The sequence below is a fragment of the Carcharodon carcharias genome, assembly GCF_017639515.1.
Source record: "Carcharodon carcharias isolate sCarCar2 chromosome 37 unlocalized genomic scaffold, sCarCar2.pri SUPER_37_unloc_14, whole genome shotgun sequence".
NCBI lineage: Eukaryota > Metazoa > Chordata > Chondrichthyes > Lamniformes > Lamnidae > Carcharodon > Carcharodon carcharias.
In genome coordinates, this window is record NW_024470763.1 from 1 (window position 1) to 69,029 (window position 69,029).

The following is a 69,029-nucleotide window of genomic DNA, read 5'->3' on the forward strand; positions in this document are numbered from 1 at the left end:
AGGGGCTGACACTGCCAGACCTGCTGGTCTTTTCCAGCACTAACCCCCCAGGAGGGGCCAAACAGAACCCAGAGACTCCTTTACCCAACACAAACACACACACACCAACAAACTCCTCAGATCGAGTTGAAAACATTTTATTGTTCTATTATAACTGTAGCTTTAAAAATTGCAAGTCCTTGCTGAAGCCTTTTTGCCCCCTACTAGGCCCTGTACCATGGTTACAAAAAACAAGCTGCTTTTTAAAACAGGGTGAGATTTATTTTGAGGGTTAATCTTTAAACCTAAACAATGACAAGCACTAGGGTCCAAGACAAGACCCCCCTCCTCCTCCGAACCTCCCAATCTCGGAAACACCCCCTCATCTCACAGAGCGTAGGGATAGGACGATCGGAGTGGGGGCGGGGGGGGGGGGTGGTTGCGGGCTGGTGGGGGAACTAAATCCAGGCAAACACTGGACCTGGAACAGGCTGACACATCCCCACCACTCCTGGACACAGCCAACAACCAGGGCTAAAAGTAGAGAGAAAGAGAAAGGGAATTAAAATAACCCTCGAGGAACATGCAGAGGGCTGGATGTTAAACTCAGTCCCACAAGTGACCCACATCAGCCCAATTCCCCACCTCACATCTCAGTCAAAACAAGTTTTAAAATCTTCCCAGAGAGTATCTGTACAAACTGGAGAAAGGACAAACCATGCGGACACACAAAGGCAAATAGAGTCACTGACCTCTTCCTGAGAGCAGTGCAATGACTGCAGTGACTGGACAGACGGCTGACCTGGTGGCCAGCCCCATGTGCTGATCCCTTGCTGATCACTGTCGCTCCCCATTCCTCCAAGGAGCAACTTTCACCTTGGTTCCACCAAGCACATCACAGACACACACACACACACAACACATACTACACACACACACACAGACACACTACAATACACAGAGATACCGGGACACACTACACACGCCCAGGGACACAATACATACACAGAGATACCGGGACACACTACACACGCCAGGGACACACTACATACACACATGCACACAGACACAGAGACATGCTACACGCACAGAGATACAGACACAGATACATGCTACAGCCACCACGGAGACACACACACATACACAGACAGAGACACCCTACATACACAGACACACTACGCACACACACACAGATACATGCTACACGCACACACACACACAGACACACATACAGACAGAGACACACCATCCCACATACACACGCAGACACACACACACAAACACAGACAGGCACCATTCTGTCCAGCAGCAATTATTTTCATTTAAAAAATATATAAACGCTCCTAACGCTCCCCCAGATTGGAAGGTAGCCCCTGTGGGTTGCAGGTCCCAGGCTCAATCTGACTGTGGTCTCCATCTGCAGCAGAATGGTATCCATGTATTCCACCAACATTCCCATTTCTGGAGAGCTCCAGGATCTCCAGCTTTCTGACCAACATCTCACCTCCGCCCAGGCCCCACTCCCGTAGTCCCTAACACGGGGGGGCGGAGTTCCTGCGGCCAAGATTTTACACCTCAATGAGCGAGAGCGTGCACAGGGGAGCGCGCGGGAGAGAGAGCGTGCGCGGGAGAGACAGCGTGCGCGGGAGAGACAGCGTGCGCGGGAGAGCACAGGGGAGTGCGCCGGGAGAGACCGCGTGCGCGGGAGAGCACAGGGGAGAGTGCACGGGAGAGAGAGCGTGCATGGGGAGCGCGGGAGAGAGAGCGTTCGCGTGAGAGACAGCGTGCACGGGAGAGACAGCATGTGCGGGAGAGAGAGCGTGTACGGGGGAGCGCAGGGGAGAGTGTGTGGGAGAGAGAGTGTGCACTGGGGAGCGCGGGAGAGAGAGCGTGCACGGGAGAGACAGCGTGTGCGGGAGAGAGAGTGAGCGCGGGAGAGCACAGGGGAGAGTGCGTGGGAGAGGAGTGTGCACGTGGGGAGCGCGGGTGAGGAGTGCGTGGGAGAGAGTGTGCACGGGGGGGGATGTGCGCAGGGAAGAGAGTGCGCAGTAGAGAGAGCGTGCACAGGGAGCGAAGGGGAGAGTGCACGGGAGGGGAGAAAGAGCTTGCACGGAAGAGAGAGCGTGCACAGGAGAGAGTGCGTGGGAGAGAGAGTGTGCACGGGGGAGCGCAGTGGGAGAGTGCGCAGTAGAGAGAGTCGGTGGTGCACAGGTGAGCGAAGGGGAGAGTGCACGGGAGAGAAAGAGCGTGCACGGGAGAGAGCGTGCACAGGGGAGTGCGTGGGAGAGAGAGTGTGCACGGGGGAGCGCAGGGGACAGTGCGCAGTAGAGAGAGCGTGCACAGGTGAGCGAAGGGGAGAGTGCACGGGAGAGAAAGAGCGTGCACGGGAGAGAGAGCGTGCACAGGGGAGAGTGCGTGGGAGAGAGAGTGTGCACGGGGGAGCGCAGGGGAGAGTGCGCAGTAGAGAGAGCGTGCACAGGTGAGCGAAGGGGAGAGTGCACGGGAGAGAAAGAGCGTGCACGGAGAGAGAGCGTGCACAGGGGAGAGTGCGTGGGAGAGAGAGTGTGCACGGAGGAGCACAGGGGAGAGTGCGCAGTAGAGAGAGCGAGCACAGGTGAGCGAAGGGGAGAGTGCACGGGAGAGAAAGAGCGTGCACGGGAGAGAGAGTGTGCACAGGGGAGAGTGCGTGGGAGAGAGAGTGTGCACGGGGGAGCGCAGGGGAGAGTGCGCAGTAGAGAGAGCGTGCACAGGTGAGCGAAGGGGAGAGTGCACGGGAGAGAAAGAGCGTGCACGGGAGAGAGAGCGTGCACAGGGGAGAGTGCGTGGGAGAGAGAGTGTGCACGGAGGAGCGCAGGGGAGAGTGCGCAGTAGAGAGAGCGTGCACAGGTGAGCGAAGGGGAGAGTGCACGGGAGAGAAAGAGCGTGCACGGGAGAGAGAGCGTGCACAGGGGAGAGTGCGTGGGAGAGAGAGTGTGCACGGGGGAGCGCAGGGGAGAGTGCGCAGTAGAGAGAGCGTGCACAGGTGAGCGAAGGGGAGAGTGCACGGGAGAGAAAGAGCGTGCACGGGAGAGAGAGCGTGCACAGGGAGAGTGCGTGGGAGAGTGTGCACGGGGAGCGCAGGGGAGAGTGCGCAGTAGAGAGAGCGTGCACAGGTGAGCGAAGGGGAGAGTGCACGGGAGAGAAAGAGCGTGCACAGGGGAGAGTGCGTGGGAGAGAGAGTGTGCACGGGGGAGCGCAGGGGAGAGTGCGCAGTAGAGAGAGGGTGCACAGGTGAGCGAAGGGGAGAGTGCACGGGAGAGAAAGAGCGTGCACGGGAGAGAGAGCGTGCACAGGGGAGAGTGCGTGGGAGAGAGAGTGTGCACGGGGGAGCGCAGGGGAGAGTGCGCAGTAGAGAGAGCGTGCACAGGTGAGCGAAGGGGAGAGTGCACGGGAGAGAAGAGCGTGCACGGGAGAGAGAGCGTGCACAGGGGAGAGTGCGTGGGAGAGAGAGTGTGCACGGGGGAGCGCAGGGGAGAGTGCGCAGTAGAGAGAGCGTGCACAGGTGAGCGAAGGGAGAGTGCACGGGAGAGAAAGAGCGTGCACGGGAGAGAGAGCGTGCACAGGGAGAGTGCGTGGGAGAGAGAGTGTGCACGGGGGAGCGCAGGGGAGAGTGCGCAGTAGAGAGAGCGTGCACAGGTGAGCGAAGGGGAGAGTGTACGGGAGAGAAAGAGCGTGCACGGGAGAGAGAGCGTGCACAGGGGAGAGTGCGCGGGAGAGAGAGGCTGCACAGGAGAGCGCATGGGAGAGTGCGGGAGAGACAGCGTGCACGGAGAGCGCGCGGGAGAGTGTGCACAGGGGCGAGCAGGGGGAGTGTGCGGGAGAGAGAGCGTACGGAAGAGCGAGTGTGCGCAGGGGAGAGTGCACGGGAGAGAGAGTGTGCACGGGGAGCGCAGGGGAGAGTGCGCAGTAGAGAGAGCGTGCACAGGTGAGCGAAGGGGAGAGTGCACGGGAGAGAAAGAGCGTGCACGGGAGAGAGAGCGTGCACAGGGGAGAGTGCGTGGGAGAGAGAGTGTGCACGGGGGAGCGCAGGGGAGAGTGCGCAGTAGAGAGAGCGTGCACAGGTGAGCGAAGGGAGAGTGCACGGGAGAGAAAGAGCGTGCACGGGAGAGAGAGCGTGCACAGGGGAAGTGCGTGGGAGAGAGAGTGTGCACGGGGGAGCGCAGGGGAGAGTGCGCAGTAGAGAGAGCGTGCACAGGTGAGCGAAGGGGAGAGTGCACGGGAGAGAAAGAGCGTGCACGGGAGAGAGAGCGTGCACAGGGGAGAGTGCGCGGGAGAGAGAGGCTGCACAGGAGAGCGCATGGGAGAGTGCGGGAGAGACAGCGTGCACGGGAGAGCGCGCGGGAGAGTGTGCACAGGGGCGAGCAGGGGGGAGTGTGCGGAGAGAGAGCGTACGGAAGAGCGAGTGTGCGCAGGGAGAGTGCACGGGAGAGAGAGTGCACGGGGAGCGCAGGGGAGAGTGCGCAGTAGAGAGAGCGTGCACAGGTGAGCGAAGGGGAGAGTGCACGGGAGAGAAAGAGCGTGCACGGGAGAGAGAGCGTGCACAGGGGAGAGTGCGTGGGAGAGAGAGTGTGCACGGGGGAGCGCAGGGGAGAGTGCGCAGTAGAGAGAGCGTGCACAGGTGAGCGAAGGGGACAGTGCACGGGAGAGAAAGAGCGTGCACGGGAGAGAGAGCGTGCACAGGGAGAGTGCGCGGGAGAGAGAGGCTGCACAGGAGAGCGCATGGGAGAGTGCGGGGAGACAGCGGGCACGGGAGAGCGCGCGGGAGAGTGTGCACAGGGGCGAGCAGGGGGGAGTGTGCGGGAGAGAGAGCGTACGGAAGAGCGAGTGTGCGCAGGGAGAGTGCACGGAGAGAGAGGGTGCACGGGAGAGCACAGGGGAGAGTGCACAGGAGAAAGAGCGTGCACGGGGGAGCGCAGGGGAGAGTGCACGGCAGAGAGCGTGTGCACGGGGGAGTGCAGGGGAGAGTGCACGGGAGAGAGAGCATGCACGGGAGAGTACAGGGGAGAGTGCACAGGAGAAAGAGCGTGCACGGGGGAGTGCAGGGGAGAGTGCACGGGAGACAGCGTGCACGGGGGAGTGCAGGGGAGAGTGCACGGGAGACAGCGTGCACGGGGGAGTGCAGGGGAGAGTGCACGGGAGCCAGCGTGCACGGGGGAGTGCAGGGGAGAGTGCACGGGAGAGACAGAGATAAAAGGGGAGCTCAGGATGTGCTGAGTTACACAGATTCATACCCAACTGCATCCAGCTCTGTATCAGTGACCGGAGTGGACAGGGATTGGGTTAGGAAGTGATGATAATCCAAGGGACTGGACGGAGGGTAACAAGGGAGCAGGGAGTCTGGGGAGGTGGAAAAGGACAGCTCTGGAGGCATTCGATACGGACAATCCCTCCGTGCCTACGAGAATCCTGTGTATACAGAGAGGGGGGGAATGCTGCAGTCGCTGGAGGAGGAGCTTTACAGGGAAAACAGGAAAACACCAACAACCTGGAATGTCGACTGGAGGGACAGAAAGGCAACCGGCAAAAACAAACAGATAAATATGTCGCTGGAGAATTCTCCTCTGCACATGTTGATCAAACATGGAAAGCAGGGGCTTGCTCAGGCTTGGACTCTGGTCCCGGTCACAGCCACTTCCTGGAAAGCTGCATCACAACGGACCATCCGCATCCTCCAAATCCTACAGGAGCAAAAAGAGCGGAATAGGAAGAACTGGAGGAGGGCAAAGTGTCAATCACACTCCACAAACACACAAACCCCAGGGCAGCACAAGCACAGGAGTCAGGGAGTCACTGTCGGGGGTGGGGGGAGGGGGAGGCAGGGAGTCACTGTCGGGGGTGGGGGGAGGGGGAGGCAGGGAGTCACTGTCGGGTGGGGGGGAGGGGGAGGCAGGAGTCACTGTCGGGGGGTGGGGGGAGGGGGAGGCAGGGAGTCACTGTCGGGGGTGGGGGGAGGGAGCAGGGAGTCACTGTCGGGGGTGGGGGGAGGGGGAGGCAGGGAGTCACTGTAGGGGGTGGGGGGAGAGGGGGAGGCAGGAGTCACTGTCGGGGGTGGGGGGAGGGGGAGGCAGGGAGTCACTGTCGGGTGGGGGGAGGGGAGGCAGGGAGTCACTGTCGGAGTTTTGGGGGGAGTGAGGAGTGAGGGAGTCACTGTCGGAGTTTTGGGGGGGGAGTGAGGAGTGAGGGAGTCACTTCGGAGTTTTGGGGGGAGTGAGGTTGAGGGGAGTCACTGTCGGAGTTTTGGGGGGAGTGAGGAGTGAGGGAGTCACTGTCGGAGTTTTGGGGAGGGAGGTGAGGAGTGAGGGAGTCACTGTCGGAGTTTTGGGGGGAGTGAGGAGTGAGGGAGTCACTGTCGGAGTTTTGGGGAGGAGTGAGGAGTGAGGGAGTCACTGTCGGAGTTTTGGGGGGGAGTGAGGAGTGAGGGAGTCACTGTCGGAGTTTTGGGGAGGGAGTGAGGAGTGAGGGAGTCACTGTCGGAGTTTTGGGGAGGGAGTGAGGAGTGAGGGAGTCACTGTCGGAGTTTTGGGGGGAGTGAGGAGTGAGGGAGTCACTGTCGGAGTTTTGGGGAGAGGGAGTGAGGAGTGAGGGAGTCACTGTCGGAGTTTTGGGGAGAGAGTGAGGAGTGAGGGAGTCACTGTCGGAGTTTTGGGGAGGGGGAGTGAGGAGTGAGGGAGTCACTGTCGAGTTTTGGGGAGGGAGTGGGGAGTGAGGGAGTCACTGTCGGAGTTTTGGGGAGGGAGTGAGGAGTGAGGGAGTCACTGTCGGAGTTTTGGGGGAGGAGTGAGGAGTGAGGGAGTCCTGTCGGAGTTTTGGGGAGGGAGTGAGGAGTGAGGGGAGTCACTGTCGGAGTTTTGGGAGGGAGTGAGGAGTGAGGGAGTCACTGTCGGAGTTTTGGGGGGGAGTGAGGAGTGAGGGAGTCACTGTCGGAGTTTTGGGGGAGTGAGGAGTGAGGGAGTCACTGTCGGAGTTTTGGGGGGGAGTGAGGAGTGAGGGAGTCACTGTCGGAGTTTTGGGGAGGGAGTGAGGAGTGAGGGAGTCACTGTCGGAGTTTTGGGGGGAGTGAGGAAGTGAGGGAGTCACTGTCGGAGTTTTGGGGGGAGTGAGGAGTGAGGGAGTCACTGTCGGAGTTTTAGGGGGAGTGAGGAGGGTGAGGGAGTCACTGTCGGAGTTTTGGGGAGGGAGTGAGGAGTGAGGAGTCACTGTCGGAGTTTTGGGGGGGGAGTGAGGAGTGAGGGAGTCACTGTCGGAGGTTTTGGGGGGGAGTGAGGAGTGAGGGAGTCACTGTCGGAGTTTTGGGGAGGAGTGAGGAGTGAGGGAGTCACTGTCGGAGTTTTGGGGAGGGAGTGAGGAGTGAGGGAGTCACTGTCGGAGTTTTGGGGGGAGTGAGGAGTGAGGGAGTCACTGTCGGAGTTTTGGGGGGAGTGAGGAGTGAGGGAGTCACTGTCGGAGTTTTGGAGGGAGTGAGGAGTGAGGGAGTCACTGTCGGAGTTTTGGAGGGAGTGAGGAGTGAGGGAGTCACTGTCGGAGTTTTGGGGGGAGTGAGGAGTGAGGGAGTCACTGTCGGAGTTTTGGGGGAGGAGTGAGGAGTGAGGGAGTCACTGTCGGGAGTTTGGGGAGGGAGTGAGGAGTGAGGGAGTCACTGTCGGAGTTCTTGGGGGGAGTGTGAGTGAGGGAGTCACTGTCGGAGTTTTGGGGGGAGTGAGGAGTGAGGGAGTCACTGTCGGAGTTTTGGGGGGAGTGAGGAGTGAGGGAGTCACTGTCGGAGTTTTTGGGGAGGGATGTGAGGAGTGAGGGAGTCACTGTCGGAGTTTTGGCGGAGGGGATGAGGAGTGTGGGAGTCACTGTCGGAGTTTTGGGGAGGGAGTGAGGAGTGAGGGAGTCACTGTCGGAGTTTTGGGGGAGGTGAGGAGTGAGGGAGTCACTGTCGGAGTTTTGGGAGGAGTGAGGAGTGAGGGAGTCACTGTCGGAGTTTTGGGGAGGGGAGTGAGGAGTGAGGGAGTCACTGTCGGAGTTTTGGGGGAGGGAGTGAGGAGTGAGGGAGTCACTGTCGGAGTTTTGGGGGGGAGTGAGGAGTGAGGGAGTCACTGTCGGAGTTTTGGGGGGGAGTGAGGAGTGAGGGAGTCACTGTCGGAGTTTTGGGGAGGGGAGTGAGGAGTGAGGGAGTCACTGTCGGAGTTTTGGGGGGGGTGAGGAGTGAGGGAGTCACTGTCGGAGTTTTGGGGGGGAGTGAGGAGTGAGGGAGTCACTGTCGGAGTTTTGGGGGGAGTGAGGAGTGAGGGAGTCACTGTCGGAGTTTTGGGGGGAGTGAGGAGTGAGGGAGTCACTGTCGGAGTTTTGGGAGGGGAGTGAGGAGTGAGGGAGTCACTGTCGGAGTTTTGGGGAGGGGAGTGAGGAGTGAGGGAGTCACTGTCGGAGTTTTGGGGGGGAAGTGAGGAGTGAGGGAGTCACTGTCGGAGTTTTGGGGGGGAGTGAGGAGTGAGGGAGTCACTGTCGGAGTTTTGGGGAGGGAGTGAGGAGTGAGGGAGTCACTGTCGGAGTTTTGGGGAGGGAGTGAGGAGTGAGGGAGTCACTGTCGGAGTTTTGGGGAGGGAGTGAGGAGTGAGGGAGTCACTGTCGGAGTTTTGGGAGGGAGTGAGGAGTGAGGGAGTCACTGTCGGAGTTTTGGGGAGGGAAGTGAGGAGTGAGGGAGTCACTGTCGGAGTTTTGGGGAGGGGAGTGAGGAGTGAGGGAGTCACTGTCGGAGTTTTGGGGAGGGAGTGAGGAGTGAGGGAGTCACTGTCGGAGTTTTGGGGGGGAGTGAGGAGTGAGGGAGTCACTGTCGGAGTTTTGGGAGGGAGTGAGGAGTGAGGGAGTCACTGTCGGAGTTTTGGGGAGGGGAGTGAGGAGTGAGGGAGTCACTGTCGGAGTTTTGGGGGGAGTGAGGAGTGAGGGAGTCACTGTCGGAGTTTTGGGGGGAGTGAGGAGTGAGGGAGTCACTGTCGGAGTTTTGGGGGGGGAGTGAGGAGTGAGGGAGTCACTGTCGGAGTTTTGGGGGGGAGTGAGGAGTGAGGGAGTCACTGTCGGAGTTTTGGGGAGGGGAGTGAGGAGTGAGGGAGTCACTGTCGGAGTTTTGGGGGGAGTGAGGAGTGAGGGAGTCACTGTCGGAGTTTTGGGGGGAGTGAGGAGTGAGGGAGTCACTGTCGGAGTTTTGGGGGGAGTGAGGAGTGAGGGAGTCACTGTCGGAGTTTTGGGGGGGAGTGAGGAGTGAGGGAGTCACTGTCGGAGTTTTGGGGGGGGGAGTGAGGAGTGAGGGAGTCACTGTCGGAGTTTTGGGGGGAGTGAGGAGTGAGGGAGTCACTGTCGGAGTTTTGGGGAGGGAGTGAGGAGTGAGGGAGTCACTGTCGGAGTTTTGGGGAGGGGGAGTGAGGAGTGAGGGAGTCACTGTCGGAGTTTTGGGGAGGGAGTGAGGAGTGAGGGAGTCACTGTCGGAGTTTTGGGGAGGGGGAGTGAGGAGTGAGGGAGTCACTGTCGGAGTTTTGGGGAGGGAGTGAGGAGTGAGGGAGTCACTGTCGGAGTTTTGGGGGGAGTGAGGAGTGAGGGAGTCACTGTCGGAGTTTTGGGGAGGGGGAGTGAGGAGTGAGGGAGTCACTGTCGGAGTTTTGGGGGGAGTGAGGAGTGAGGGAGTCACTGTCGGAGTTTTGGGGACGGGGAGTGAGGAGTGAGGGAGTCACTGTCGGAGTTTTGGGGAGGGAGTGAGGAGTGAGGGAGTCACTGTCGGAGTTTTGGGGAGGGAGTGAGGAGTGAGGGAGTCACTGTCGGAGTTTTGGGGGGAGGGAGTGAGGAGTGAGGGAGTCACTGTCGGAGTTTTGGGGGGGAGTGAGGAGTGAGGGAGTCACTGTCGGAGTTTTGGGGGGAGTGAGGAGTGAGGGAGTCACTGTCGGAGTTTTGGGGGGAGTGAGGAGTGAGGGAGTCACTGTCGGAGTTTTGGGGGGAGTGAGGAGTGAGGGAGTCACTGTCGGAGTTTTGGGGAGGGAGTGAGGAGTGAGGGAGTCACTGTCGGAGTTTTGGGGTGGGAGTGAGGAGTGAGGGAGTCACTGTCGGAGTTTTGGGGGGAGTGAGGAGTGAGGGAGTCACTGTCGGAGTTTTGGGGGGGAGTGAGGAGTGAGGGAGTCACTGTCGGAGTTTTGGGGGGAGTGTGGAGTGAGGGAGTCACTGTCGGAGTTTTGGGGTGGGGGAGTGAGGAGTGAGGGAGTCACTGTCGGAGTTTTGGGGGGGAGTGGAGGAGTGAGGGAGTCACTGTCGGGAGTTTTGGGAGAGGGAGTGAGGAGTGAGGGAGTCACTGTCGGAGTTTTTGGGGGAGGAGTGAGGAAGTGAGGGAGTCACTGTCGGAGTTTTGGGGAGAGTGTGAGGAGTGAGGAGTCACTGTCGGAGTTTTGGGGAGGGATGTGAGGAGTGAGGGAGTCACTGTCGAGAGTTTTGGGGAGGGAGTGAGGAGTGAGGGAGTCACTGTCGGAGTTTTTGGGGAGGGAGTGAGGAGTGAGGGAGTCACTGTCGGAGTTTTGGGGTGGGAGTGAGGAGTGAGGGAGTCACTGTCGGAGTTTTGGGAGGACGTGAGGAGTGAGGGTGTCACTGTCGGAGTTTTGGAGGGAGTGAGGAGTGAGGGAGTCACTGTCGGAGTTTTGGGGAGGGAGTGAGGAAGTGAGGGAGTCACTGTCGGAGTTTTGGGAGGGAGTGAGGAGTGAGGGAGTCACTGTCGGAGTTTGGGGACGGAGTGAGGAGTGAGGGAGTCACTGTCGGACGTTTTGGGGAGGGAGTGAGGAGTGAGGGAGTCACTGTCGGAGTTTGGGGAGGAGATAGTGAGGAAGTGAGGGAGTCACTGTCGGAGTTTTGGGGGGAGGAGGAGTGAGGAGTGAGGGAGTCACTGTCGAGATTTGGGGAGGGAGTGGGGAGTGAGGGAGTCACTGTCGGAATTTTGGGGAGGGAGTGGGGAGTGAGGGAGTCACTGTCGGAGTTTTGGGGGGAGTGAGGAGTGAGGGAGTCACTGTCGGAGTTTTGGGGAGGGAGTGAGGAGTGAGGGAGTCACTGTCGGAGTTTTGGTGGGAGTGAGGAGTGAGGGAGTCACTGTCGGAGTTTTGGGGAGGGGGAGTGAGGAGTGAGGGAGTCACTGTCGGAGTTTTGGGGAGAGGGAGTGAGGAGTGAGGAGTCACTGTCGGAGTTTTGGGGGGGAGTGAGGAGTGAGGGAGTCACTGTCGGAGTTTTGGGGGGAGTGAGGAGTGAGGGAGTCACTGTCGGAGTTTTGGGGGGAAGTGAGGAGTGAGGGAGTCACTGTCGGAGTTTTGGGGGAGTGAGGAGTGAGGGAGTCACTGTCGGAGTTTTGGGGGGGAGTGAGGAGTGAGGGAGTCACTGTCGGAGTTTTGGGGAGAGGGAAGTGAGGAGTGAGGGAGTCACTGTCGGAGTTTTGGGGGGGAGTGAGGAGTGAGGGAGTCACTGTCGGAGTTTTGGGGGGAGTGAGGAGTGAGGGAGTCACTGTCGGAGTTTTGGGGGGGAGTGAGGAGTGAGGGAGTCACTGTCGGAGTTTTGGGGAGGGACGTGAGGAGTGAGGGAGTCACTGTCGGAGTTTTGGGAGGGAGTGAGCGAGTGAGAGGAGTCACTGTCGGAAGTTTTGGGGGGAGTGAGGAGTGAGGGAGTCACTGTCGGACGTTTTGGGAGGAGTGAGGAGTGAGGGAGTCACTGTCGGAGTTTTGGGGAGGGGAAGTGAGGAGTGAGGGAGTCACTGTCGGAGTTTTGGGGAGGGAGTGAGGAGTGAGGGAGTCACTGTCGAGAGTTTTGGGGGGAGTGAGGAGTGAGGGAGTCACTGTCGGAGTTTTGGGCGGGAGTGAGGAGAGTGAGGGAGTCACTGTCGGAGTTTTTGGGAGGGAGTGAGGAGTGAGGGAGTCAACTGTCGGAGTTTTGGGGGGGAGTGAGGAGTGAGGGAGTCACTGTCGGAGTTTTGGAGGGAGTGAGGAGTGAGGGAGTCACTGTCGGAGTTTTGGGGGGAGTGAGGAGTTGAGGGATGTCACTGTCGGAGATCTTGGGGGAGGAGTGAGGAGTGAGGGAGTCACTGTCGGAGTTTTGGGAGGGAGTGAGGAGTGAGGGAGTCACTGTCGGAGTTTTGGGGGGAGTGAGGAGTGAGGGAGTCACTGTCGGAGTTTTGGGGAGGGAGTGAGGAGTGAGGGAGTCACTGTCGGAGTTTTGGGGAGGGAGTGAGGAGTGAGGGAGTCACTGTCGGAGTTTTGGGGGGGAGTGAGGAGTGAGGGAGTCACTGTCGGAGTTTTGGGGGGGAGTGAGGAGTGAGGGAGTCACTGTCGGAGTTTTGGGAGGGAGTGAGGAGTGAGGGAGTCACTGTCGGAGTTTTGGGGGGAGTGAGGAGTGAGGGAGTCACTGTCGGAGTTTTGGGAGGGAGTGAGGAGTGAGGGAGTCACTGTCGGAGTTTTGGGGGGAGTGAGGAGTGAGGGAGTCACTGTCGGAGTTTTGGGGAGGGGAGTGAGGAGTGAGGGAGTCACTGTCGGAGTTTTGGGAGGGAGTGAGGAGTGAGGGAGTCACTGTCGGAGTTTTGGGGAGGGAGTGAGGAGTGAGGGAGTCACTGTCGGAGTTTTGGGGGGGAGTGAGGAGTGAGGGAGTCACTGTCGGAGTTTTGGGGGGAGTGAGGAGTGAGGGAGTCACTGTCGGAGTTTTGGGGAGGGAGTGAGGAGTGAGGGAGTCACTGTCGGAGTTTTGGGGGGAGTGAGGAGTGAGGGAGTCACTGTCGGAGTTTTGGGGAGGAAGTGAGGAGTGAGGGAGTCACTGTCGGAGTTTTTGGGGAGGGGAGTGAGGAGTGAGGGAGTCACTGTCGGAGTTTTGGGGAGGAGTGAGGAGTGAGGGAGTCACTGTCGGAGTTTTGGGAGGGGAGTGAGGAGTGAGGGAGTCACTGTCGGAGTTTTGGGGGGGAGTGAGGAGTGAGGGAGTCACTGTCGGAGTTTTGGGGAGGGAGTGAGGAGTGAGGGAGTCACTGTCGGAGTTTTGGGGGGGAGTGAGGAGTGAGGGAGTCACTGTCGGAGTTTTGGGAGGGGGAGTGAGGAGTGAGGGAGTCACTGTCGGAGTTTTGGGGAGAGGGAGTGAGGAGTGAGGGAGTCACTGTCGGAGTTTTGGGAGGGGGAGTGAGGAGTGAGGGAGTCACGGTCGGAGTTTTGGGGAGGAGTGAGGAGTGAGGGAGTCACTGTCGGAGTTTTGGGGGGAGTGAGGAGTGAGGGAGTCACTGTCGGAGTTTTGGGGGAGTGAGGAGTGAGGGAGTCACTGTCGGAGTTTTGGGAGGGGAGTGAGGAGTGAGGGAGTCACTGTCGGAGTTTTGGGAGGGAGTGAGGAGTGAGGGAGTCACTGTCGGAGTTTTGGGGAGAGGGAGTGAGGAGTGAGGGAGTCACTGTCGGAGATTTGGGGAGGGAGTGAGGAGTGAGGGAGTCACTGTCGGAGTTTTGGAGGGAGTGAGGAGTGAGGGAGTCACTGTCGGAGTTTTGGGGGGAGTGAGGAGTGAGGGAGTCACTGTCGGAGTTTTGGGGAGGGAGTGAGGAGTGAGGGAGTCACTGTCGGAGTTTTGGGGGGAGTGAGGAGTGAGGGAGTCACTGTCGGAGTTTTGGGGGGAGTGAGGAGTGAGGGAGTCACTGTCGGAGTTTTGGGGAGGGAGTGAGGAGTGAGGGAGTCACTGTCGGAGTTTTGGGAGGGAGTGAGGAGTGAGGGAGTCACTGTCGGAGTTTTGGGGAGGGGAGTGAGGAGTGAGGGAGTCACTGTCGGAGTTTTGGGGAGGGAGTGAGGAGTGAGGGAGTCACTGTCGGAGTTTTGGGGAGGGGAGTGAGGAGTGAGGGAGTCACTGTCGGAGTTTTGGGGGGAGTGAGGAGTGAGGGAGTCACTGTCGGAGTTTTGGGGGGAGTGAGGAGTGAGGGAGTCACTGTCGGAGTTTTGGGGGAGTGAGGAGTGAGGGAGTCACTGTCGGAGTTTTGGGGAGGGAGTGAGGAGTGAGGGAGTCACTGTCGGAGTTTTGGGGAGAGGGAGTGAGGAGTGAGGGAGTCACTGTCGGAGTTTTGGGGAGGGAGTGAGGAGTGAGGGAGTCACTGTCGGAGTTTTGGGGGGGAGTGAGGAGTGAGGGAGTCACTGTCGGAGTTTTGGGGAGGGAGTGAGGAGTGAGGGAGTCACTGTCGGAGTTTTGGGGGGGGAGTGAGGAGTGAGGGAGTCACTGTCGGAGTTTTGGGGGGAGTGAGGAGTGAGGGAGTCACTGTCGGAGTTTTGGAGGGGAGTGAGGAGTGAGGGAGTCACTGTCGGAGTTTTGGGGGGAGTGAGGAGTGAGGGAGTCACTGTCGGAGTTTTGGGGGGGAGTGAGGAGTGAGGGAGTCACTGTCGGAGTTTTGGGGAGGGGAGTGAGGAGTGAGGGAGTCACTGTCGGAGTTTTGGGGAGGGAGTGAGGAGTGAGGGAGTCACTGTCGGAGTTTTGGGGGGAGTGAGGAGTGAGGGAGTCACTGTCGGAGTTTTGGGGAGGGGAGTGAGGAGTGAGGGAGTCACTGTCGGAGTTTTGGGGGAGGGGAGTGAGGAGTGAGGGAGTCCACTGTCGGAGTTTTGGGGAGGGGAGTGAGGAGTGAGGGAGTCCACTGTCGGATTTTGGGGGGGAGTGAGGAGTGAGGGAGTCACTGTCGGAGTTTTGGGGGGGGAGTGAGGAGTGAGGGAGTCACTGTCGGAGTTTTGGGGGGAGTGAGGAGTGAGGGAGTCACTGTCGGAGTTTTGGGGGGGAGTGAGGAGTGAGGGAGTCACTGTCGGAGTTTTGGGGAGGGAGTGAGGAGTGAGGGAGTCACTGTCGGAGTTTTGGGGAGGGAGTGAGGAGTGAGGGAGTCACTGTCGGAGTTTTGGGGGGAGTGAGGAGTGAGGGAGTCACTGTCGGAGTTTTGGGGGGGGGAGTGAGGAGTGAGGGAGTCACTGTCGGAGTTTTGGGGGGAGTGAGGAGTGAGGGAGTCACTGTCGGAGTTTTGGGGGGAGTGAGGAGTGAGGGAGTCACTGTCGGAGTTTTGGGGAGGGAGTGAGGAGTGAGGGAGTCACTGTCGGAAGTTTTGGGAGGAGTGAGGAGTGAGGGAGTCACTGTCGGAGTTTTGGGGGGAGTGAGGAGTGAGGGAGTCACTGTCGGAGTTTTGGGGAGAGGGAGTGAGGAGTGAGGGAGTCACTGTCGGAGTTTTGGTGGGAGTGAGGAGTGAGGGAGTCACTGTCGGAGTTTTGGGGAGGGAGTGAGGAGTGAGGGAGTCACTGTCGGAGTTTTGGGGGGAGTGAGGAGTGAGGGAGTCACTGTCGGAGTTTTGGGAGGGAGTGAGGAGTGAGGGAGTCACTGTCGGAGTTTTGGGGAGGGAGTGAGGAGTGAGGGAGTCACTGTCGGAGTTTTGGGGAGGGAGTGAGGAGTGAGGGAGTCCACTGTCGGAGTTTTGGGGGGAGTGAGGAGTGAGGGAGTCACTGTCGGAGTTTTGGGGGGGAGTGAGGAGTGAGGGAGTCACTGTCGGAGTTTTGGGGAGAGGGAGTGAGGAGTGAGGGAGTCACTGTCGGAGTTTTGGGGGGGGAGTGAGGAGTGAGGGAGTCACTGTCGGAGTTTTGGGGAGGGAGTGAGGAGTGAGGGAGTCACTGTCGGAGTTTTGGGGAGGGAGTGAGGAGTGAGGGAGTCACTGTCGGAGTTTTGGGGGGAGTGAGGAGTGAGGGAGTCACTGTCGGAGTTTTGGGGAGAGGGAGTGAGGAGTGAGGGAGTCACTGTCGGAGTTTTGGGGAGGGAGTGAGGAGTGAGGGAGTCACTGTCGGAGTTTTGGGGAGGGAGTGAGGAGTGAGGGAGTCACTGTCGGAGTTTTGGGGGGAGTGAGGAGTGAGGGAGTCACTGTCGGAGTTTTGGGGGGGAGTGAGGAGTGAGGGAGTCACTGTCGGAGTTTTGGGAGGGAGTGAGGAGTGAGGGAGTCACTGTCGGAGTTTTGGGGAGGGGAATGAGGAGTGAGGGAGTCACTGTCGGAGTTTTGGGGAGGGGGAGTGAGGAGTGAGGGAGTCACTGTCGGAGTTTTGGGGAGGGAGTGAGGAGTGAGGGAGTCACTGTCGGAGTTTTGGGGAGGGGGAGTGAGGAGTGAGGGAGTCACTGTCGGAGTTTTGGGGGGAGTGAGGAGTGAGGGAGTCACTGTCGGAGTCTTGGGGAGGGAGTGAGGAGTGAGGGAGTCACTGTCGGAGTTTTGGGGGGGAGTGAGGAGTGAGGGAGTCACTGTCGGAGTTTTGGGGAGGGAGTGAGGAGTGAGGGAGTCACTGTCGGAGTTTTGGGGGGGAGTGAGGAGTGAGGGAGTCACTGTCGGAGTTTTGGGGGGAGTGAGGAGTGAGGGAGTCACTGTCGGAGTTTTGGGGAGGGAGTGAGGAGTGAGGGAGTCACTGTCGGAGTTTTGGGGAGGGGGAGTGAGGAGTGAGGGAGTCACTGTCGGAGTTTTGGGGGGAGTGAGGAGTGAGGGAGTCACTGTCGGAGTTTTGGGGAGGGAGTGAGGAGTGAGGGAGTCACTGTCGGAGTTTTGGGGGGAGTGAGGAGTGTGGGAGTCACTGTCGGAGTTTTGGGAGGGAGTGAGGAGTGAGGGAGTCTCTGTCGGAGTTTTGGGGGGAGTGAGGAGTGAGGGAGTCACTGTCGGAGTTTTGGGGGAGGGAGTGAGGAGTGAGGGAGTCACTGTCGGAGTTTTGGGGAGGGAGTGAGGAGTGAGGGAGTCACTGTCGGAGTTTTGGGGAGGGAAGTGAGGAGTGAGGGAGTCACTGTCGGAGTTTTGGGGAGGAGTGAGAGTGAGGGAGTCACTGTCGGAGTTTTGGGGAGGGAGTGAGGAGTGAGGGAGTCACTGTCGGAGTTTTGGGGAGGGAGTGAGGAGTGAGGGAGTCACTGTCGGGGTTTTGGGGAGGGGGGTGAGGAGTGAGGGAGTCACTGTCGGAGTTTTGGGGAGGGAGTGAGGAGTGAGGGAGTCACTGTCGGAGTTTTGGGGAGGGGGAGTGAGGAGTGAGGGAGTCACTGTCGGAGTTTTGGGGAGGGAGTGAGGAGTGAGGGAGTCACTGTCGGAGTTTTGGGGAGGGAGGGAGTGAGGAGTGAGGGAGTCACTGTCGGAGTTTTGGGGAGGGAGGGAGTGAGGAGTGAGGGAGTCACTGTCGGAGTTTTGGGGGAGGGAGTGAGGAGTGAGGGAGTCACTGTCGGAGTTTTGGGGGGAGTGAGGAGTGAGGGAGTCACTGTCGGAGTTTTGGGGAGGGAGTGAGGAGTGAGGGAGTCACTGTCGGAGTTTTGGGGGGAGTGAGGGGTGAGGGTGTCACTGTCGGAGTTTTGGGGGAGGGAGTGAGGAGTGAGGGAGTCACTGTCGGAGTTTTGGGGAGGGAGTGAGGAGTGAGGGAGTCACTGTCGGAGTTTTGGGGGGAGTGAGGAGTGAGGGAGTCACTGTCGGAGTTTTGGGAGGGAGTGAGGAGTGAGGGAGTCACTGTCGGAGTTTTGGGGGAGTGAGGAGTGAGGGAGTCACTGTCGGAGTTTTGGGGGGAGTGAGGAGTGAGGGAGTCACTGTCGGAGTTTTGGGGAGGGAAGTGAGGAGTGAGGGAGTCACTGTCGGAGTTTTGGGGGGAGTGAGGAGTGAGGGAGTCACTGTCGGAGTTTTGGGGAGGGAGTGAGGAGTGAGGGAGTCACTGTCGGAGTTTTGGGGGGAGTGAGGAGTGAGGGAGTCACTGTCGGAGTTTTGGGGGGAGTGAGGAGTGAGGGAGTCACTGTCGGAGTTTTGGGAGGGAGTGAGGAGTGAGGGAGTCACTGTCGGAGTTTTGGGGAGGGGAGTGAGGAGTGAGGGAGTCACTGTCGGAGTTTTGGGGAGGGAGTGAGGAGTGAGGGAGTCACTGTCGGAGTTTTGGGGGGAGTGAGGAGTGAGGGAGTCACTGTCGGAGTTTTGGGCGGGGGAGTGAGGAGTGAGGGAGTCACTGTCGGAGTTTTGGGGAGGGAGTGAGGAGTGAGGGAGTCACTGTCGGAGTTTTGGGGAGGGAGTGAGGAGTGAGGGAGTCACTGTCGGAGTTTTGGGGGGGAGTGAGGAGTGAGGGAGTCACTGTCGGAGTTTTGGGGGGAGTGAGGAGTGAGGGAGTCACTGTCGGAGTTTTGGGAGGGAGTGAGGAGTGAGGGAGTCACTGTCGGAGTTTTGGGGGGGAGTGAGGAGTGAGGGAGTCACTGTCGGAGTTTTGGGGAGGGAGTGAGGAGTGAGGGAGTCACTGTCGGAGTTTTGGGGAGGGAGTGAGGAGTGAGGGAGTCACTGTCGGAGTTTTGGGAGGGAGTGAGGAGTGAGGGAGTCACTGTCGGAGTTTTGGGGGGAGTGAGGAGTGAGGGAGTCACTGTCGGAGTTTTGGGGGGGAGTGAGGAGTGAGGGAGTCACTGTCGGAGTTTTGGGGGGAGTGAGGAGTGAGGGAGTCACTGTCGGAGTTTTGGGAGGGGAGTGAGGAGTGAGGGAGTCACTGTCGGAGTTTTGGGGAGGGAGTGAGGAGTGAGGGAGTCACTGTCGGAGTTTTGGGGGGAGTGAGGAGTGAGGGAGTCACTGTCGGAGTTTTGGGGGGAGTGAGGAGTGAGGGAGTCACTGTCGGAGTTTTGGGGGGGAGTGAGGAGTGAGGGAGTCACTGTCGGAGTTTTGGGGAGGGAGTGAGGAGTGAGGGAGTCACTGTCGGAGTTTTGGGGAGGGAGTGAGGAGTGAGGGAGTCACTGTCGGAGTTTTGGGGGAGGGAGTGAGGAGTGAGGGAGTCACTGTCGGAGTTTTGGGGAGGGAGTGAGGAGTGAGGGAGTCACTGTCGGAGTTTTGGGGGGAGTGAGGAGTGAGGGAGTCACTGTCGGAGTTTTGGGAGGGAGTGAGGAAGTGAGGGAGTCACTGTCGGAGTTTTGGGAGGGGAGTGAGGAGTGAGGGAGTCACTGTCGGAGTTTTGGGGGGGGAGTGAGGAGTGAGGAGTCACTGTCGGAGTTTTGGGGAGGGAGTGAGGAGTGAGGGAGTCACTGTCGGAGTTTTGGGGGGGAGTGAGGAGTGAGGGAGTCACTGTCGGAGTTTTGGGGGAGTGAGGAGTGAGGGAGTCACTGTCGGAGTTTTGGGGGGAGTGAGGAGTGAGGGAGTCACTGTCGGAGTTTTGGGGGGGAGTGAGGAGTGAGGGAGTCACTGTCGGAGTTTTGGGGAGGGAGTGAGGAGTGAGGGAGTCACTGTCGGAGTTTTGGGGGGGGAGTGAGGAGTGAGGGAGTCACTGTTGGAGTTTTGGGGGGAGTGAGGAGTGAGGGAGTCACTGTCGGAGTTTTGGGGAGGGAGTGAGGAGTGAGGGAGTCACTGTCGGAGTTTTGGGGAGGGAGTGAGGAGTGAGGGAGTCACTGTCGGAGTTTTGGGGAGGGAGTGAGGAGTGAGGGAGTCACTGTCGGAGTTTTGGGGGGAGTGAGGAGTGAGGGAGTCACTGTCGGAGTTTTGGGGGGAATGAGGAGTGAGGGAGTCACTGTCGGAGTTTTGGGGAGGGGAATGAGGAGTGAGGGAGTCACTGTCGGAGTTTTGGGGAGGGGGAGTGAGGAGTGAGGGAGTCACTGTCGGAGTTTTGGGGGGAGTGAGGAGTGAGGGAGTCACTGTCGGAGTTTTTGGGGGGAGTGAAGAGTGAGGGAGTCACTGTCGGAGTTTTGGGGGAGTGAGGAGTGAGGGAGTCACTGTCGGAGTTTTGGGGAGGGAGTGAGGAGTGAGGGAGTCACTGTCGGAGTTTTGGGGGGGGGAGTGAGGAGTGAGGGGAGTCACTGTCGGAGTTTTGGGGGGAAGTGAGGAGTGAGGGAGTCACTGTCGGAGTTTTGGGGGGAGTGAGGAGTGAGGGAGTCACTGTCGGAGTTTTGGGCGAGGGGAGTGAGGAGTGAGGGAGTCACTGTCGGAGTTTTGGGGGGAGTGAGGAGTGAGGGAGTCACTGTCGGAGTTTTGGGGAGGGGAGTGAGGAGTGAGGGAGTCACTGTCGGAGTTTTGGGGGAGGGAGTGAGGAGTGAGGGAGTCACTGTCGGAGTTTTGGGGGGAGTGAGGAGTGAGGGAGTCACTGTCGGAGTTTTGGGGAGGGAGTGAGGAGTGAGGGAGTCACTGTCGGAGTTTTGGGGAGGGAGTGAGGAGTGAGGGAGTCACTGTCGGAGTTTTGGGGAGGGAGTGAGGAGTGAGGGAGTCACTGTCGGAGTTTTGGGGAGGGAGTGAGGAGTGAGGGAGTCACTGTCGGAGTTTTGGGGAGGAGTGAGGAGTGAGGGAGTCACTGTCGGAGTTTTGGGAGGGAGTGAGGAGTGAGGGAGTCACTGTCGGAGTTTTGGGGAGGGAGTGAGGAGTGAGGGAGTCACTGTCGGAGTTTTGGGGGGAGTGAGGAGTGAGGGAGTCACTGTCGGAGTTTTGGGAGGGAGTGAGGAGTGAGGGAGTCACTGTCGGAGTTTTGGGGAGGGAGTGAGGAGTGAGGGAGTCACTGTCGGAGTTTTGGGGAGGGAGTGAGGAGTGAGGGAGTCACTGTCGGAGTTTTGGGGGGAGTGAGGAGTGAGGGAGTCACTGTCGGAGTTTTGGGAGGGGAGTGAGGAGTGAGGGAGTCACTGTCGGAGTTTTGGGGGGAGTGAGGAGTGAGGGAGTCACTGTCGGAGTTTTGGGAGGGAGTGAGGAGTGAGGGAGTCACTGTCGGAGTTTTGGGAGGGAGTGAGGAGTGAGGGAGTCACTGTCGGAGTTTTGGGGGGAGTGAGGAGTGAGGGAGTCACTGTCGGAGTTTTGGGGGGAGTGAGGAGTGAGGGAGTCACTGTCGGAGTTTTGGGTGGAGGGAGTGAGGAGTGAGGGAGTCACTGTCGGAGTTTTGGGTGGAGGGAGTGAGGAGTGAGGGAGTCACTGTCGGAGTTTTGGGGGGAGTGAGGAGTGAGGGAGTCACTGTCGGAGTTTTGGGGGGAGTGAGGAGTGAGGGAGTCACTGTCGGAGTTTTGGGAGGAGTGAGGAGTGAGGGAGTCACTGTCGGAGTTTTGGGGGGAGTGAGGAGTGAGGGAGTCACTGTCGGAGTTTTGGGGGAAGTGAGGAGTGAGGGAGTCACTGTCGGAGTTTTGGGGAGGGGGAGTGAGGAGTGAGGGAGTCACTGTCGGAGTTTTGGGAGGGAGTGAGGAGTGAGGGAGTCACTGTCGGAGTTTTGGGGGGGAGTGAGGAGTGAGGGAGTCACTGTCGGAGTTTTGGGGGGGAGTGAGGAGTGAGGGAGTCACTGTCGGAGTTTTGGGGGGAGTGAGGAGTGAGGGAGTCACTGTCGGAGTTTTGGGGGGAGTGAGGAGTGAGGGAGTCACTGTCGGAGTTTTGGGGGGGAGTGAGGAGTGAGGGAGTCACTGTCGGAGTTTTGGGGAGGGAGTGAGGAGTGAGGGAGTCACTGTCGGAGTTTTGGGGGGGAGTGAGGAGTGAGGGAGTCACTGTCGGAGTTTTGGGGGGGAGTGAGGAGTGAGGGAGTCACTGTCGGAGTTTTGGGGAGGGAGTGAGGAGTGAGGGAGTCACTGTCGGAGTTTTGGGGGGAGTGAGGAGTGAGGGAGTCACTGTCGGAGTTTTGGGGAGGGAGTGAGGAGTGAGGGAGTCACTGTCGGAGTTTTGGGGGGAGTGAGGAGTGAGGGAGTCACTGTCGGAGTTTTGGGGAGGGAGTGAGGAGTGAGGGAGTCACTGTCGGAGTTTTGGGGGGGGAGTGAGGAGTGAGGGAGTCACTGTCGGAGTTTTGGGGGGAGTGAGGAGTGAGGGAGTCACTGTCGGAGTTTTGGGGGGGAGTGAGGAGTGAGGGAGTCACTGTCGGAGTTTTGGGGAGGGAGTGAGGAGTGAGGGAGTCACTGTCGGAGTTTTGGGGGGAGTGAGGAGTGAGGGAGTCACTGTCGGAGTTTTGGGGGGGAGTGAGGAGTGAGGGAGTCACTGTCGGAGTTTTGGGAGGGAGTGAGGAGTGAGGGAGTCACTGTCGGAGTTTTGGGGAGGGGAGTGAGGAGTGAGGGAGTCACTGTCGGAGTTTTGGGGGGGAGTGAGGAGTGAGGGAGTCACTGTCGGAGTTTTGGGGGAGTGAGGAGTGAGGGAGTCACTGTCGGAGTTTTGGGGGGAGTGAGGAGTGAGGGAGTCACTGTCGGAGTTTTGGGAGGGAGTGAGGAGTGAGGGAGTCACTGTCGGAGTTTTGGGGGGAGTGAGGAGTGAGGGAGTCACTGTCGGAGTTTTGGGGGGAGTGAGGAGTGAGGGAGTCACTGTCGGAGTTTTGGAGGGAGTGAGGAGTGAGGGAGTCACTGTCGGAGTTTTGGGGAGGGAGTGAGGAGTGAGGGAGTCACTGTCGGAGTTTTGGGGAGGGAGTGAGGAGTGAGGGAGTCACTGTCGGAGTTTTGGGGAGGGAGTGAGGAGTGAGGGAGTCACTGTCGGAGTTTTGGGAGGGGAGTGAGGAGTGAGGGAGTCACTGTCGGAGTTTTGGGGAGGAGTGAGGAGTGAGGGAGTCACTGTCGGAGTTTTGGGGGGAGTGAGGAGTGAGGGAGTCACTGTCGGAGTTTTGGGGGGAGTGAGGAGTGAGGGAGTCACTGTCGGAGTTTTGGGGGGAGTGAGGAGTGAGGGAGTCACTGTCGGAGTTTTGGGGGGGAGTGAGGAGTGAGGGAAGTCACTGTCGGAGTTTTGGGGGGGAGTGAGGAGTGAGGGAGTCACTGTCGGAGTTTTGGGAGGGGGAGTGAGGAGTGAGGGAGTCACTGTCGGAGTTTTGGGGAGGGAGTGAGGAGTGAGGGAGTCACTGTCGGAGTTTTGGGGGGAGTGAGGAGTGAGGGAGTCACTGTCGGAGTTTTGGGGGGGAGTGAGGAGTGAGGGAGTCACTGTCGGAGTTTTGGGAGGGAGTGAGGAGTGAGGGAGTCACTGTCGGAGTTTTGGGAGGGAGTGAGGAGTGAGGGAGTCACTGTCGGAGTTTTGGGGGGGGAGTGAGGAGTGAGGGAGTCACTGTCGGAGTTTTGGGGGGAGTGAGGAGTGAGGAGTCACTGTCGGAGTTTTGGGGGGGAGTGAGGGAGTGAGGGAGTCACTGTCGGAGTTTTGGGTGGGAGTGAGGAGTGAGGGAGTCACTGTCGGAGTTTTGGGGGGAGTGAGGAGTGAGGGAGTCACTGTCGGAGTTTTGGGGGGGAGTGAGGAGTGAGGGAGTCACTGTCGGAGTTTTGGGGAGGGAGTGAGGAGTGAGGGAGTCACTGTCGGAGTTTTGGGGGGAGTGAGGAGTGAGGGAGTCACTGTCGGAGTTTTGGGGGGGAGTGAGGAGTGAGGGAGTCACTGTCGGAGTTTTGGGGGGGGAGTGAGGAGTGAGGGAGTCACTGTCGGAGTTTTGGGGAGGGAGTGAGGAGTGAGGGAGTCACTGTCGGAGTTTTGGGAGGGAGTGAGGAGTGAGGGAGTCACTGTCGGAGTTTTGGGGGGAGTGAGGAGTGAGGGAGTCACTGTCGGAGTTTTGGGGGGGAGTGAGGAGTGAGGGAGTCACTGTCGGAGTTTTGGGGAGGGAGTGAGGAGTGAGGGAGTCACTGTCGGAGTTTTGGGGGAGGGAGTGAGGGAGTGAGGGAGTCACTGTCGGAGTTTTGGGGAGGGGAGTGAGGAGTGAGGGAGTCACTGTCGGAGTTTTTGGGGGGGAGTGAGGAGTGAGGGAGTCACTGTCGGAGTTTTGGGAGGGAGTGAGGAGTGAGGGAGTCACTGTCGGAGTTTTGGGGGGGAGTGAGGAGTGAGGGAGTCACTGTCGGAGTTTTGGGGGGAGTGAGGAGTGAGGGAGTCACTGTCGGAGTTTTGGGGAGGGAGTGAGGAGTGAGGGAGTCACTGTCGGAGTTTTGGGGGGGAGTGAGGAGTGAGGGAGTCACTGTCGGAGTTTTGGGGGGGAGTGAGGAGTGAGGGAGTCACTGTCGGAGTTTTGGGGGAGGGAGTGAGGAGTGAGGGAGTCACTGTCGGAGTTTTGGGGGGGAGTGAGGAGTGAGGGAGTCACTGTCGGAGTTTTGGAGGGAGTGAGGAGTGAGGGAGTCACTGTCGGAGTTTTGGGAGGGGGAGTGAGGAGTGAGGGAGTCACTGTCGGAGTTTTGGGGGGAGTGAGGAGTGAGGGAGTCACTGTCGGAGTTTTGGGGGGAGTGAGGAGTGAGGGAGTCACTGTCGGAGTTTTGGGGAGGGAGTGAGGATGTGAGGGAGTCACTGTCGGAGTTTTGGGGAGGGAGTGAGGAGTGAGGGAGTCACTGTCGGAGTTTTGGGGAGGGAGTGAGGAGTGAGGGAGTCACTGTCGGAGTTTTGGGGAGGAGTGAGGAGTGAGGGAGTCACTGTCGGAGTTTTGGGAGGGAGTGAGGAGTGAGGGAGTCACTGTCGGAGTTTTGGGGGGGAGTGAGGAGTGAGGGAGTCACTGTCGGAGTTTTGGGGAGGGAGTGAGGAGTGAGGGAGTCACTGTCGGAGTTTTGGGGAGGAGTGAGGAGTGAGGGAGTCACTGTCGGAGTTTTGGGGAGGGGAGTGAGGAGTGAGGGAGTCACTGTCGGAGTTTTGGGGGGAGTGAGGAGTGAGGGAGTCACTGTCGGAGTTTTGGGGAGGGAGTGAGGAGTGAGGGAGTCACTGTCGGAGTTTTGGGGAGGGAGTGAGGAGTGAGGGAGTCACTGTCGGAGTTTTGGGGGGAGGGAGTGAGGAGTGAGGGAGTCACTGTCGGAGTTTTGGGGGGAGTGAGGAGTGAGGGAGTCACTGTCGGAGTTTTGGGGAGGGAGTGAGGAGTGAGGGAGTCACTGTCGGAGTTTTGGGGAGGGAGTGAGGAGTGAGGGAGTCACTGTCGGAGTTTTGGGGGGAGTGAGGAGTGAGGGAGTCACTGTCGGAGTTTTGGGGAGGGAGTGAGGAGTGAGGGAGTCACTGTCGGAGTTTTGGGGGGGAGTGAGGAGTGAGGGAGTCACTGTCGGAGTTTTGGGGAGGGAGTGAGGAGTGAGGGAGTCACTGTCGGAGTTTTGGGGGGGAGTGAGGAGTGAGGGAGTCACTGTCGGAGTTTTGGGGAGGGAGTGAGGAGTGAGGGAGTCACTGTCGGAGTTTTGGGGAGAGGGAGTGAGGAGTGAGGGAGTCACTGTCGGAGTTTTGGGGAGGGAGTGAGGAGTGAGGGAGTCACTGTCGGAGTTTTGGGGGGAGTGAGGAGTGAGGGAGTCACTGTCGGAGTTTTGGGGAGGGAGTGAGGAGTGAGGGAGTCACTGTCGGAGTTTTGGGGAGGGAGTGAGGAGTGAGGGAGTCACTGTCGGAGTTTTGGGGAGGGAGTGAGGAGTGAGGGAGTCACTGTCGGAGTTTTGGGGAGGGAGTGAGGAGTGAGGGAGTCACTGTCGGAGTTTTGGGGGGGAGTGAGGAGTGAGGGAGTCACTGTCGGAGTTTTGGGGAGGGAGTGAGGAGTGAGGGAGTCACTGTCGGAGTTTTGGGGGGGAGTGAGGAGTGAGGGAGTCACTGTCGGAGTTTTGGGGAGGGAGTGAGGAGTGAGGGAGTCACTGTCGGAGTTTTGGGGAGGAGTGAGGAGTGAGGGAGTCACTGTCGGAGTTTTGGGGAGGGGAGTGAGGAGTGAGGGAGTCACTGTCGGAGTTTTGGGGGAGGGAGTGAGGAGTGAGGGAGTCACTGTCGGAGTTTTGGGAGGGAGTGAGGAGTGAGGGAGTCACTGTCGGAGTTTTGGGGGGAGTGAGGAGTGAGGGAGTCACTGTCGGAGTTTTGGGGAGGGAGTGGGGAGTGAGGGAGTCACTGTCGGAGTTTTGGGAGGAGTGAGGAGTGAGGGAGTCACTGTCGGAGTTTTGGGGGGAGTGAGGAGTGAGGGAGTCACTGTCGGAGTTTTGGGGGGAGTGAGGAGTGAGGGAGTCACTGTCGGAGTTTTGGGGAGAGGGAGTGAGGAGTGAGGGAGTCACTGTCGGAGTTTTGGGGAGGGAGTGAGGAGTGAGGGAGTCACTGTCGGAGTTTTGGGGGGAGTGAGGAGTGAGGGAGTCACTGTCGGAGTTTTGGGGAGGGAGTGAGGAGTGAGGGAGTCACTGTCGGAGTTTTGGGGAGGGAGTGAGGAGTGAGGGAGTCACTGTCGGAGTTTTGGGGGGGAGTGAGGAGTGAGGGAGTCACTGTCGGAGTTTTGGGGAGGGGAGTGAGGAGTGAGGGAGTCACTGTCGGAGTTTTGGGGGGAGTGAGGAGTGAGGGAGTCACTGTCGGAGTTTTGGGGAGGGAGTGAGGAGTGAGGGAGTCACTGTCGGAGTTTTGGGGGGGAGTGAGGAGTGAGGGAGTCACTGTCGGAGTTTTGGGGAGGGAGTGAGGAGTGAGGGAGTCACTGTCGGAGTTTTGGGGAGGGGAGTGAGGAGTGAGGGAGTCACTGTCGGAGTTTTGGGGGGGAGTGAGGAGTGAGGGAGTCACTGTCGGAGTTTTGGGGGGAGTGAGGAGTGAGGGAGTCACTGTCGGAGTTTTGGGAGGGAGTGAGGAGTGAGGGAGTCACTGTCGGAGTTTTGGGGGGGAGTGAGGAGTGAGGGAGTCACTGTCGGAGTTTTGGGGGGGAGTGAGGAGTGAGGGAGTCACTGTCGGAGTTTTGGGGGGAGTGAGGAGTGAGGGAGTCACTGTCGGAGTTTTGGGGAGGGAGTGAGGAGTGAGGGAGTCACTGTCGGAGTTTTGGGGAGGGAGTGAGGAGTGAGGGAGTCACTGTCGGAGTTTTGGGGGGGAGTGAGGAGTGAGGGAGTCACTGTCGGAGTTTTGGGGAGGGAGTGAGGAGTGAGGGAGTCACTGTCGGAGTTTTGGGGAGGGAGTGAGGAGTGAGGGAGTCACTGTCGGAGTTTTGGGGAGGGAGTGAGGAGTGAGGGAGTCACTGTCGGAGTTTTGGGGAGGAGTGAGGAGTGAGGGAGTCACTGTCGGAGTTTTGGGAGGGAGTGAGGAGTGAGGGAGTCACTGTCGGAGTTTTGGGGGGGAGTGAGGAGTGAGGGAGTCACTGTCGGAGTTTTGGAGGGAGTGAGGAGTGAGGGAGTCACTGTCGGAGTTTTGGGGAGGGAGTGAGGAGTGAGGGAGTCACTGTCGGAGTTTTGGGGAGGGGGAGTGAGGAGTGAGGGAGTCACTGTCGGAGTTTTGGGGGGAGTGAGGAGTGAGGGAGTCACTGTCGGAGTTTTGAGGGGGTGAGGAGTGAGGGAGTCACTGTCGGAGTTTTGGGGGGAGTGAGGAGTGAGGGAGTCACTGTCGGAGTTTTGGGGGGAGTGAGGAGTGAGGGAGTCACTGTCGGAGTTTTGGGGGGGAGTGAGGAGTGAGGGAGTCACTGTCGGAGTTTTGGGAGGGGAGTGAGGAGTGAGGGAGTCACTGTCGGAGTTTTGGGGGGAGTGAGGAGTGAGGGAGTCACTGTCGGAGTTTTGGGGAGGGGAGTGAGGAGTGAGGGAGTCACTGTCGGAGTTTTGGGGGGAGTGAGGAGTGAGGGAGTCACTGTCGGAGTTTTGGGAGGGAGTGAGGAGTGAGGGAGTCACTGTCGGAGTTTTGGGGAGGGAGTGAGGAGTGAGGGAGTCACTGTCGGAGTTTTGGGGGGAGTGAGGAGTGAGGGAGTCACTGTCGGAGTTTTGGGAGGAGTGAGGAGTGAGGGAGTCACTGTCGGAGTTTTGGGAGGGAGTGAGGAGTGAGGGAGTCACTGTCGGAGTTTTGGGGAGGGAGTGAGGAGTGAGGGAGTCACTGTCGGAGTTTTGGGGGGAGTGAGGAGTGAGGGAGTCACTGTCGGAGTTTTGGGGGGAGTGAGGAGTGAGGGAGTCACTGTCGGAGTTTTGGGGAGGGGGAGTGAGGAGTGAGGGAGTCACTGTCGGAGTTTTGGGGAGGGAGTGAGGAGTGAGGGAGTCACTGTCGGAGTTTTGGGGAGAGTGAGGAGTGAGGGAGTCACTGTCGGAGTTTTGGGGGGAGTGAGGAGTGAGGGAGTCACTGTCGGAGTTTTGGAGGGGAGTGAGGAGTGAGGGAGTCACTGTCGGAGTTTTGGGGAGGGGAGTGAGGAGTGAGGGAGTCACTGTCGGAGTTTTGGGGAGGGGAGTGAGGAGTGAGGGAGTCACTGTCGGAGTTTTGGGAGGGAGTGAGGAGTGAGGGAGTCACTGTCGGAGTTTTGGGGAGGGAGTGAGGAGTGAGGGAGTCACTGTCGGAGTTTTGGGGAGGGAGTGAGGAGTGAGGGAGTCACTGTCGGAGTTTTGGGGAGAGGGAGTGAGGAGTGAGGGAGTCACTGTCGGAGTTTTGGGGGGAGTGAGGAGTGAGGGAGTCACTGTCGGAGTTTTGGGGAGAGGGAGTGAGGAGTGAGGGAGTCACTGTCGGAGTTTTGGGGAGGGAGTGAGGAGTGAGGGAGTCACTGTCGGAGTTTTGCGGGGAGTGAGGAGTGAGGGAGTCACTGTCGGAGTTTTGGGGGGAGTGAGGAGCGAGGGAGTCACTGTCGGAGTTTTGGGGAGGGAGTGAGGAGTGAGGGAGTCACTGTCGGAGTTTTGGGGGGAGTGAGGAGTGAGGGAGTCACTGTCGGAGTTTTGGGGAGGGAGTGAGGAGTGAGGGAGTCACTGTCGGAGTTTTGGGGAGGGAGTGAGGAGTGAGGGAGTCACTGTCGGAGTTTTGGGGGGAGTGAGGAGTGAGGGAGTCACTGTCGGAGTTTTGGGGAGGGGGAGTGAGGAGTGAGGGAGTCACTGTCGGAGTTTTGGGGGGAGGGAGTGAGGAGTGAGGGAGTCACTGTCGGAGTTTTGGGGAGGGAGTGAGGAGTGAGGGAGTCACTGTCGGAGTTTTGGGGTGAGTGAGGAGTGAGGGAGTCACTGTCGGAGTTTTGGGAGGAGTGAGGAGTGAGGGAGTCACTGTCGGAGTTTTGGGGAGGGGGAGTGAGGAGTGAGGGAGTCACTGTCGGAGTTTTGGGGAGGGAGTGAGGAGTGAGGGAGTCACTGTCGGAGTTTTGGGGGGAGTGAGGAGTGAGGGAGTCACTGTCGGAGTTTTGGGGGGAGTGAGGAGTGAGGGAGTCACTGTCGGAGTTTTGGGGGGAGTGAGGAGTGAGGGAGTCACTGTCGGAGTTTTGGGGGGAGTGAGGAGTGAGGGAGTCACTGTCGGAGTTTTGGGGAGGGGAGTGAGGAGTGAGGGAGTCACTGTCGGAGTTTTGGGGGGAGTGAGGAGTGAGGGAGTCACTGTCGGAGTTTTGGGGAGGGGAGTGAGGAGTGAGGGAGTCACTGTCGGAGTTTTGGGGGGAGTGAGGAGTGAGGGAGTCACTGTCGAAGTTTTGGGAGGAGTGAGGAGTGAGGGAGTCACTGTCGGAGTTTTGGGGGGAGTGAGGAGTGAGGGAGTCACTGTCGGAGTTTTGGGGGGAGTGAGGAGTGAGGGAGTCACTGTCGGAGTTTTTGGGAGGGAGTGAGGAGTGAGGGAGTCACTGTCGGAGTTTTGGGGAGGGAGTGAGGAGTGAGGGAGTCACTGTCGGAGTTTTGGGGAGGGAGTGAGGAGTGAGGGAGTCACTGTCGGAGTTTTGGGGGGAGTGAGGAGTGAGGGAGTCACTGTCGGAGTTTTGGGGGGAGTGAGGAGTGAGGGAGTCACTGTCGGAGTTTTGGGGAGGGGGAGTGAGGAGTGAGGGAGTCACTGTCGGAGTTTTGGGGGGAGTGAGGAGTGAGGGAGTCACTGTCGGAGTTTTGGGGGGAGGGAGTGAGGAGTGAGGGAGTCACTGTCGGAGTTTTGGGGGGAGTGAGGAGTGAGGGAGTCACTGTCGGAGTTTTGGGGGGAGTGAGGAGTGAGGGAGTCACTGTCGGAGTTTTGGGGAGAGGGAGTGAGGAGTGAGGGAGTCACTGTCGGAGTTTTGGGGGGAGTGAGGAGTGAGGGAGTCACTGTCGGAGTTTTGAGGGGAGTGAGGAGTGAGGGAGTCACTGTCGGAGTTTTGGGGAGGGAGTGAGGAGTGAGGGAGTCACTGTCGGAGTTTTGGGGAGGGGGAGTGAGGAGTGAGGGAGTCACTGTCGGAGTTTTGAGGGAGTGAGGAGTGAGGGAGTCACTGTCGGAGTTTTGGGGAGGGAGTGAGGAGTGAGGGAGTCACTGTCGGAGTTTTGGGGAGGGAGTGAGGAGTGAGGGAGTCACTGTCGGAGTTTTGGGGAGGGAGTAAGGAGTGAGGGAGTCACTGTCGGAGTTTTGGGGAGGGAGTGAGGAGTGAGGGAGTCACTGTCGGAGTTTTGGGGGTATGAGGAGTGAGGGAGTCACTGTCGGAGTTTTGGGGAGGGAGTGAGGAGTGAGGGAGTCACTGTCGGAGTTTTGGGGGGGAGTGAGGAGTGAGGGAGTCACTGTCGGAGTTTTGGGGAGGGGGAGTGAGGAGTGAGGGAGTCACTGTCGGAGTTTTGGGGAGGGAGTGAGGAGTGAGGGAGTCACTGTCGGAGTTTTGCGGGGAGTGAGGAGTGAGGGAGTCACTGTCGGAGTTTTGGGGGGAGTGAGGAGCGAGGGAGTCACTGTCGGAGTTTTGGGGAGGGAGTGAGGAGTGAGGGAGTCACTGTCGGAGTTTTGGGGAGAGGGAGTGAGGAGTGAGGGAGTCACTGTCGGAGTTTTGGGGGGAGTGAGGAGTGAGGGAGTCACTGTCGGAGTTTTGGGGGGAGTGAGGGGTGAGGGAGTCACTGTCGGAGTTTTGGGGGGAGTGAGGGGTGAGGGAGTCACTGTCCGAGTTTTGGAGGGAGTGAGGAGTGAGTGAATCACTGTCGGAGTTTTTTGGAGAGGGAGTGAGGAGTGAGTGAGTCACTCTCGGAGTTTTGGGGGGGTGAGGAGTGAGTGAGTCACTGTCGGGGTTTTGGGGAGGGGGAGTGAGGAGTGAGGGAGTCACTGTCGGAGTTTTGGGGGGGTGAGGAGTGAGTGAGTCACTGTCGGCGTTTTGGGGAGGGAGTGAGGAGTGAGGGAGTCACTGTCGGAGTGTTTGAGGTGTGAGGGAGTCACTGTCAGAATGTTGGAGGAGTGAGGGAGTCACTCTCGGAGTTTTGGCGGTGTGAGGGAGTCACTGTCGGAGTTTTGGGGAGTGAGCGAGTCACTGTCAGAGTGTTGGAGGTGTGAGGAGTCACTGTCGGAGTGTTGGAGGTGTGAGGGAGTCACTGTCGGAGTGTTGGAGGTGTGAGGGAGTCACTGTCGGAGTGTTGGAGGTGTGATGGAGTCACTGTCGGAGTGTTGGAGGTGTGAGGGAGTCACTGTCGGAGTGTTGGAGGTGTGAGGGAGTCACTGTCGGAGTGTTGGAGGTGTGAGGGAGTCAGTGTCGGAGTGTTGGAGGTGTGAGGGAGTCAGTGTCGGAGTGTTGGAGGTGTGAGGGAGTCACTGTCGGAGTGTTGGAGGTGTGAGGGAGTCACTGTCGGAGTGTTGGAGGTGTGAGGGTGTCACTGTCGGTGTGTTGGAGGTGTGAGGGAGTCACTGTCGGAGTGTTGGAGGTGTGAGGGAGTCACTCTTGGAGTGTTGGATGTGTGACAGAGTCTCTGTCGGATTGTTGGAGGTGTGAGGAGTGAGGGAGTCACTCTCAGAGTGTTGGAGGTGTGAGGGAGTCACTGTCGGAGTGTTGGAGGTGTGAGGGAGTCACTGTGGAAGTGTTGGAGGTGTGAGGGAGTCACTCTCGGAGTGTTGGAGGTGTGACAGAGTCTCTTTCGGAGTGTTGGAGGTGTGAGGGAGTCACTCTCGGAGTGTTGGAGGCGTGACAGAGTCTCTGTCGGAGTGTTGGAGGTGTGAGGAGTGAGGGAGTCACTCTCAGAGTGTTGGAGGTGTGAGGGAGTCACTGTCGGAGTGTTGGAGGTGTGAGGGAGTCACTGTCGGAGTGTTGGAGGTGTGACAGAGTCACTCTCAGAGTGTTGGAGGTGTGACAGAGTCTCTGTCGGAGTGTTGGAGGTGTGAGGGAGTCACTCTCGGAGTGTTGGAGGTGTGACAGAGTCTCTGTCGGAGTGTTGGAGGTGTGAGGGAGTCACTCTCGGAGTGTTGGAGGTGTGAGGGAGTCACTCTCGGAGTGTTGGAGGTGTGAGGGAGTCACTGTCGGAGTGTTGGAGGTGTGAGGGAGTCACTCTCGGAGTGTTGGCGGTGTGACAGAGTCTCTGTCGGAGTGTTGGAGGTGTGAGGAGTGAGGGAGTCACTCTCAGAGTGTTGGAGGTGTGAGGGAGTCACTGTCGGAGTGTTGGAGGTGTGAGGGAGTCACTCTCGGAGTGTTGGAGGTGTGACAGAGTCTCTGTCGGAGTGTTGGAGATGTGAGGGAGTCACTGTCGGAGTGTTGGAGGTGTGAGGGAGTCACTGTCGGAGTGTTGGAGGTGTGACAGAGTCTCTGTCGGAGTGTTGGAGGTGTGAGGGAGTCACTCGGAGTGTTGGAGGTGTGAGGGAGTCACTCTCGGAGTGTTGGAGGTGTGAGGGAGTCACTCTCGGAGTGTTGAAGCTGTGAGGGAGTCACTCTCGGAGTGTTGGAGCTGTGAGGGAGTCACTCTCGGAGTGTTGGAGGTGTGAGGGAGTCACTCTCGGAGTGTTGGAGGTGTGAGGGAGTCACTCTCGGAGTGTTGAAGGTGTGACAGAGTCTCTGTCGGAGTGTTGGAGGTGTGAGGGAGTCACTCTCGGAGTGTTGGAGGTGTGACAGAGTCTCTGTCGGAGTGTTGGAGGTGTGAGGGAGTCACTCTCGGAGTGTTGGAGGTGTGACAGAGTCTCTGTCGGAGTGTTGGAGGTGTGAGGGAGTCACTCTCGGAGTGTTGGAGGTGTGAGGGAGTCACTCTCGGAGTGTTGGAGGTGTGAGGGAGTCACTCTCGGAGTGTTGGAGGTGTGAGGGAGTCACTCTCGGAGTGTTGAAGGTGTGACAGAGTCTCTGTCGGAGTGTTGGAGGTGTGAGGGAGTCACTCTCGGAGTGTTGGAGGTGTGACAGAGTCTCTGTCGGAGTGTTGGAGGTGTGAGGGAGTCACTCTCGGAGTGTTGGAGGTGTGACAGAGTCTCTGTCGGAGTGTTGGAGGTGTGAGGGAGTCACTCTCGGAGTGTTGGAGGTGTGACAGAGTCTCTGTCGGAGTGTTGGAGGTGTGAAGGAGTCACTCTCGGAGTGTTGGAGGTGTGACAGAGTCTCTGTCGGAGTGTTGGAAGTGTGAGGGAGTCACTCTCGGAGTGTTGGAGGTGTGACAGAGTCTCTGTCGGAGTGTTGGAGGTGTGAGGGAGTCACTCTCGGAGTGTTGGAGGTGTGACAGAGTCTCTGTCGGAGTGTTGGAGGTGTGAGGAGTGAGGGAGTCACTCTCAGAGTGTTGGAGGTGTGAGGGAGTCACTGTCGGAGTGTTGGAAGTGTGAGGGAGTCACTCTCGGAGTGTTGGAGGTGTGACAGAGTCTCTGTTGGCGTGTTGGAGGTGTGACAGAGTCTCTGTCGGAGTGTTGGAGGCGTGAGGGAGTCACTCTCGGAGTGTTGGAGGTGTGACAGAGTCTCTGTCGGAGTGTTGGAGGTGTGAGGAGTGAGGGAGTCACTCTCAGAGTGTTGGAGGTGTGAGGGAGTCACTCCCGGAGTGTTGGAGGTGTGACAGAGTCTCTGTCGGAGTGTTGGAGGTGTGAGGGAGTCACTCTCGGAGTGTTGGAGGTGTGAGGGAGTCACTCTCGGAGTGTTGGAGGTGTGAGGGAGTCACTCTCGGAGTGTTGGAGGTGTGACAGAGTCACTCTCGGAGTGTTGGAGGTGTGAGGGAGTCACTCTCGGAGTGTTGGAGGTGTGAGGGAGTCACTCCCGGAGTGTTGGAGGTGTGAGGGAGTCACTCTCGGAGTGTTGGAGGTGTGAGGGAGTCACTCTCGGAGTGTTGGAGGTGTGAGGGAGTCACTCTCGGAGTGTTGGAGGTGTGAGGGAGTCACTCTCGGAGTGTTGGAGGTGTGAGGGAGTCACTGTCGGAGTGTTGAAGGTGTGACAGAGTCTCTGTCGGAGTGTTGGAGGTGTGAGGGAGTCACTCTCGGAGTGTTGAAGGTGTGACAGAGTCTCTGTCGGAGTGTTGGAGGTGTGAGGGAGTCACTCTCGGAGTGTTGGAGGTGTGACAGAGTCTCTGTCGGAGTGTTGGAGGTGTGAGGGAGTCACTCTCGGAGTGTTGGAGGTGTGACAGAGTCTCTGTCGGAGTGTTGGAGGTGTGAGGGAGTCACTCTCGGAGTGTTGGAGGTGTGACAGAGTCTCTGTCGGAGTGTTGGAAGTGTGAGGGAGTCACTCTCGGAGTGTTGGAGGTGTGACAGAGTCTCTGTCGGAGTGTTGGAGGTGTGAGGAGTGAGGGAGTCACTCTCAGAGTGTTGGAGGTGTGAGGGAGTCACTGTCGGAGTGTTGGAAGTGTGAGGGAGTCACTCTCGGAGTGTTGGAGGTGTGACAGAGTCTCTGTTGGCGTGTTGGAGGTGTGACAGAGTCTCTGTCGGAGTGTTGGAGGTGTGAGGGAGTCACTCTCGGAGTGTTGGAGGTGTGACAGAATCTCTGTCGGAGTGTTGGAGGTGTGAGGGAGTCACTCTCGGTGTGTTGGAGGTGTGAGGGAGTCACTCTCGGAGTGTTGGAGGTGTGAGGGAGTCACTCTCGGAGTGTTGGAGGTGTGACAGAGTCACTCTCGGAGTGTTGGAGGTGTGAGGGAGTCACTCTCGGAGTGTTGGAGGTGTGAGGGAGTCACTCTCGGAGTGTTGGAGGTGTGAGGGAGTCACTCTCGGAGTGTTGGAGGTGTGAGGGAGTCACTCTCGGAGTGTTGGAGGTGTGAGGGAGTCACTCTCGGAGTGTTGGAGGTTTGAGGGAGTCACTGTCGGGGAGGGTGTTCTGAATGAAATGTTTAACTGCAGCCTCTCCTACAATCTCAGGCAGACTGAGTGAGCCTCGAGCTGGGGTTGGAGGGAGGGGTGTGTTCCCTCTGGAGTCCTGACCAATATTCATACTTCAATCAATGTGACTAACGGAAATTATTGATCAGATGCCTAGGGTGGGATCTTGCTGTGCACATACTCATTGTGACATCTCCCACATTAGAACAGTGAGGACACTTCATTGGCTGTCAAGTCTTTCGAGAATACCGTTGGTGTAAATGTTACTGCGGAGTTATTGGTCAGCACTAAGATTTGGATTTGAACATTCACCTTGTCAGTGACCTGAGGAACGAGCCGATTGTAAACTGATTCAATCACACTGCGTCTGTAAGAGGACAAAACACAAACCATTACTTCACCAAGACTCGTCTCTCAATCATTTCACATCAGACTCAGCTCTGGGTCACACTCTGACCTCAATCCCAATGTCTCTGCTCAACTCTCACTCCACAGAGCAATGAATAAAACAAATCCACGCTCACAGTTTCAGCACCATGGTCCACACTGTCTGAGGGTCAGTACTGAGGGAGTGCCGCACTGTCGGAGGGTCAGTACTGAGGGAGTGCCGCACTGTCGGAGGGTCAGGACTGAGGGAGTGCCGCACTGTCGGAGGGTCAGTACTGAGGGAGTGCCGCACTGTCGGAGGGTCAGTACTGAGGGAGAGCCGCACTGTCGGAGGGTCAGTACTGAGGGAGAGCCGCACTGTCGGAGGGTCAGTACTGAGGGAGAGCCGCACTGTCGGAGGGTCAGTACTGAGGGAGTGCCGCACTGTCAGAGGGTTAGTGCTGAGGGAGCGCCGCAAAGTCGGAGGGTCAGTACTGAGGAAGTGCCGCACTGTCAGAGGGTCAGTACTGAGGGAGAGCCGCACTGTCGGAGGGTCAGTACTGAGGGAGAGCCGCACTGTGGGAGGGTCAGTACTGAGGGAGAGCCGCACTGTCGGAAGGTCAGTACTGAGTGAGAGCCGCACTGTCAGAGGGTCAGTACTGAGGGAGTGCTGCACTGTCGGAGGGTCAGTACTGAGTGAGCGCCGCACTGTCGGAGGGTCAGTACTGAGGAAGTGCTGCACTGTCAGAGGGTCAGTGCTGAGGGAGCGCAGTACTGTCCGAGTGTCAGTACTGACGGAGTGCCGCACTGTCGGAGGGTCAGTACTGAGGGAGTGCTGCACTGTCGGAGGATCAGTACTGAGGGAGTGCTGCACTGTCAGAGGGTAAGTACTGAGGGAGTGCTGCACTGTCGGAGAGTCAGTACTGAGGGAGTGCTGCACTGTCAGAGGGTCAGTACTGAGGGAGTGCTGCACTGTCAGAGGGTCAGTACTGAGGGAGTGCTGCACTGTCGGAGAGTCAGTACTGAGGGAGTGCCGCAATGTCAGAGGGTCAGTGCTGAGGGAGCGCCGCACTGTCAGAGGGTCAGTACTGAGGGAGTGCTGCACTGTCGGAGGGTCAGTACTGAGGGAGTGCTGCACTGTCGGGGGGCCAGTACTGAGGGAGTGCTGCACTGTCAGAGGGTCAGTACTGAGCGAGCGCTGCACTGTCAGAGGGTCAGTACTGAGGGAGTGCTGCACTGTCAGAGGGTCAGTACTGAGGGAGTGCTGCACTGTCGGAGGGTCAGTACTGAGGGAGTGCTGCACTGTCGGAGGGTCAGTACTGAGGGAGTGCTGCACTGTCAGAGGGTCAGTACTGAGGGAGTGCTGCACTGTCAGAGGGTCAGTACTGAGGGAGAGCCGCACTGTCGGAGGGTCAGTACTGAGGGAGAGCCGCACTGTCGGAGGGTCAGTACTGAGGAAGTGCTGCACTGTCAGAGGGTCAGTGCTGAGGGAGCGCAGCACTGTCCGAGTGTCAGTACTGACGGAGTGCCGCACTGTCGGAGGGTCAGTACTGAGGGAGTGCTGCACTGTCGGAGGGTCAGTACTGAGGGAGTGCTGCACTGTCAGAGGGTCAGTACTGAGGGAGTGCTGCACTGTCGGAGAGTCAGTACTGAGGGAGTGCTGCACTGTCAGAGGGTCAGTACTGAGGGAGTGCTGCACTGTCAGAGGGTCAGTACTGAGGGAGTGCTGCACTGTCGGAGAGTCAGTACTGAGGGAGTGCCGCACTGTCAGAGGGTCAGTGCTGAGGGAGCGCCGCACTGTCAGAGGGTCAGTACTGAGGGAGTGTTGCACTGTCGGAGGGTCAGTACTGAGGGAGTGCTGCACTGTCGGGGGGGACAATACTGAGGGAGTGCTGCACTGTCAGAGGGTCAGTACTGAGCGAGCGCTGCACTGTCAGAGGGTCAGTACTGAGGGAGTGCTGCACTGTCAGAGGGTCAGTACTGAGGGAGTGCTGCACTGTCGGAGGGTCAGTACTGAGGGAGTGCTGCACTGTCAGAGGGTCAGTACTGAGGGAGTGCTGCACTGTCAGAGGGTCAGTACTGAGGGAGTGCTGCACTGTCAGAGGGTCAGTACTGAGGGAGTGCTGCACTGTCAGAGGGTCAGTACTGAGGGAGTGCTGCACTGTCGGAGGGTCAGTACTGAGGGAGTGCCGCACTGTCAGAGGGTCAGTACTGAGGGAGTGCTGCACTGTCAGAGGGTCAGTACTGAGGGAGTGCTGCACTGTCGGAGGGTCAGTACTGAGGGAGTGCCGCACTGTCAGAGGGTGAGTGCTGAGGGAGAGCCGCACTGTCGGAGGGTCAGTACTGAGTGAGTGTTGCACTGTCAGAGGGTCAGTACTGAGGGAGTGCTGCACTGTCAGAGGGTCAGTACTGAGGGAGTGCCGCACTGTCAGAGGGTCAGTACTCAGGGAGTGCTGCACTGTCAGAGGGTCAGTACTGAGGGAGTGCTGCACTGTCAGAGGGTCAGTACTGAGGGAGTGCCGCACTGTCAGAGGGTGAGTGCTGAGGGAGAGCCGCACTGTCGGAGGGTCAGTTCTGAGGGAGTGGTGCACTGTCGGAGGGTCAGTACTGAGGGAGCGCTGCACTGTCGGAGGGTCAGTACTGAGGGAGCGCTGCATTGTCAGAGGGTCAGTACTGAGGGAGCGCTGCACTGTCGGAGGGTCAGTACTGAGGGAGCGCTGCACTGTCGGAGGGTCAGTACTGAGGGAGTGCTGCACTGTCAGAGGGTCAGTACTGAGGGAGTGCTGCACTGTCAGGGTCAGTACTGAGGGAGTGCTGCACTGTCAGAGGGTCAGTACTGAGGGAGTGCTGCACTGTCAGGGTCAGTACTGAGGGAGTGCTGCACTGTCAGAGGGTCAGTACTGAGGGAGTGCTGCACTGTCAGAGGGTCAGTACTGAGGGAGTGCTGCACTGTCAGGGTCAGTACTGAGGGAGTGCTGCACTGTCAGAGGGTCAGTACTGAGGGAGCGCTGCACTGTCGGAGGGTCAGTACTGAGGGAGCGCTGCATTGTCAGAGGGTCAGTGCTGAGGGAGCGCTGCACTGTCGGAGGGTCAGTACTGAGGGAGCGCTGCACTGTCGGAGGGTCAGTACTGAGGGAGTGCCGCACTGTCAGAGGGTCAGTGCTGAGGGATCAGCAGTCTGGGGAGGGAGGGAATGAGTGAGGAGGGTGACCCAGGCCCTATGCCAGCTCCTTACTTGCTGATGAGGCCTCCTCCTGGTGGGAGGTTGGGAATATTCTCCATCAACAGGGAATGCATCACGTCCAGTAACCCGGGAGAGACATCGGGAGCTGCCTTGGTCACCAGATCTGTCAGGAGAGAGGGAGCGAGACAGGAAACACAAAGAAAAGCTGTGTTTGTATGACGAGCTGAACTGCAGGGAGGTGAGAAGGTTCTGGGAGAGATCGACTGCAGGGAGGTGACGCTGGTAATCCCAGAGCAGACTAACGTCAGCCAGGCCGGAGGGGGAATAACACCCCCCCCACCCCGGGGACCAGGGTCCCCACCCCTCCCCCTGCACCCCAGGGACGAGGTTCCCCACCCCACCCCTCCACCACCCCCCCCCCCACCCCCCAGGGACGAGGGTCCCCACCCCTCCCCACGTGTTCTCCCTGGGGCAGCTGCTGAGGTTCAGCCTGGTTATTGCCCGCGTGTGTTGAACAAGCGGCCACGTTCCAGGTCGTTAATGTCCCAGCTTCAAACATACAACCCGAATCGCAGGGCCCAGGGCGTAAACAGACCATCAAATCCCACACGGTGGGGGGTGGGGGGGGGGTCACTGACCTTTGACTCGTGTTTCCAAGTGTCTGTCCAGTTCGCCCTCTCTCTGTCTGGCTTCGTCCGAGGGTCTCGGTGCATTCTCGAAGCAGACCAGCTCGATGCTCATGTTGTCTCGGCTCCCCTGAGGGTCAGTGAAAGACATACAGGGCCACACAGTCCGTACCCACAGTAACCTCACCGATTCACATCAACTCCTCCACAACCGACTATCAACTTGTCTCGCAGCAACTCACAACACTGCAAAGACCCTCACAGGAAAGGGTGGAGCAAACGTGGTCTCTGCTGTAACGCAACAAAGGCAGTGCACAGGAAGATCCCACTAACAGCTCGCCGTTAACAGCCAGGTCATGCGTGTCAGTGATGCTGGCTGTGAGATAAACATTGGGTCCTACACTGGGAGAACCTCCTCTACCACAGGAGCTGTGGAGGCTGTCACTGAGTATAGCGAAGGAGGAACCAGATAGATTTCCGGACTCTAAAGGTGTTAAGAGGTATTGGGTTGGGGGGGGGGGGGTGGTGGGCGGGAGAGCAGGAGTACGGCTTTGAGATAGAGCATCAGCCATGATCATACTGAATGCTTGAACAGGCTCGAAGGGCTGAATGGCCTCCTCCTGCTCCCAGTTTCTCTTAGAGTCATAGGGGTCTACAGCACAGAAAAATGCCCTTCGGCCCATCGAGTCTGTGCCGGTCAAACAAGTACCTAACTATTCTAATCCCATTTTCCAGCACTAAGCCCATAGTCTTGTATGCCATGGCATCGCAAGTGTTGAGGGTTTCTGCTCTACCACCCTTTCAGGCAGTGAGTTCCAGATTCCCACCACCCTCTGGGTGAAAAAATTCTTCCTCACATCCCCTCTAAACCTCCTGCCCGTTACCTTAAATCTATGTCCCCTGGTATTGTTCCTTCCTGTCTACCCTCTCTATGCCCCTCAATTTTATACACCTTAATCATGTCCCCCCTCAATCTCCTCTGCTCCAGGGAAAATAACCCCAGTCTATTCAATCTCTCCTCATAACTAAAACTCTCCAGCCCAGGCAACATCCTGGTAAATCTCCTCTGCTCTCTCTCTAGGGCAGAGATAATTCAATGTTTCTATCCTCTTCCAAACAGTGACCATGGGATCTTTTACATCCACCCAGGTGCACAGAAGGGCCTCAGTTTAGTTACTGCCTCAACTGAAAGATTGTCCCTCGGACAGTAAAGCACTCACTCAGTACTACCCCTCAGAGAGTAAAGCACTCACTCAGTACTAACCCTCGGACAGTAAAGCACTCACTCAGTACTACCCCTCAGACAGTAAAGCACTCACTCAGTACTACCCCTCAGACCGTAAAGCACTCACTCAGTACTAACCCTCGGACAGTAAAGCACTCACTCAGTACTACCCCTCAGACAGTAAAGCACTCACTCAGTACTAACCCTCGGACAGTAAAGCACTCACTCAGTACTACCCCTCAGACAGTAAAGCACTCACTCAGTACTACCCCTCAGACCGTAAAGCACTCACTCAGTACTAACCCTCGGACAGTAAAGCACTCACTCAGTACTACCCCTCAGACAGTAAAGCACTCACTCAGTACTACCCCTCGGACAGTAAAGCACGCACTCAGTACTACCCCTCAGACAGTAAAGCACTCACTCAGTACTACCCCTCGGACAGTAAAGCACTCACTCAGTACTACCCCTCAGACAGTAAAGCACTCACTCAGTACTACCCCTCGGACAGTAAAGCACTCACTCAGTACTACCTCTCAGACAGTAAAGCACTCACTCAGTACTACCCCTCAGACAGTAAAGCACTCACTCAGTACTACCCCTCAGACAGTAAAGCACTCACTCAGTACTACCCCTCAGACAGTAAAGCACTCCCACAGTACTACCCCTCAGACAGTAAAGCACTCCCACAGTACTACCCCTCAAACAGTAAAACACTCCCACAGTACTACCCCTCAGACAGTAAAGCACTCACTCTACTACCCGTTGGACAGTAAAGCACTCACTCAGTACTGACCCTCCGACAGTGCAGCACTCCCTCTGTACTGACCCTCCGACAGTGCAGCACTCCCTCTGTACTGACCCTCCGACAGTGCAGCACTCCCTCTGTACTGACCCTCTGACAGTGCGGCGCTCCCTCAGCACTGACCCTCTGACAGTGCGGCGCTCCCTTGGTACCGACCCTCAGACTGAGCTGCACTCCCTTATGCTTATATTATATTTTCCATTCCTGAGTTTGATTCTAACCCCAGGAATGCTGTTAAAAATTGAGACAGTTTTTTTTTAATTCATTCACAGGATGTGGGCGTCGCTGGCTGGGCCAGCTTTTATTACCCATCCCTATTTGCCCTTGAGAAGGTGGTGGTGAGCTGCCTTCTTGAGCTGCTGCAGTCCATGTGGTGTAGGTACACCCACAGTGCTGTTAGGGAGGGAGTTCCAGGATTCTGACCCAGCGACAGTGAAGGAATGGTGATATATTTCCAAGTCAGGATGGTGAGTGACTTGGAGGGGAACTTCCAGGTGGTGGTGTTCCCATCTATCTGCTGCCCTTGTCCTTCTAGATGGTAGTGGTTGTGGGTTTGGAAGGTGCTGTCTAAGGAGCCTTGGTGAGTTGCTGCAGTGCATCTTGTAGATGGTACACACACTGCTGCCACTGTGTGTCGGTGGGGGAGGGAGTGAATGTTTGTGGATGGGGTGCCAATCAAGTGGGGCTGCTTTGTCCTGGATGGTGTTGAGCTTCTTGAGTGTTGTGGGAGCTGCACTCATCCAGGCAAGTGGGGAGTATTCCCTCACACTCCTGACTTGTGCCTTGTAGATGGTGGACAGGCTTTGGGGAGTCAGGAGGTGAGTTACTCACCACAGGATTCCCAGCCTCTGACCTGCCCTTGTAGCCACAGTATTTATATGGCTGGTTCAGTTCAGTTTCTGGTCAATGGTAACCCCCGGGATGTTGATAGTGGGGGATTCACTGATGGTGATGCCATTGAACATCAAGGGGCGATGGTTGGATTCTCTCTTGTTGGAGATGGTCATTGCGTGGCACTTGTGTGGCGTGAATGTTACTTGCCACTTGTCAGCCCAAGCCTGGATATTGTCCAGGTCTTGCTGCATTTGGACATGGACTGCTTCAGTATCTGAGGAGTCGTGAATGGTGCTGAACATCGTGCAATCATCAGCGAACATCCCCACTTCTGACCTTACAATGGAAGGAAGGTCATTGATGAAGCAGCTGAAGATGGTTGGGCCGAGGACACTAACCCTGAGGAACTCCTGCAGTGATGTCCTGGAGCTGAGATGACTGACCTCCAACAACCACAACCATCTTCCTTTGTGCTGGGTATGACTCCAACCAGCGGAGAGTTTTCCCCTGATTCCCATTGACTCCAGTTTTGCTGGGGCTCCTTGATGCCACACTCGGTCAAATGCTGCCTCGATGTCAAGGGCAGTCACTCTCACCTCACCTCGGGAGTTCAGCTCTGCTGTCCATGTTTGAACCAAGGCTGTAATGAGGTCAGGAGCTGAGTGGCCCTGGCAGAACCTAAACTGGACATCAGTGAGCAAGTTATTGCTAAGCAAGTGCCGCTTGATAACACTGTTGATGACCCCTTCCATTATTTTACTGATGATGGAGAGTAGACTGATTGGGTAATTGGTCGGGTTGGATTTGTCCTGCTTTTTGTGTACAGGACATACCTGGGCAATTTTCCACATAGCCGGGTAGATGTCAGTGTTGTAGCTGTACTGGAACAGCTTGGCTAGGGGCGCAGCAAGTTCTGGGGCACAAGCCTTCAGTACTGTTGCAGGAATATTGTCAGGGTCCATAGCCTTTGCAGTATCCAGTGCCTTCAGCCATTCCTTGATATCACGTGGAGTGAATCAAATTGGCTGAAGACAGGCATCGGTGATGCTGGGGACCTCTGGAGGAGGCTATGGATCATCCACTCAGCACTTCTGGCTGAAGATTGTAGCCAATGCTTCAGCCTTATCTTTTTGCACTGATGTGCTGGGCTCCTCCATCATTGAGGATGGGGATATTTGTGGAGCCTCCTCCTCCAGTGAGTTGTTTAATTGTCCACCACCATTCACAACTGGATGTGGCAGGACTGCAGAGCTTAGATCTGATCCATTCGTTGTGGAATCTCTTAGCCCTGTCTATCACTTGCTGCTTATGCTGTTTGGCAGGCAAGTAGTCCTGTGTTGTAGCTTCACCAGGTTGACACCCCATTTTTAGGCATTCCTGGTGCTGCTCCTGACATGTCCTCCTGCACTCTTCATTGAACCAGGGTTGATCCCCTGACTTGATGGGAATGGTAGAGTGGGGGATATGCTGGACCATGAGGTTACAGATTGTATTCGAGTACAATTCTGCTGTTCCTATCATAAAGCAGTTTGCAGCTGGAGTTACACAACCAGCCTTCCCTGAAGGACATCAGTCAACCAGTTGGATTTTACAACATTCTCACATTATCACGATCACGTTAACTGATATCAGCTTTCCCTTTGCAGATTTTTAAATCCAATTGAAGTTTGTTGTTTGTCCTGTGGAGATCTGAATTGTTATTCTCTGAGTTATTTGTCCATTCACTGACCCACTATATTGTACTTGGCTCAGTGCATCTGTAGCAGGTACACAGGGGAAGCAGAGGGTTCTCCTCTTGCTGTATTTACACAGCTCAATGTATAAACTTTTCATAATCAGCTCCACTTTGCTGAAATCCCTCAGCCAACACAGGGGAGCTCAGATCCTGGGAGCTGTCACAAAGAATTAGAGAGATCTGCAACCAACCCCGTTGGCACCCAACCCAGAGAGAGAGGCATCATCCAGACATCACACACACGGCTGCAGACGCCTCTTTGCTGTGCATTCGTTTATCCAGATTAGCTCTCTGGGACATTTCAGGATTGGCGATTGATCCGAGTGCTTAGTGCAGTCAACAGGGTGGGGATATTTAGGGGGAGGGGCAGTAGGGGAGGGAGAAGGAAACAGACACAAACACGCACACGCGCAGGCACGCACAAACACGTGCAGGCACGCACAAATACGCACAAACACATGCACAAACACGCACAAACATGCACAAACATGCACAGGCACACACAAACATGCACAAACACGCACAAACATGCACAGGCACGCACAAACACGCGCACGCACGCACAAACACGCACAAACACGCACAGGCACGCACAAACACGCACAGGCACGCACAAACACGCACAGGCATGCACAAACACGCACAGGCATGCACAAACACGCACAAACATGCACAAACACGCACAGGCACACACACATGCACAAACACGCACAAACATGCACAGGCACGCACAAACACATGCAGGCACGCACAAACACGCGCAGGCACGCACAAACACGCGCAGGCACGCACAAACACGCACAGGCACGCACAAACACGCGCAGGCACGCACAAACACGCGCAGGCACGCACAAACACGCACAGGCACGCACAAACACGCACAAACACGCACAGGCATGCACAAACACGCACAGGCATGCACAAACACGCACAAACATGCACAAACACGCACAGGCATGCACAAACACGCACAAACACGCACAGGCACGCACAAACATGCACAGGCACGCACAAACACGCGCAGGCACGCACAAACACGCACAGGCACGCACAAACACACACAGGCATGCACAAACACGCACAAACATGCACAAACACGCACAGGCATGCACAAACACGCACAGGCACACACAAACATGCACAAACACGCACAAACACGCGCAGGCACGCACAAACACGCGCAGGCACGCACAAACACGCACAAACACGCACAAACACGCGCAGGCACGCACAAACACGCACAAACACGCACAAACACGCACAGGCACGCACAGGCACGCACAGGCACGCACAAACATGCACAGGCACGCACAAACATGCACAAGCACGCACAGGCACGCACAAACACACGCAGGCATGCACAAACACGCACAGGCACGCACAAACACGCACAGGCACACACAAACACGCACAAAAACGTGCAGGCATGCACAAACACGCGCAAGCACGCACAAACACACGCAGGCACGCATAAACACACGCAGGCACGCACAAACACACGCAGGCACGCACAAACACGCGCAGGCACGCACAAACATGTGCAGGCACGCACAAACACGCACAAACACGTGCAGGCATGCACAAACATGCACAGGCATGCACAAACACTCGCAGGCACGCACAAACACGTGCAGGCACGCACAAACACGCGCAGGCACGCACAAACACGCGCAGGCACGCACAAACACGCACAGGCATGTACAGGCACGCACAGGCACGCACAAACACGCGCAGGCACACACAAACACACACAAACACGCGCAGGCATGCACAAACACACACAGGCATGCACAAACACCCACAAACATGCACAAACACGCACAGGCATGCACAAACACGCACAGGCACGCACAAACACACACAGGCACGCACAAACACACACAGGCACGCACAAACACGCGCAGGCACGCACAAACACGCGCAGGCACGCACAAACACGCACAAACACGCGCAGGCACGCACAAACACGCACAGGCATGTACAGGCACGCACAGGCACGCACAAACACGCGCAGGCACACACAAACACACACAAACACGCGCAGGCATGCACAAACACACACAGGCATGCACAAACACCCACAAGCATGCACAAACACGCACAGGCATGCACAAACACGCACAGGCACGCACAAACACACACAGGCACGCACAAACATACACAGGCACGCACAAACACACACAGGCACGCACAAACACACACAGGCATGCACAAACACGCACAGGCACGCACAGGCATGCACAAACATGCACGAACACGCACAGGCACGCACAAACATGCACAGGCACGCTCAAACACGCACAGGCACGCGCAAACACGCACAAACACGCACAGGCATGCACAAACACGCACAGGCATGCACAAACACGCACAGGCACGCTCAAACACGCACAGGCACGCGCAAACACGCACAAACACGCACAGGCATGCACAAACACGCGCAGGCATGCACAAACACGCGCAGGCACGCACAAACACGCACAGGCACGCACAAACACACACAGGCATGCACAAACACACACAGGCATGCACAGGCACTCACAAACACGCGCAGCATGCACAAACACGCACAGGCATGCACAAACACGCACAAACACGCGCAGGCACGCACAGGCACGCACAAACAGGCACAGGCACGCACAAACACGCACAGGCACGCACAAACACGCACAGGCACGCACAAACACGCACAGGCACGCACAAACACGCACAATGCACAGGCACGCCCAGGCATGCACAGGCACGCACAAACACGCACAAACACGCACAGGCACGCACAAACACGCACAAACAAGCGCAGGCACGCACAAACACGCGCAGGCACGCACAAACATGCGCAGGCACGCACAAACACGCACAGGCACGCACAAACACGCACAGGCACGCACAAACACGCACAGGCACGCACAGGCACGCACAAACACACGCAGGCACGCACAAACACGCACAGGCACGCACAAACACGCACAGGCACGCACAAACACGCACAGGCACGCGCAGGCACGCACAAACACGCACAGGCACGCACAAACACGCACAGGCACGCACAAACACGCACAGGCACGCACAAACACGCACAACCACGCACAGGCACGCACAGGCACGCACAGGCACGCACAGGCACGCACAGGCACGCACAAACACGCACAAACATGCACAAACACGCACAGGCACGCACAGGCACGCACAAACACGCGCAGGCATGCACAAACACGCGCAGGCACGCACAAACACACGCAGGCACGCACAAACACACGCAGGCACGCACAAACACACGCAGGCACGCACAAACACACGCAGGCACGCACAAACACGCGCAGGCACGCACAAACACGCACAGGCACGCACAAACACGCACAGGCACGCACAAACACGCGCAGGCACGCACAAATACGCGCAGGCACGCACAGGCATGTACAAACACACGCAGGCACGCACAAACACGTGCAGGCATGCACAAACACACACAAACACGCACAGGCATGCACAGGCACACACAAACACGCACAGGCATGCACAAACACACACAGGCATGCACAAACATGCACAAACACGCACAGGCATGCACAAACATGCACAGGCACGCACAAACACACACAGGCACACACAAACACGCACAGGCGCAGGCACACACAAACACGCACACGCGCAGGCACACACAAACACGCGCAGGCACACACAAACACGCACAGGCGCAGGCACACACAAACACGCACACGCGCAGGCACACACAAACACGCACACGCGCAGGCACACACAAACACGCACAGGCACACACAAACATGTACACGCGCAGGCACACACAAACACGCACAGGCACACACAAACACGCACAGGCGCAGGCACACATGCGCACAGGCACACAAACACAGGCACACACACATGCAGGCTTGCACACACACAGGCACACACAAACACGCAGACACACACAAACACGCACACACAAACACGCACAGACGCAGGCGCACACACAAACACACACACGTGCAGGCATACATACACAAACACACACGCGTGCACACAGGCACACGCGCGCACACAGGCACGCACGTACACAAACACGCACGCACAGGTGCACACAAACACGCACAGGCGCACACAAACACGCACAGGCACAGGCACACACAAACACGCGCAGGCACACACAAACACGCACAGGCACAGGCACACACAAACACGCACAGGCACACACAAACACGCACAGGCGCAGGCACACACGCGCACAGGCACACAAACACACAGGCACACACACATGCAGGCTTGCACACACACAGGCACACACAAACACGCAGACACACACAAACACGCACACACAAACACGCACAGACGCAGGCGCACACACAAACACGCACACGTGCAGGCATACATACACAAACACACACGCGTGCACACAGGCACGCACGTGCACAAACACGCACGCACAGGTGCACACAAACACACACACACACACACACACACACGCGCAGTGGGCAGTGACCGAGGGGCCGGGAGTGGGCAGCACATTAAAAGGTTCAACAGCCTGACAATGACCCACTGCAGGTTTTTTATTCATTCACAGGATGTGGGCGTCGCTGGTTGGGCCCAGCATTTATTGCCCATCCCTAATTGCCCCTTGAGAAGGTGGTGCTGAGCTGCCTTCTTGAACCGCTGCAGTCCATGTGGTGTAGGTACACCCACAGTGCTGTTAGGAAGGGAGTTCCAGGATTTTGACCCAGCGACAGTGAAGGAACGGTGATATATTTCCACATCCAGGTTTATGCTTCATGGATAAGCAGAAGGGCTGAGATTTCTGATGGTTTCCCCTGGTCTTTGGAATCTGTACTCTGGTGTGGAGTCCATTCACCTGACACAGCTTCACACTGCCCAAGATCTTTGGACTAGGCTCAAAGTTCATTCCGGCTCTGGTCTTTACTAACTGGCTGAGTCATACAATTACTTTCTACACTTTCATTTATTTCCCTACAAGTGCTCGATTGTTCCCACTCCACACCAAATTCAGCAAGAGTCAGTGTGTGTGGGACCCGTACCCCAGTGAGAGTCAGTGTGTGTGGGACCCGTAGCCCAGTGAGAGTCAGTGTGTGTGGGACCCATACACCAGTGAGAGTCAGCGTGTGTGGGACCTGTACCCCAGTGAGAGTCAGTGTGTGTGGGACCCGTACCCCAGTGAGAGTCAGTGTGTGTGGGACCCGTACCCCAGTGACAGTCAGTGTGTGTGGGACCCGTACACCAGTGAGAATCAGTGTGTGTGGGACCCGTACCCCAGTGAGGGTCAGTGTGTGTGGGACCCGTACCCCAGTGAGAGTCAGTGTGTGTGGGACCCGTACCCCAGTGAGGGTCAGTGTGTGTGGGACCCGTACCCCAGTGAGAGTCAGTGTGTGGGACCCGTACCCCAGTGAGGGTCAGTGTGTGTGGGACCCGTACCCCAGTGAGATTCAGTGTGTCTGTGGGACCCGTACCCCAGTGAGAGTCAGTGTGCGTGGGACTCGTACCCCAGTGAGAGTCAGTGTGCGTGGGACTCGTACCCCAGTGAGAGTCAGTGTGTGTGGGACCCGTACCCCAGTGAGAGTCAGTGTGCGTGGGACCCGTACCCCAGTGAGAGTCAGTGTGTGTGGGAGCCGTACCCCAGTGAGAGTCAGTGTGTGTGTGGGACCCGTACCCCAGTGAGAGTCAGTGTGTCTGTGGGACCCGTACCCCAGTGAGAGTCAGTGTGTGTGTGGGAGCCGTACCCCAGTGAGAGTCAGTGTGTGTGTGGGACCCGTACCCCAGTGAGAGTCAGTGTGTCTGTGGGACCCGTACCCCAGTGAGAGTCAGTGTGTGTGGGACCCATACCCCAGTGAGAGTCAGTGTGTCTGTGGGACCCGTACCCCAGTGAGAGTCAGTGTGTGTGTGGGAGCCGTACCCCAGTGAGAGTCAGTGTGTGTGTGGGACCCGTACCCCAGTGAGAGTCAGTGTGTCTGTGGGACCCGTACCCCAGTGAGAGTCAGTGTGTGTGTGGGACCCGTACCCCAGTGACAGTCAGTGTGTGTGGGACCCGTACACCAGTGAGAGTCAGTGTGTGTGGGACCCGTACCCCAGTGAGAGTCAGTGTGTGTGGGACCCGTACCCCAGTGAGAGTCAGTGTGTGTGGGACCCGTACCCCAGTGACAGTCCGTGTGTGTGGGACCCGTACACCAGTGAGAGTCAGTGTGTGTGGGACCCGTACCCCAGTGAGCGTCAGTGTGTGTGGGACACGTACCCCAGTGAGAGTCAGTGTGTGTATGGGACCCGTACCCCAGTGAGAGTCAGTGTGTGTGGAACCCGTACCCCAGTGAGAGTCAGTGTGTGTGGGACCCATACCCCAGTGAGCGTCAGTGTATGTGGGACCCGTACCCCAGTGAGAGTCAGTGTGTGTGGGACCCATACCCCAGTGAGAGTCAGTGTGTGTGGGACCCGTACCCCAGTGACAGTCAGTGTGTGTGGGACCCGTACCCCAGTGAGAGTCAGTGTGTGTGGGACCCGTACCCCAGTGAGAGTCAGTGTGTGTGGGACCCGTACCCCAGTGAGAGTCAGTGTGTGTGGGACCCGTACCCCAGTGACAGTCAGTGTGTGTGGGACCCGTACCCCAGTGAGAGTCAGTGTGTGTGGGACCCGTACCCCAGTGACAGTCAGTGTATGTGGGACCCGTACCCCAATGAGAGTCAGTGTGTGTGGGACCCATACCCCAGTGAGAGTCAGTGTGTGTGTGTGGGACCCGTACCCCAGTGAGAGTCAGTGTGTGTGGGAACCGTACCCCAGTGAGAGTCAGTGTGTGTGGGGCCCCTTCCCAGTGAGAATCAGTGTGTGTGGGACCCATACCCCAGTTTGAGTCAGTGTTTGTGTGACCCGTACCCCAGTGAGAATCAGTGTGTGTGGACCCATACCCCAGTTTGAGTCAGTGTTTGTGTGACCCGTACCCCAGTGAGAGTCAGTGTTTGTGTGACCCGTACCCCAGTGAGAGTCAGTGTGTGTGGGACCCGTACCCCAGTGAGAGTCAGTGTGTGTGGGACCCGTACCCCAGTGAGAGTCAGTGTGTGTGGGACCCGTACCCCAGTGAGAGTCAGTGTGTGTGGGACCCGTACCCCAGTGAGAGTCAGTGTGTGTGGGACCCGTACCCCAGTGAGAGTCACTGTGTGTGGGACCCGTACCCCAGTGAGAGTCAGCGTGTGTGGGACCCATACCCCAGTGAGAGTCAGTGTGTGTGGGACCCGTACCCCAGTGAGAGTCAGCGTGTGTGGGACCCGTACCCCAATGAGAGTCAGTGTGTGTGGGACCCGTACCCCAGTGAGAGTCAGTGTGTGTGGGAACCCCTACCCCAGTGAGAGTCAGTGTGTGTGGGACCCGTACCCCAGTGAGAGTCAGTGTGTGTGGGACCCATACCCCAGTGAGAGTCAGTGTGTGTGGGACTGTTCCCCAGTGAGAGTCAGTGTCTGTGGGACCCGTACCCCAGTGATTAATTTATTCCAGGTTCAGGTTCAAGTCGGATTAGTTGGGCCTCTGAGTGGGTGTTAGCTGCTTGAACCTCTCCCTGGAATACTCTGCAGCAAGAGCCGCTCTGTAACTCTGACCTACTGAACCTCACTGAGTCGTGGCTCCAGTGGGATGTTTAACATTGGAGTCTGACCCTGCCTGACCATTTGAGTGGGCAGCCATGGGTCAGCTCAGTATGGAGCTGCAGGTCAAGCTGTGTGTCCCCGTCCGCATCAAAGCATGTGGTCAGAGACGGGACCCCCAAACTGGGAGTCATGCACGAGGTTCCTGGTGAGTACATTTCTGTCCCCACACCCTGTACAGGCAGGCCTGAGTCTGTGTGCTGGGTGTTATAGGGGAATGTGTAATGTGCAGAGACTGTACTGTCAATCTTACCCTGTACAGGCAGGTGTCTGCCACCAGGTTACAGATCTTCTCCAGATCGTCAGTGAGCTCTAGTCTCGATCGGACAAATGCGCACAGTTCCTCGTTGCTCATCACATCCCAAATGCCATCACAAGCCAGGATAACAAACTCGTCCTCCTGCGATCGCTCGATTACCATCACCTCCGGCTCGGGAGAGACCAGCTGCTCTGTGGGCCCTTTCCCATCCACACACTTGTAATCGTAATCTCCTAGTGCCCGGGAGACAGCGAGCGAGCCATTGACTCGCTGGATCATCACGCTGCCCCCAGCGTTCTGGATCCGCTCCTTCTCGCGCGGGTTACAGGGCTTGTGGTCCTCGGTGGAGAAATGTACAGAGTGACCCCTCTGCAGGACCCCCCGCGAGTCCCCGCAGTTTATGAAGTAGATGTGCGTCGGCGAGACCAGCAGTGCCACTGCTGTGGATCCACTGCGATCCATATCGTTGTTCCCCAGCTCCGAGTCGTTCCTCATGTGCTCGTCGATGCTCAGGAACCCGGTTCGGATGGCCCGCTTCACACTCTCGACAGCAGCCTGGGAGTCACTCCTGCCGTCTGCCATCCCTTGGTAAACCAGAGCAGAGCTGAGCTGCAGTGTAGCAATGTTTCACCGCGTGGTTTCATTCCCCCTCCACCACCCGCTTGGCCAACTCTTTGCGCCATTAATTTTCAGCACCCGACGATGGGGGTGAGTGAGGTCCAAGCGAAACATCAGCTTGGCCTAAAGTGGCAGTGCCTGTGGCCAGGGATCTTGGTCAACAGCCTTGGCTCGGCGGGTATCAGTCCGGTCGGGGTCAGAGGGTCACGGGTTCAAGCCAACTCCCCAAACGAGCAGGAAATCCCAGAAACGCTCGGTGCAGCGCTGCTCCTGGCACAGTGAACGCCCCATCGTTTCATTCCCAATATCTCAACTAAAGCCCGGATCGGACCCAGGGAGCTGGGTTCAAAGGTCACAGTTACAAGGTCAGGACAGCTGGAGGCCGTTCAGCCCACGGGGTCTGTGCTGGTTCTCCGCAGAGCCATCCAGCTTGGCTCATTCCCCAGCTCCATCTCTGTAAACTCATTCCCCGCCTGTGTCTGTCTGCTTTCCCTTTCGAACTGTCCCTCATCTCCAAGTCCAAACCCCCTCACCGGCAGCGAGTTCCAGGTCATCACCTTCCACAGTGCACAGGAAATCTCTTCCTCACATCCCCCTGGCCCTGCCCAGGACCTTCAATCTGCAGCCCCTACACCCCCCCCACCGCCCCCCCCAGGTCCTCGTACCATCAGCCAATAGGAACGGCTGTTCTTTGTCTGTCAATCTTATCTAAACCCCTGCACCTGTACGCCTGTCACCCTGCACCTGCACGCCTGTCACCCTGCACCTGTACGCCTGTCACCCTGCACGCCTCTGCACCTGTACGCCTGTCACCCTGCACCTGTACGCCTGTCACCCTGCACCTGCACGCCTGTCACCCTGCACCTGTACGCCTGTCACCCTGCACGCCTCTGCACCTGTACGCCTGTCACCCTGCACCTGTACGCCTGTCACCCTACACCTGTACGCCTGTCACCCTGCACGCCTCTGCACCTGTACGCCTGTCACCCTGCACCTGCACGCCTGTCACTCTGCACCTGTACACCTGTCACCCTGCACGCCTCTGCACCTGTACGCCTGTCACCCTGCACCTGTACGCCTGTCACCCTACACCTGTACGCCTGTCACCCTGCACGCCTCTGCACCTGTACGCCTGTCACCCTGCACCTGTACGCCTGTCACTCTGCACCTGTACACCTGTCACCCTGCACGCCTCTGCACCTGTACGCCTGTCACCCTGCACCTGTACGCCTGTCACCCTACACCTGTACGCCTGTCACCCTGCACGCCTCTGCACCTGTACGCCTGTCACCCTGCACCTGTACGCCTGTCACTCTGCACCTGTACACCTGTCACCCTGCACGCCTCTGCACCTGTATGCCTGTCACCCTGCACGCCTCTGCACCTGTACACCTGTCACCCTGCACCTGTACGCCTGTCACCCTACACCTGTACGCCTGTCACCCTGCACGCCTCTGCACCTGTACACCTGTCACCCTGCACGTGTACGCCTGTCACCCAGCATGCCTCTGCACCGGTATGCCTGTCACCCTGCACGCCTCTGCACCTGTACGCCTGTCACCCAGCACGCCTCTCCACCTGTACGCCTGTCACCCTGCACCTGTACGCCTGTCACCCTGCACGCCTCTGCACCTGTACGCCTGTCACCAAACATGCCTCTGCACCTGTACGCCTGTCACCCTGCACGCCTCTGCACCTGTATGCCTGTCACCCAGCATGCCTCTGCACTTGTACGCCTGTCACCCTGCACCTGTACGCCTGTCACCCTGCACCTGTACGCCTGTCACCCTGCACGCCTCTGCACCTGTACGCCTGTCACCAAACATGCCTCTGCACCTGTACGCCTGTCACCCTGCACGCCTCTGCACCTGTATGCCTGTCACCCAGCATGCCTCTGCACTTGTACGCCTGTCACCCTGCACCTGTACGCCTGTCACCCTGCACCTGTACGCCTGTCACCCTGCACCTGTACGCCTGTCACCCTGCACGCCTCTGCACCTGTACGCCTGTCACCCTGCACCTGTACGCCTGTCACCCTACACCTGTACGCCTGTCACCCTGCACGCCTCTGCACCTGTACGCCTGTCACCCTGCACCTGTACGCCTGTCACTCTGCACCTGTACGCCTGTCACCCTGCACGCCTCTGCACCTGTACGCCTGTCACCCTGCACCTGTACGCCTGTCACTCTGCACCTGTACACCTGTCACCCTGCACGCCTCTGCACCTGTATGCCTGTCACCCTGCACGCCTCTGCACCTGTACGCCTGTCACCCTGCACCTGTACGCCTGTCACCCTACACCTGTACGCCTGTCACCCTGCACGCCTCTGCACCTGTACACCTGTCACCCTGCACGTGTACGCCTGTCACCCAGCATGCCTCTGCACCGGTATGCCTGTCACCCTGCACGCCTCTGCACCTGTACGCCTGTCACCCAGCATGCCTCTCCACCTGTACGCCTGTCACCCTGCACCTGTACGCCTGTCACCCTGCACGCCTCTGCACCTGTACGCCTGTCACCCAACATGCCTCTGCACCTGTACGCCTGTCACCCTGCACGCCTCTGCACCTGTATGCCTGTCACCCAGCATGCCTCTGCACTTGTACGCCTGTCACCCTGCACCTGTACGCCTGTCACCCTGCACACCTCTGCACCTGTACGCCTGTCACCCTGCACCTGTACGCCTGTCACCCTGCACCTGTACACCTGTCACCCTGCACGCCTCTGCACCTGTATGCCTGTCACCCTGCACGCCTCTGCACCTGTACGCCTGTCACCCTGCACCTGTACGCTGTCACCCTACACCTGTACGCCTGTCACCCTGCACGCCTCTGCACCTGTACACCTGTCACCCTGCACCTGTACGCCTGTCACCCAGCATGCCTCTGCACCTGTATGCCTGTCACCCTGCACGCCTCTGCACCTGTACGCCTGTCACCCTGCACGCCTCTGCACCTGTACGCCTGTCACCCTGCACCTGTACGCCTGTCACCCTGCACGCCTCTGGACCTGTACACCTGTCACCCTGCACCTGTATGCCTGTCACCCTGCACGCCTCTGCACCTGTACGCCTGTCACCCTGCACGCCTCTGCACCTGTACGCCTGTCACCCTACACCTGTACGCCTGTCACCCTGCACCTGTACGCCTGTCACTCTGCACCTGTACACCTGTCACCCTGCACGCCTCTGCACCTGTATGCCTGTCACCCTGCACGCCTCTGCACCTGTACGCCTGTCACCCTGCACCTGTACGCCTGTCACCCTGCACCTGTACGCCTGTCACCCTACACCTGTACGCCTGTCACCCTGCACGCCTCTGCACCTGTACACCTGTCACCCTGCACCTGTACGCCTGTCACCCAGCATGCCTCTGCACCTGTATGCCTGTCACCCTGCACGCCTCTGCACCTGTACGCCTGTCACCCAGCACGCCTCTGCACCTGTACGCCTGTCACCCTGCACCTGTACGCCTGTCACCCTGCACGCCTCTGCACCTGTACGCCTGTCACCCAACATGCCTCTGCACCTGTACGCCTGTCACCCTGCACGCCTCTGCACCTGTATGCCTGTCACCCAGCATGCCTCTGCACTTGTACGCCTGTCACCCTGCACCTGTACGCCTGTCACCCTGCACACCTCTGCACCTGTACGCCTGTCACCCTGCACCTGTACGCCTGTCACCCTGCACCTGTACACCTGTCACCCTGCACGCCTCGGCACCTGTATGCCTGTCACCCTGCACGCCTCTGCACCTGTACGCCTGTCACCCTGCACCTGTACGCTGTCACCCTACACCTGTACGCCTGTCACCCTGCACGCCTCTGCACCTGTACACCTGTCACCCTGCACCTGTACGCCTGTCAGCCAGCATGCCTCTGCACCTGTATGCCTGTCACCCTGCATGCCTCTGCACCTGTACGCCTGTCACCCTGCACGCCTCTGCACCTGTACGCCTGTCACCCTGCACCTGTACGCCTGTCACCCTGCACGCCTCTGGACCTGTACACCTGTCACCCTGCACCTGTACGCCTGTCACCCTGCACGCCTCTGCACCTGTACGCCTGTCACCCTGCACGCCTCTGCACCTGTACGCCTGTCACCCTACACCTGTACGCCTGTCACCCTGCACGCCTCTGCACCTGTACACCTGTCACCCTGCACCTGTATGCCTGTCACCCAGCATGCCTCTGCACCTGTATGCCTGTCACCCTGCACGCCTCTGCACCTGTACGCCTGTCACCCTGCACGCCTCTGCACCTGTACGCCTGTCACCCTGCACCTGTACGCCTGTCACCCTGCACGCCTCTGCACCTGTACGCCTGTCACCCAACATGCCTCTGCACCTGTACGCCTGTCACCCTGCATGCCTCTGCACCTGTATGCCTGTCACCCAGCATGCCTCTGCACTTGTACGCCTGTCACCCTGCACCTGTACGCCTGTCACCCTGCACGCCTCTGCACCTGTACGCCTGTCACCCTGCATGCCTCCGCACCTGTACGCCTGTCACCCTGCACGCCTCTACACCTGTACACCTGTCACTCCGCACCTGTACGCCTGTCACCCGGCACGCCTCTGCACCTCTATGCCTGTCACCCTGCACGCATCTGCACCTCTACGCCTGTCATCCTGCACACCTCTGCACCTCTACGCCTGTCACCCTGCACACCTCTGCACCTCTACGCCTGTCACCCTGCACACCTCCCATACTACATGCCTCTACACCTGTACACCTGTCATCCTATACACCTGTACGCCTGTCATACTGCACACCTCTACACCTGTACGCCTGTCATCATGTATACCTGTCACCCTGCACACCTCTACACCTGTACGCCCGTCATCGTGTATACCTGTCACCCTGCACACCTCTACACCTGTACGCCTGTCATCGTGTATACCTGTCATCCTGCATGCCTGTACGCCTGTCACCCTGCATACCTCTACACCTGCACGCCCGTCACCCTGCACGCCTCTACACCTGCACGCCCGTCACCCTGCATGCCTCTACACCTGCATACCTCTACACCTGCACGCCCGTCACCCTGCATGCCTCTACACCTGCATACCTCTACACCTGTACGGCCGTCACCCTGCATGCCTCTACACCTGCATACCTCTACACCTGTACACCTGTCACTCTGCACCCTGCACGCCTGTCACCCGGCACGCCTCTGCACCTCTATGCCTGTCACCCTGCACGCATCTGCACCTGTACGCCTGTCACCCTGCACGCCTCTGTACCTGTATGCCTGTCACCCTGCACGCCTCCGCACCTGTACGCCTGTCACCCTGCACGCCTCTACACCTGTACACCTGTCACTCTGCACCTGGACGCCTGTCACCCGGCACGCCTCTGCACCTCTATGCCTGTCACCCTGCACGCATCTGCACCTCTACGCCTGTCATCCTGCACACCTCTGCACCTCTACGCCTGTCACCCTGCACACCTCTGCACCTCTACGCCTGTCACCCTGCACGCCTCTCATACTACATGCCTCTACACCTGTACACCTGTCATCCTATACACCTGTACGCCTGTCATACTGCACACCTCTACACCTGTACGCCTGTCATCGTGTATACCTGTCACCCTGCACACCTCTACACCTGTACGCCTGTCATCGTGTATACCTGTCACCCTGCACACCTCTACACCTGTACGCCTGTCATCGTGTATACCTGTCACCCTGTACGCCTCTACACCTGCACACCCGTCACCCTGCATGCCTCTACACCTGTACGCCTCTACACCTGCATGCCCGTCACCCTGCATGCCTCTACACCTGCACGCCCGTCACCCTGCATGCCTCTACACCTGTACGCCTCTACACCTGCACACCCGTCACCCTGCATACCTCTACACCTGCACGCCTCTACACCTGCACGCCTGTCACCCTGCATACCTCTACACCTGTACGCCTGTCATCGTGTATACCTGTCATCTTGCATGCCTGTACGCCTGTCATCGTGTATACCTGTCATCTTGCATGCCTGTACGCCTGTCACCCTGCACGCCTCTACACCTGCACGCCTGTCAACCTGCACCCGTCCAGCAAATCTCCGCTCAGTCTCCTCTGCAGCAAGGAAGTTCCCAACATCGTGTCTGACCCGTGCGCAGTTACCGAGAGGGGGCACCGAATGGGGAAGGAGAATGCAGACAGAAACTGACCTTTGAACTCCTGGTTGCTGGTTATGTGCTGGAGGAGGTTCTTAGCACAATATTTGGCGACCCCTGACCCCGCGTGCCCATCATAAATTGCGAAGAAGGACCAGTTTTTCAGCTTGTCGTGTAACTCTGGCAAAGCCGTGTGTGTGTCCTCCATCTCCACACGCCAGCCCTGCATGCTGCAGAGTCCATAACGGATACTGTTCCCCTCCCCATGCTCATTGTGTTTCTCCGTGTTCGGACGGTCCAGAAAAGCTCCCATACTCAAGCGGAATTACCTAGAAAGGTTTACAGATAAAACATTCACTGAGACCGAGCCACAGGGGACACGGGAAAGGCCAGACCCCACTGCCCCGCGGGGCGGAGGTGGGGAGGGAGGGACTAGTGTGGCTGCTGCCTCATCGAGGCACAGGGAGGTGGGGGGGGGACACACAACTACAGCCGGTGTCCACTAACACACAACAGCTTTCAAACCTTGGTGAGCGTGAAGAAACACCACCACCCCCAACCCACCCCCCACATAAACAGGGGGACCCCCCTGTAAATACTGACACACTCCCTGGGGACCCCCTGTAAATACTGACACACTCCCCAGGGAGCCCCTGTAAATACTGACACACTCCCCGGGGACCCCCTGTAAATACTGACACACTCCCCAGGGACACCCTGTAAATACTGACACACTCCCCGGGGACCCCCTGTAAATACTGACACACTCCGCGGGGACCCACTGTAAATACTGACACACTCCCTGGGGACCCCCTGTAAATACTGACACACTCCCCGGGGACCCTCTGTAAATACTGACACACTCCCCGGGGACTCCCCTGTAAATACTGACACACTCCCCGGGGACACCCCTGTAAATACTGACACACTCCCCCGGGACCCACTGTAAATACTGACACACTCCCCAGGGAGACCCTGTAAATACTGACACACTCCCCGGGGACCCACTGTAAATACTGACACACTCCCCGGGGACCCACTGTAAATACTGACACACTCGGACACAGCTGGAGGTCCAAACTGATGTGGCTAACAGCTACACTAGTACCTAACTGAACGTAAGGAATCACGGGACCCGCGTTTTAGCTCAGAACAGCCCATTTACTTTCCTCACTGTTTATTCCAGAGGCTGCGCCCAACACATGACCAGGAGCAGGGGGATGGGTGGGAGACAAACACTGAATTTAAACCAGGATTTATGGTTCCAGCTTCATTCCAGAGTTTTAGTTAAAAGGTGTCCGCATGACTGAGTCCAGCCGAATTGGGGAAGGGGGAGTGAAGCGGGGGGATTCCTGTTGGGGACGACTGTTTATCTCCTTAAAAGTCTTTGAATCGAGTCACAGTGGGTGGCATTCTCCCCTTCATCTCACAAGGTCATGGGTTCAAATTTCACTCCAGGCTCAAGGTCAAAATCTAACCTGACACTCAATGCAGAACTGGCAGAAAACCCAGGGCCCGGTGCTGAGGGAGTGCCGCACTGTCGGAGGGTCAGTACTGAGGGAGTGCTGCACTGTCAGAGGGTCAGTACTGAGGGAGTGCTGCACTGTCAGAGGGTCAGTGCTGAGGGAGTGCTGCACTGTCAGAGGGTCAGTACTGAGGGAGTGCTGCACTGTCAGAGGGTCAGTGCTGAGGGAGTGCCGTACTGTCGGAGGGTCAGTGCTGAGGGAGCGCCGCACTGTCAGAGGGTCAGTACTGAGGGAGTGCCGCACTGTCAGAGGGTCAGTACTGAGGGAGTGCCGCACTGTCAGAGGGTCAGTACCGAGGGAGCGCCGCACTGTCGGAGGGTCAGTACTGAGGGAGTGCTGCACTGTCGGAGGGTCAGTACTGAGGGAGCACCGCACTGTCGGAGGGTCAGTACTGAGGGAGCGCCGCACTGTCCGAGTGTCAGTACTGAGGGAGTGCTGCACTGTCGGAGGGTCAGTACTGAGGGAGTGCTGCACTGTCGGAGGGTCAGTACTGAGGGAGTGCTGCACTGTCAGAGGGTCAGTACTGAGGGAGCGCCGCACTATCAGAGGGTCAGTACTGAGGGAGCGCTGCACTGTCAGAGGGTCAGTACTGAGGGAGTGCCGCACTGTCAGAGGGTCAGTACTGAGGGAGTGCTGCACTGTCGGAGGGTCAGTAATGAAGGAGTGCTGCACTATCGGAGGGTCAGTGCTGAGGGAGCGCTGCACTGTCGGAGGGTCAGTACTGAGGGAACGCTGCACTGTCGGAGGGTCAGTACTGAGGGAGTGCTGCACTGTCAGAGGGTCAGTGCTGAAGGAGTGCTGCACTGTCAGAGGGTCAGTACTGAGGGAGTGCTGCACTGTCAGAGGGTCAGTACTGAGGGAGTGCTGCACTGTCAGAGGGTCAGTACGAGGGAGTGCTGCACTGTCGGAGGGTCATTACTGAGGGAGTGCTGCACTGTCAGAGGGTCAGTACTGAGGGAGTGCTGCACTGTCAGAGGGTCAGTACGAGGGAGGGCTACACTGTCAGAAGGTCAGTAATGAGGGAGTGCTGCACTGTCGGAGGGTCAGTACTGAGGGAGTGCTACACTGTCCGAGGGTCAGTACTGAGGGAGTGCTGCACTGTCAGAGGGTCAGTACTGAGGGAGTGCTGCACTGTCAGAGGGTCAGTACTGAGGGAGTGCTGCACTGTCAGAGGGTCAGTACTGAGGGAGTGCTGCACTGTCAGAGGGTCAGTACTGAGGGAGTGCCGCACTGTCGGAGGGTCAGTGCTGAGGGAGTGCTGCACTGTCAGAGGGTCAGTAGTGAGGGAGTGCTGCACTGTCAGAGGGTCAGTACTGAGGGAGTGCTGCACTGTCAGAGGGTCAGTACTGAGGGAGTGCCGCACTGTCGGAGGGTCAGTACTGAGGGAGTGCCGCACTGTCGGAGGGTCAGAACTGAGGGAAGTGCCGCACTGTCGGAGGGTCAGTGCTGAGGGAGCGCCGCACTGTCGGAGGGTCAGTGCTGAGGGAGCGCCGCACTGTCGGAGGGTCAATGCTCAGGGAGCGCCGCACTGTCGGAGGGTCAGTGCTGAGGGAGTGCTGCACTGTCAGAGGGTCAGTACTGAGGGAGTGCTGCACTGTCGGAGGGTCAGTACTGAGGGAGTGCTGCACTGTCAGAGGGTCAGTACGAGGGAGTGCTACACTGTCAGAAGGTATGTACTGAGGGAGTGCTGCACTGTCAGAGGGTCAGTACTGAGGGAGTGCTGCACTGTCAGAGGGTCAGTACTGAGGGAGTGCTGCACTGTCAGAGGGTCAGTACTGAGGGAGCGCTGCACTGACAGAGGGTCAGTGCTGAGGGAGTGCTGCACTGTCGGAGGGTCAGTACTGAGGGAGTGCTGCACTGTCAGAGGGTCAGTGCTGAGGGAGTGCTGCACTGTTGCAGTGTCAGTACTGAGGGAGCGCCGCACTGTCGGAGGGTCAGTACTGAGGGAGTGCTGCACTGTCAGAGGGTCAGTGCTGAGGGAGTGCTGCACTGTCGGAGGGTCAGTACTGAGGGAGCGCTGCACTGTCAGAGAGTCAGTACTGAGGGAGTGCCGCACTGTCAGAGGGTCAGTACTGAGGGAGCGCTGCACTGTCAGAGGGTCATGACTGAGGGAGTGCTGCACTGTCGGAGGGTCAGTACTGAGGGAGTGCCGCACTGTCAGAGTGTCAGTCCTGAGGGAGTGCCGCACTGTCGGAGGGTCAGTGCTGAGGGAGTGCCGCACTGTCAGAGTGTCAGTGCTGAGGGAGTGCTGCACTGTCGGAGGGTCAGTACTGAGGGAGTGCTGCACTGTCAGAGGGTCAGTACTGAGGGAGTGCTGCACTGTCAGAGAGTCAGTACTGAGGGAGTGCTGCACTGTCAGAGGGTCAGTACTGAGGGAGTGCTGCACTGTCAGAGGGTCAGTACTGAGGGAGTGCCGCACTGTCAGAGGGTCAGTACTGAGGGATTGCTGCACTGTCGGAGGGTCAGTGCTGAGGTAGTGCTGAAACGTCGGAGGGTCAGTACTGAGGGAGCACCGCACTGTCGGAGGGTCAGTGCTGAGGGAGCGCCGCACTGTCGGAGGGTCAGTGCTGAGGTAGTGCTGAAAAGTCGGAGGGTCAGTACTGAGGGAGTGCTGCACTGTCAGAGGGTCAGTGCTGAGGGAGCGCCGCACTGTCGGAGGGTCAGTGCTGAGGGAGTGCTGCACTGTCAGAGGGTCAGTACTGAGGGAGTGCTGCACTGTCAGAGGGTCAGTACTGAGGGAGTGCTTCACTGTCAGAGGGTCAGTACTGAGGGAGTGCTACACTGTCAGAAGGTCAGTACTGAGGGAGTGCTGCACTGTCAGAGGGTCAGTACTGAGGGAGTGCTGCACTGTCAGAGGGTCAGTACGAGGGAGTGCTGCACTGTCAGAGGGTCAGTACTGAGGGAGTGCTGCACTGTCAGAGGGTCAGTACTGAGGGAGTGCTGCACTGTCAGAGGGTCAGTACGAGGGAGGGCTACACTGTCAGAAGGTCAGTAATGAGGGAGTGCTGCACTGTCGGAGGGTCAGTACTGAGGGAGTGCTACACTGTCCGAGGGTCAGTACTGAGGGAGCGCCGCACTGTCCGAGGGTCAGTACTGAGGGAGTGCTGCACTGTCAGAGGGTCAGTACTGAGGGAGCGCTGCACTGTCAGAGGGTCAGTACTGAGGGAGTGCTGCACTGTCAGAGGGTCAGTACTGAGGGAGTGCCGCACTGTCGGAGGGTCAGTAGTGAGGGAGTGCTGCACTGTCAGAGGGTCAGTAGTGAGGGAGTGCTGCACTGTCAGAGGGTCAGTACTGAGGGAGTGCCTCACTGTCGGAGGGTCAGTACTGAGGGAGTGCTGCACTGTCAGTGGGTCAATACTGAGGTAGTGCTGAAAAATCGGAGCGTCAGTACTGAGGGAGTGCCGCACTGTCGGAGGGTCAGTACTGAGGGAGTGCTACACTGTCCGAGGGTCAGTACTGAGGGAGTGCTGCACTGTCAGAGGGTCAGTACTGAGGGAGTGCTGCACTGTCAGAGGGTCAGTACTGAGGGAGTGCTGCACTGTCAGAGGGTCAGTACTGAGGGAGTGCTGCACTGTCAGAGGGTCAGTACTGAGGGAGTGCCGCACTGTCGGAGGGTCAGTGCTGAGGGAGTGCTGCACTGTCAGAGGGTCAGTAGTGAGGGAGTGCTGCACTGTCAGAGGGTCAGTACTGAGGGAGTGCTGCACTGTCAGAGGGTCAGTACTGAGGGAGTGCCGCACTGTCGGAGGGTCAGTACTGAGGGAGTGCCGCACTGTCGGAGGGTCAGTACTGAGGGAAGTGCCGCACTGTCGGAGGGTCAGTGCTGAGGGAGCGCCGCACTGTCGGAGGGTCAGTGCTGAGGGAGCGCCGCACTGTCGGAGGGTCAATGCTCAGGGAGCGCCGCACTGTCGGAGGGTCAGTGCTGAGGGAGTGCTGCACTGTCAGAGGGTCAGTACTGAGGGAGTGCTGCACTGTCGGAGGGTCAGTACTGAGGGAGTGCTGCACTGTCAGAGGGTCAGTACGAGGGAGTGCTACACTGTCAGAAGGTATGTACTGAGGGAGTGCTGCACTGTCAGAGGGTCAGTACTGAGGGAGTGCTGCACTGTCAGAGGGTCAGTACTGAGGGAGTGCTGCACTGTCAGAGGGTCAGTACTGAGGGAGCGCTGCACTGACAGAGGGTCAGTGCTGAGGGAGTGCTGCACTGTCGGAGGGTCAGTACTGAGGGAGTGCTGCACTGTCAGAGGGTCAGTGCTGAGGGAGTGCTGCACTGTTGCAGTGTCAGTACTGAGGGAGAGCCGCACTGTCGGAGGGTCAGTACTGAGGGAGCGCTGCACTGACAGAGGGTCAGTGCTGAGGGAGTGCTGCACTGTCGGAGGGTCAGTACTGAGGGAGTGCCGCACTGTCGGAGGGTCAGTACTGAGGGAGTGCTGCACTGTCAGAGGGTCAGTGCTGAGGGAGTGCTGCACTGTCGGAGGGTCAGTACTGAGGGAGCGCTGCACTGTCAGAGAGTCAGTACTGAGGGAGTGCCGCACTGTCAGAGGGTCAGTACTGAGGGAGCGCTGCACTGTCAGAGGGTCATGACTGAGGGAGTGCTGCACTGTCGGAGGGTCAGTACTGAGGGAGTGCCGCACTGTCAGAGTGTCAGTCCTGAGGGAGTGCCGCACTGTCGGAGGGTCAGTGCTGAGGGAGTGCCGCACTGTCAGAGTGTCAGTGCTGAGGGAGTGCTGCACTGTCGGAGGGTCAGTACTGAGGGAGTGCTGCACTGTCAGAGGGTCAGTACTGAGGGAGTGCTGCACTGTCAGAGAGTCCGTACTGAGGGAGTGCTGCACTGTCAGAGGGTCAGTACTGAGGGAGTGCTGCACTGTCAGAGGGTCAGTACTGAGGGAGTGCCGCACTGTCAGAGGGTCAGTACTGAGGGATTGCTGCACTGTCGGAGGGTCAGTGCTGAGGTAGTGCTGAAACGTCGGAGGGTCAGTACTGAGGGAGCACCGCACTGTCGGAGGGTCAGTGCTGAGGGAGCGCCGCACTGTCGGAGGGTCAGTGCTGAGGTAGTGCTGAAAAGTCGGAGGGTCAGTACTGAGGGAGTGCTGCACTGTCAGAGGGTCAGTGCTGAGGGAGCGCCGCACTGTCGGAGGGTCAGTGCTGAGGGAGTGCTGCACTGTCAGAGGGTCAGTACTGAGGGAGTGCTGCACTGTCAGAGGGTCAGTACTGAGGGAGTGCTTCACTGTCAGAGGGTCAGTACTGAGGGAGTGCTACACTGTCAGAAGGTCAGTACTGAGGGAGTGCTGCACTGTCAGAGGGTCAGTACTGAGGGAGTGCTGCACTGTCAGAGGGTCAGTACGAGGGAGTGCTGCACTGTCAGAGGGTCAGTACTGAGGGAGTGCTGCACTGTCAGAGGGTCAGTACTGAGGGAGTGCTGCACTGTCAGAGGGTCAGTACGAGGGAGGGCTACACTGTCAGAAGGTCAGTAATGAGGGAGTGCTGCACTGTCGGAGGGTCAGTACTGAGGGAGTGCTACACTGTCCGAGGGTCAGTACTGAGGGAGCGCCGCACTGTCCGAGGGTCAGTACTGAGGGAGTGCTGCACTGTCAGAGGGTCAGTACTGAGGGAGCGCTGCACTGTCAGAGGGTCAGTACTGAGGGAGTGCTGCACTGTCAGAGGGTCAGTACTGAGGGAGTGCCGCACTGTCGGAGGGTCAGTAGTGAGGGAGTGCTGCACTGTCAGAGGGTCAGTACTGAGGGAGTGCTGCACTGTCAGAGGGTCAGTACTGAGGGAGTGCCGCACTGTCGGAGGGTCAGTACTGAGGGAGTGCTGCACTGTCAGTGGGTCAATACTGAGGTAGTGCTGAAAAATCGGAGCGTCAGTACTGAGGGAGTGCCGCACTGTCGGAGGGTCAGTACTGAGGGAGTGCCGCACTGTCGGAGGGTCAGTACTGAGGGAAGTGCCGCAATGTCGGAGGGTCAGTGCTGAGGGAGCGCCGCACTGTCGGAGGGTCAGTGCTGAGGGAGCGCCGCACTGTCGGAGGGTCAGTGCTGAGGGAGTGCTGCACTGTCAGAGGGTCAGTACTGAGGGAGTGCTGCACTGTCAGAGGGTCAGTACTGAGGGAGTGCTGCACTGTCAGAGGGTCAGTACTGAGGGAGCGCTGCACTGACAGAGGGTCAGTGCTGAGGGAGTGCTGCACTGTTGGAGGGTCAGTACTGAGGGAGTGCTGCACTGTCAGAGGGTCAGTACTGAGGGAGTGCTGCACTGTTGCAGTGTCAGTACTGAGGGAGCGCCGCACTGTCGGAGGGTCAGTGCTGAGGGAGTGCTGCACTGTCAGAGGGTCAGTGCTGAGGGAGTGCTGCACTGTCGGAGGGTCAGTGCTGAGGGAGTGCTGCACTGTCAGAGAGTCAGTACTGAGGGAGTGCCGCACTGTCAGAGGGTCAGTACTGAGGGAGCGCTGCACTGTCAGAGGGTCATGACTGAGGGAGTGCTGCACTGTCGGAGGGTCAGTACTGAGGGACTGCCGCACTGTCAGAGTGTCAGTCCTGAGGGAGTGCCGCACTGTCGGAGGGTCAGTGCTGAGGGAGTGCCGCACTGTCAGAGTGTCAGTGCTGAGGGAGTGCTGCACTGTCGGAGGGTCAGTACTGAGGGAGTGCTGCACTGTCAGAGGGTCAGTACTGAGGGAGTGCTGCACTGTCAGAGAGTCCGTACTGAGGGAGTGCTGCACTGTCAGAGGGTCAGTACTGAGGGAGTGCTGCACTGTCAGAGGATCAGTACTGAGGGAGTGCCGCACTGTCAGAGGGTCAGTACTGAGGGATTGCTGCACTGTCGGAGGGTCAGTACTGAAGGAGTGCTGAACTGTCGGAGGGTCAGTGCTGAGGGAGCGCTGCACTGTCGGAGGGTCAGTACTGAGGGAACGCTGCACTGTCGGAGGGTCAGTACTGAGGGAGTGCTGCACTGTTAGAGGGTCAGTGCTGAAGGAGTGCTGCACTGTCAGAGGGTCAGTACTGAGGGAGTGTCGCACTGTCGGAGGGTCAGTAATGAGGGAGTGCTGCACTGTCAGAGAGTCGGTACTGAGGGAGCGCCGCACTGTCGGAGGGTCAGTGCTGAGGGAGTGCTGCACTGTCAGAGAGTCGGTACTGAGGGAGTGCTGAAAAGTCGGAGGGTCAGTACTGAGGGAGTGCCGCACTGTCAGAGGGTCAGTGCTGAGGGAGCGCTGCACTGTTGGAGGGTCAGTGCTGAGGGAGTGCTGCACTGTCGGAGGGTCAGTACTGAGGGAGTGACGCACTGTCGGAGGGTCAGTGCTGAGGGAGCGCCGCACTGTCGGAGGGTCAGTGCTGAGGTAGTGCTGAAAAGTCGGAGGGTCAGTACTGAGGGAGCACCGCACTGTCGGTGGGTCAGTGCTGAGGGAGCGCCGCACTGTCGGAGGGTCAGTGCTGAGGTAGTGCTGAAAAGTCGGAGGGTCAGTACTGAGGGAGTGCTGCACTGTCAGAGGGTCAGTGCTGAGGGAGCGCCGCACTGTCGGAGGGTCAGTGCTGAGGGAGTGCTGCACTGTCAGAGGGTCAGTACTGAGGGAGTGCTGCACTGTCAGAGGGTCAGTACTGAGGGAGTGCTTCACTGTCAGAGGGTCAGTACTGAGGGAGTGCTGCACTTTCAGAGGGTCAGTACTGAGGGAGTGCTGCACTGTCAGAGGGTCAGTACTGAGGGAGCGCTGCACTGTCAGAGGGTCAGTACTGAGGGAGTGCTGCACTGTCAGAGGGTCAGTACTGAGGGAGTGCCGCACTGTCGGAGGGTCAGTAGTGAGGGAGTGCTGCACTGTCAGAGGGTCAGTAGTGAGGGAGTGCTGCACTGTCAGAGGGTCAGTACTGAGGGAGTGCTGCACTGTCGGAGGGTCAGTACTGAGGGAGTGCCGCACTGTCAGTGGGTCAATACTGAGGTAGTGCTGAAAAATCGGAGGGTCAGTACTGAGGGAGTGCCGCACTGTCGGAGGGTCAGTAATGAGGGAGTGCCGCACTGTCGGAGGGTCAGTGCTGAGGGAGCGCCGCACTGTCGGAGGGTCAGTGCTGAGGGAGCGCCGCACTGTCGGAGGGTCAATGTTCAGGGAGCGCCGCACTGTCGGAGGGTCAGTGCTGAGGGAGTGCTGCACTGTCAGAGGGTCAGTACTGAGGGAGTGCTGCACTGTCGGGGGGTCAGTACGAGGGAGGGCTACACTGTCAGAGGGTCAGTGCTGAGGGAGTGCTGCACTGTCAGAAGGTATGTACTGAGGGAGTGCTGCACTGTCGGGGGGTCAGTACGAGGGAGGGCTACACTGTCAGAGGGTCAGTGCTGAGGGAGTGCTGCACTGTCAGAGGGTCAGTGCTGAGGGAGTGCTGCACTGTCAGAGGGTCAGTGCTGAGGGAGTGCTGCACTGTCAGAAGGTATGTACTGAGGGAGTGCTGCACTGTCGGGGGGTCAGTACGAGGGAGGGCTACACTGTCAGAGGGTCAGTGCTGAGGGAGTGCTGCACTGTCAGAGGGTCAGTGCTGAGGGAGAGCTTTAAAGAGGAGTTTCCCCCAATAATCTCACTGCTATTTTACCACATCAACAATGATCTTCTCTCGTTTTGATCTGGTCATCAAAATGACACATTAAATCTGCTTCTCTCTCCAGAAATGCGGAGTATTTCCAACATTTTGGCCATTAGCAGTTACTGGGATCTTGCTGTGCTGAAATTGGCTGCTTCATTTCCTACATCATAATAGTGACTATACTTCAAAAGTACTTCACGTGCTGGAAAGTGCTTTGAGGTGTCCTGAGGTTGTGGAAGTTACCATCGAAAGGTAATGCGGACACCCACCCAGCGCATTCCTGCTTGATCGAGATAGCTGGGCTGGGGAATCTGCACTGGATCCCTGTGGATTCCCTGTGCTGGATCCAGCCAGGGTGAGAAGTTCCAGGGAGAAACGCAACCCCAGACTTGGGAGAAAGGAGCCTGAGCCTGAGAATACCAACCCCCCCACTCCAAACCTACCGCTCCCTCCATCACAATCACCCTCTCATCTCACAGACAACAAGACTTTTGTCATCCACTGAAATTTCTGCTCTTCATCCTTTCAAGTCCTCAACACTCTCCTCACCCCCCTCCTCAACACTCTCCTCAACCCCTCCTCAACACTCTCCTCACCCCCCTCCTCAACACTCTCCTCACCCCCTCCTCAACACTCTCCTCAACCCCTCCTCAACACTCTCCTCACCCCCCTCCTCAACACTCTCCTCACCCCCCTCCTCAACACTCTCCTCACCCCCCTCCTCAACACTCTCCTCACCCCCGTCCTCAACACTCTCCTCACCCCCCTCCTCAACACTCTCCTCAACCCCTCCTCAACACTCTCCTCACCCCCCTCCTCAACACTCTCCTCACCCCCTCCTCAACACTCTCCTCACCCCCCTCCTCAACACTCTCCTCACCCCGC

The 69,029-nt window shown here is 58.2% G+C and overlaps 1 protein-coding gene across 1 annotated transcript; it reads right to left on the reverse strand.

Annotated features, from left to right (window-relative positions):
- Window positions 1–5,432: 5,432 nt before the first annotated feature.
- On the reverse strand, window positions 5,433–58,396 carry LOC121274675 (protein phosphatase 1B-like). The gene is made up of 6 exons (XM_041181968.1): window positions 58,127–58,396; window positions 51,330–51,919; window positions 38,862–38,979; window positions 38,275–38,386; window positions 34,986–35,040; window positions 5,433–5,696 (listed from the first exon to the last, which is right to left on the reverse strand). The coding sequence occupies exons 1-6, from the start codon at window positions 58,383–58,385 to the stop codon at window positions 5,667–5,669; spliced, it is 1,164 nt and encodes a 387-aa protein (XP_041037902.1). The 5' UTR covers window positions 58,386–58,396; the 3' UTR covers window positions 5,433–5,666.
- Between the last annotated feature and the right edge of the window lie 10,633 nt (window positions 58,397–69,029).

Bases quoted from the DNA above. Each gene is read 5' to 3' on its own strand.
- LOC121274675 (XM_041181968.1), bottom strand. From the start codon at position 58,385: ATGGGAGCTTTTCTGGACCGTCCGAACACGGAGAAACACAATGAGCAT. The intron at 38,980-51,329 runs GTAAGATTGACA...ACTGACCCTCAG, and splicing joins CAGACACCTGCCTGTACAGG to GGGAGCCGAGACAACATGAG. The intron at 5,697-34,985 runs GTGAATGTTCAA...TTGCTCCTGTAG, and splicing joins TTCCTCAGGTCACTGACAAG to GATTTGGAGGATGCGGATGG.